The sequence below is a fragment of the Sorex araneus genome, chromosome 9 (genome assembly GCF_027595985.1).
Source record: "Sorex araneus isolate mSorAra2 chromosome 9, mSorAra2.pri, whole genome shotgun sequence".
Classification (NCBI taxonomy): domain Eukaryota; kingdom Metazoa; phylum Chordata; class Mammalia; order Eulipotyphla; family Soricidae; genus Sorex; species Sorex araneus.
This window is the reverse complement of record NC_073310.1, coordinates 22,380,061-22,452,149: the sequence shown is the minus strand read 5'-3', so window position 1 is coordinate 22,452,149 and position 72,089 is coordinate 22,380,061. Positions and strand designations below refer to the sequence as shown.

The following is a 72,089-nucleotide window of genomic DNA, read 5'->3' as shown; positions in this document are numbered from 1 at the left end:
TTCCTGCACTAACATATGTCTCAGAGACATGGGCCCTATGCAAACAGGATGAGAATGCTATTAGGGTATCCCAAAGAGGAATCGAAAGAGCTACACTTCCTAGCGTCTTCCTAGAGTGAGACGGAGTATCACGTCTCACTCAAGTGAGAGAAGGAATCCGGAGTTCTGACCTCCATCGAAGGTCAAGAATCAGGGACGCTGTCTCATTTGCCAAGGCATCAACAATCAGATGGGCTGGTCATATAATGTGATTCAGAGACGACCGCTGGACTAGAGCTGTTACTGACTGGATTCCACGGGACATCAGAAGACCTTGTGGCTGCCCACCAACTAGATGGTCAGATTTCTTTGTCAAATCCCCGAATGAACGATTTGAGGCTCTTCCTGTGCCTGGAGCAATCAGATATAATTGGGCTGTACTAGCATGCAACAGGGACAAATGGAGACATTACTGGCCCCTGCACGAGCAAATCGAAGATCAATGAGATGACAAGTGATACACGTTATCATAAACCAATCCCAACTCTATGTCCTCGGGAACCAATTTACTTTTCATGTACTGCATTTTCATGTACTGTGCAGAGTCTTACTGGTCAGTGCATGAAAGTGCGCATGATATTATTAAGATAACTTTTTTTCCTGTCAGCTTTTAGTCAGGTATCAAACCTAGTTATTTATTTTTTACTTAGAACTAATTTTATTGTGCTTTGCTTTTAATTTTTTTAGTTGTTTTTTAGTGAATCACTGTGATACAAGTTACAGCCTTAGAAATTTTCATGCTTGCGTTTCAGTCATACAATGTTCGAGTACCCATCCCTCCACCAGTGTCCAATTTTCACGACCAAAAGTCCAAGCATCCCTCCCACCTCCCCCACCCCATCCCTTCTACCCCACCCCGCCTCTGTGGCAGGGCATTTTTCACCCTCTCTCCTTTTGTGTGTTGTGGTTTGCAATAGTGGTATTAAGTGGCCATCATATTTGGACTATAGTCTACTTACAACCCACATCTCACATCCCAAACAGACCCTCCTAACACCGTTTACTTGGTGTTCTATTCTCAATCTGAGCTGCCTTATACTACAGCATGTGAGGCCAGCTTCTAAGCTGTGGAGTAATCCTCCTGGTACTTGTGTCTTGACATTAAGAGAACTTTATTCAGAAACCTGAAATACTTGCCATTTTATTGTAATGTATGTGTCTTAAAGGCAGGCAGGTAGAGAGGGAAGCACCCCATCACAATGGAATTCTTGGGAAGTAATAAAACCAATTGCCCCAAGACTGCAGAAAGCCCACTTTGTGAACACAGGAAATAAGGCCTAAAAGACGCTTATCTGGTGCCAACAAACACAGAGAAGACTGGACCCCACTATGAGAGAAGCCCCAGTGAGAACAAAGGTTAAAAACTGAATTTCCGAGAAGACCATCAACAAATTCCAATTCCACTCTTTTGGCAACTACCCTAGCAATAGACTCTTACCTACATAAAAAGCTCCAGGTTGGGAGCTTGAGAAAAAACCCTATAAAAGCCAACTTGAACAAAGGAAGTGCACACATACAGTATCAACCCACATGATGCTTGTATCCACATGGCCAAGCATATGTGGCGCCAAGCACATGTGTCACCCACATCTCTCCTCTGCCTTTGCAGAAGCCTGTGCTCTCTCTTGACAGCATTGTGATCTCTCATTTTCTCCCTCCTTCAGCTTCTTCAGAAAACCTCCAAATAAAATCTGTTTCAACTTATTTGCTAGTCTCTTCCTGAATTTCTTCTTAAAGAAGGGAAAGGACCAGGAAAGTCTGGATAAGACCTAGGACTGATTTTCCTTTCCTGCAAAAAGCAATTCGTTGTTCCAGTCTGAATCTTCAGCTTCCAAAGAAATTGGGTGGTGTTGATTAACTTCCATGCTGAGTAGAACAAGTAGATGTCGGGTATGGCTTGATGGACACCTAGCGGGGTTGGTTGGACACAGGTCTGTGGCACACAAGGACTCATTGCAGACTTTCAGTCCTAGCCTTCAGGTAAGTCACCCAGGGGTCCATTGCCATCAATAGGAAACAACACTGTAGTCTGAAATTGACCTAGGTTATGACCAACATCTGCTTCTCATGTAAGAGACCAGATAGAAACTAAAAGAAGACTCACTGGTCTCAAGGACCTGGGAAGAGAGAGTAGCTCATCTTGAATCTTAGTGATCACTAGGGCAGACAGTGAGTTTTTGTTCTTACTTCTCCTTTGTTTTTGTCACTGTGGGTACCCATATTGTCCAGCATCATTATAGTCTAAAGCACAATAATACTCAGCCTCATCCACTGATTGGACATTTGAGATGGTTAAGTAGCGGTCTGCCCCTGAGCTGGAGCCTGAGAAGCGATCAGGAACATTGTCCCCTTTGCTGAAGGTTCCATCACTTTTAACATACATCAGGTAAGTTGGGGCCTTGCCTTGAATCTGTTGATACCACCAGATAATGTAGGTGCGGTGCTCCTGGCTTAAGGTGCAGGTGAGCTTGGTTGAGGCTCCGGGTGAGGCAGAGGCAGAAGGGGTCTGGGTCACCGTGGGTGGAGCACAAAATCCTGGAACAGAAAATAAACAATAATGCTTAATTCACTGAGACAGGTCAAATACTACCCTGGACTGTGCTTGGAGGGCAAAAGAGGCGAGGGGATCCCTTAATTTGGGGATGGCCTAACCTTGGGAGAAAATGAAGAGCAGGAGGTAGAAGGGAATCCAGGCCATGGTGAGAGGTTTCCGAGAGCGCTCTCCTAAAACTGCCCTATGCACTGGTGTCTCCTCGGTTCTCTGTATCCTCTCTTCATGCAGTCACAAAGGGTGGAGCCTTGAATGCAAATCTGTTTTCCATTCATCATTAACCCCAGACTGATAATTTTGTGTGGTTCCAAATAAAGCATCATCTGTGGGACAAATTTGGGAGTTCATTCTACTACGAAGTATTTTTAGAAAGTGTTTCAGACACCTGTTTTTTCACCTGAATGCACCCCAAGTGACTTAAACATACTGATCATCAAACAGCACTCCTCCGCCATCTAGTGGTTCCAGGGTTAATGCCATTCTCCTTAAGTGGTGGTGGTTGAACAGGAGAGATGATGGCTCTCATATGCAGGATTTGTAGAAATATAATGATGGAATAACGTATTCCCAAAGACAATGCAAACAGAAAACTTGAGAACTGGTATTTAGTAGAAGACATGTCAATTGAGGGGACTGGGAATAGGACAAGGAGGGGCAATGTTATGGGAGAGGGAGCTGTCACCTAGGGCCAGCTTTTGGTACTTACAGTCCCTCACTGTCCAGTTCAAGCTGGAAGAAGGGGTCATATCTCCAGTCATGTCCTTGTCACCTCTGCACTGTGATTTGCCTGCATAAAGGATAGAATTGTTGGGGGCCAAGACTGGCTTATACTTTGATACAAGCCTGAAAACAGTTGTCATGAGTATGAGCACCTGTACCTGAAAAGGGGCCCTGGGTGTGAAGCAAAGTTGGAGTGATCATGGTTTTACCATACAGGGAGACCCTGGTGCTGGGCCTGTGATCGCCTTTGTGGTGTCTGGTTCAGGGCAACAAGGCTTTTGGATCACGCTTCAGGGGTTCCCTTCCTGGAAAGGCAGCTGGAGGTCGGTGTTTTCTGGCTTGGTATGGGAGAGAAGCAGTGGAACAATTTGGGTTGGGTCCCTGGCCTGCAGTGACATAGGTGACATTCTCCTGTGAAATTCCCCTGGAACTCCGTAAAAACCCCAGGATAGCATGGATTAGCGAGGACCACTCTTTTAGGGTTCCTGGGAGAGTTGGGCAGCGAACATGGAACGTGGCCCTCATTTCTGCTGCCCCAGGACTGTAGTTGTCTCTGCATGAGGGGCAGGTGTTCAGAGACAGCTGGGACCTCCTGCTCCATCTCTTCTTTGAGCTACTGGCCACATGGTGCCACCGCAAAGGTCCAACTCTGCAGATAAAGGAAGGGGGCCACATCTTTGTGGAGGAAAGCCTCCAACCGAGCAGAGGAGGTGGTGCGGAAATATGGTAAAGTGTTGTATATGAAACCCTATCAGTCACAGTACTGGAAACCATGTACAAAAATGCATGTTTAAAAAAGTGACTCTTGAAAGCAGGGTAGGAGGGGTCATTGGTGGAAGGAAGTGGATACTGGTAAGTGAGCCATGTGGAAACATAATATAAATGAAACCCAATGATGATTAATCTTGTAATTTCATGGTGAATAAATAAAAAAATTAAATAACAAATTATACTATGTATATATTCACTGTTTTGACATAATTCTAATGATTATTTTTGAATTTCCTTTCTTACTACTCAGGGGTTTTAAACTAGTAACACCTATGAACCAGTGAAAATAAATAAGTAATTCCAGATCCCTAATATCCACTTCTTTGGTAGTTACTATTTTGATGACAAACTTTCTTGGTGTTGCTGTGAGTTTATTTCGTTTGGCACTGTTCGCACCTCCTGAAGAGTGTGCTGTCTCCTCAGGCTGGAGAAGGTCTTTGTTAGTATCACTTTTTTTTTTAATTCTGGAAATGCGTCTTTATTTCACTCATATTGGTATTGTGGATTTAGATACATAATGAATTTGCCTTTTTAAAATTTTTCTTCTTGTGAAATATGCATATAGGAGACTATATAAAGCGTATGTGTAGTGTAGCAAATAATTACAAAGTAACATTAGGAAACAGTCAGACCAAGTAGAAACCTACCACCCACCTATTCAGAGAACAGAATCTCTTACACAAAATACATTTGTCAGTGTCACTTTCAACAGCCCTATTTCCCATGTCTGGTATTTCTATAACTGGGGGTTTATTCCTTTTCAATTATAGCCATTTTCAATTAAATGTGTTACATTTTCTCCTTTTCTAATCTCTATTTCTTTTCCATTTTTTGGTGATGGTTTATGTTTTATCTTCAAGTTCGTTTATTGCATTTTCAGTTCTCTTTATTCTGCCTCTATAACTTGCTAGTGTAATGTACTTACTCCTTCAATTTCACATTGGATATATTAAAATCCTCATCAAGTTTCTCAAACATAAGAAATTAAGAATTTTCTGTTATAACTAAGGACATTGTTGTTCCGAGGTCTTTATCAAATAGTGGTGAGAGTGAATAAACTTGAGTATGAATTTCTTAATTATTAATAGCTTTGTGGGTGCTAATGGTAGACCTTCAGATTCTGGATCGTCTGAGAAGTGAGCTGTTACACTGTTCATAGTATCAAACTTCTATTTCTGCCTCTGTTGGTTTCTGGCCACTTCCACTGCCTGGTGACAATATTTCAGCAGAATAAACAGGTAAAGTTAGATCTCAAGTTCTAAAGCTGGGGAGTCATGGGGGAATGGTAGGTCTACAGTGAGGCTCTGTGGATTCACAGCAGGATGTTGAAGTATGAGAGGTGGGTGACTAAGAGCAAATGTGGTTGTGTAGGTGCCAGCAAGGTTTAGCGTGGAACAGATGGGTGAGAGGAGAAGAGGTGCCATCCTAGTGCAAAACAATGAAGTGGAAGAAGCCTGTAGTTCCTTTCCATAACTGTAAAATTGGAAGACAAACCCCTTGATTTTAGCTAGAAGCCCGATCATTAGTAAATGTTACATATGCTCCCATCAGATAACAGAAGAGCTAAGCAGCCACCGCAATGGACAAGACTGAATCTAACACACCAATGTAAGAACAGGTGTTTGCTGCTCTAGTGTTCAAGAGCCAAACTGAAAAGCCAAGACTAAGGCCATTCTTGGAGCAGGACTAATGATGGGAGCTTTGAGCCCATGGGTATTGAGGACTTGGTCGTCTTAACACAGCCCCTAAACAAGATGGTCTTTGTCCTGAATTTATCAGTGCACTAGCATCTCGACCTCAAGGAATCTGGGGGAGGAAACAGAAAGTTGTATTCTCAGTTGACCTAAGTAATGAGCCCTGTCTGCTTCTGTATGGCTGTGCCTTAGGAAAGGGGCCAGGATGATTGGGTTTACAGGAAGTAGTGTCAACAGTTCCAGGTCCTCTGAGGACAGAGAGCAACAAAAACTAAGACTCTGTGATCAAAAAGGCAAGGGTGGAAGGTTTTGTTCTTACTTCTCCCTTGTTTTCATCACTGTGGGTAATTGATTTGGTCATATATAGCATGGCTTGAACTACAATAATATTCACCTTCATCCACAGTTGGATATTTGAAATGGTAAAGTAGCCTTCATACTCTGAACTGGAGCCTGGAAAGTGATCAGGAATATTATGGCCTTTCCCGTGGCTTCCATCACTCCTACCATACATTACAAAGACAGGGGCCTCTCCTGGACTCGGCTGATACCAATTAATAGTGAAGTCACTGTGTTCCCTGCTCAGGGTGCAGGTAAATTTGATGGAGGCTCCCAGAGAAGCAGTTGGAGAAGAGATCTGGGTCAGTACAGGCAGAGCACAGAAACCTGGAAGAGAAAATAAAGGAAAATTGGAATACAGGTAGCTGACTCTTTGTAGTGTGCATGGGGGCCAATACAATACCAGTGTTGGCATGGATGAGGGAAGAAAGGGATTCTCCTTCACTGTCGCTGTGAGTGCTGACAGGTTCAGTCTTTTTGGAAAACAATATTGTTGGGAAGAAACATGGTGGTGGGATTGGTGTTTGAATATTAAATGTATCAAATTATTGTCAACAATGTTAAAAAGATAAAATAAAATTTAGAAGTTTAAAAAACAATATAGGGGGCTGGAGAGATAGCACAGCGGTAGGGCGTTTGCCTTGCACTCGGCCGACCCGGGTTCTAATCCCAGCATCCCATATGGTCCCCTGAGCACCGCCAGGAGTAATTCCTGAGTGAAGAGCCAGGAGTAACCCCTGTGCATCGCCAGGTGTGACCCAAAAACCAAAAAAAAAAAAAATAAAAAACAATATAGACATTTCTCAAGAAATACCACTTCTGGAAATACATCCTGGGGGCCCAAAAAGACACAGCAGAAAAATCACCAGCATTCATATATACATTGCAGCACTATTCATCATAGCCAGAATCTGGAAACAACCTTGGTGCCCAAGAACAGGCTAATGGATAAAAAAAACTATGATACATCTACACAATGGAATGCTATGCAGCTGTCAGGAAAAATAAAGTCATGAAATCTGACTATAAATGGATGGATGTGGAGAATATTATGAGTACTGAAATGAGTCAGAAGGAAAGGGACAGATATAGAATGCATTTATTTGAGGTATATATATATGTGAATATATATGCACCATATATATACATATATTAGAAGAATAATATCATGGCTAGGGAAAACAGGGGTTAGGAAGATTGGTCAATGGTTGGAACTAACCACAAGTGTGTGGGGGGCTGAGGGTAGGTAAGATAGAAAAGAGATCGCTATGACAGTAATAGCTGGAAATGATCACTCTGGAGAAGATCTGAGGGTTAAAAGTAGGTAAGGGATAGTCTTGATACCCATTAAGTATCAATATTGCAAACCACGATGCCCAAAGAGAGTGATAAAGAGAGACAGAGAGAGACAGAGAGAAGAAAAACAACTGCCAGAGAGGTAGGCAGGGGGTGGAGGCTGGGATTTGATGGGAGGGAACTTGGGGACACTAGTCTGGGAAATGTACACTGTTGGAGGGATGGGTGTTGGAACACTGTATGACTGATATTCAATCATGAACAGCTTTGTAATGTTCTATCTCACAGTGATTCAACAAAAAAGTTTTTAAAAATGAAGAGATAGAAGAAGATTGGATCCAATAATGGGGTAGGGAGAAGATAGATTGATTTCTAAAAAAAAATGAAACAGATATCTGTGAGAGAGGTATAATACAGTAGTCAAAACACAATGTAATAGAAAATCTGGGGGAGACCCTAACTTTTAGAACCTAAGAGAAAGTGAGTGGGCTCAGGATAGGAATAAAGACTATTTTGAGGTACCTCACCTCTCACTGTCTGTTGCAAGAGGTATATGACTCTTCTGTTGTACGGACACTTTGCCACCTTGAGACAATTTTTCCTCCAATCTGATTAAGGTAAAATTTTCCAGATCTACAGAAACATGTTATCCAGCTGTATTTTTTTTTCTTGGAACGAGATGGGTTTGAGAAACAGACTAATCAGCATTGATTCTTCCTCTCTAGAAGGTAATGAAAATAAAATTACCTAATTATAGATATCTATTTTTCCACGGATACTAATTTGAACCAAATATGTTCCTCTTCTACATTTGAAAGTATCACTTCACCCATGAACTTTGAGAATGCAGGTTAATTGATACTTAAAAGATTGACTAATTTAGCAAAGGATTAACAGTTTAACAAAATTAATTCTAGTTATGAAATTCAACATCACATATTCATAATGAGGGACAAGGTATTGATAATACATGTTACAAGATGAATGAATGAATTTTGAAACCATCGTGTTTACTGAGACATCTAATGGAATCACTCATTCATGAAACCATTAACATGAAATGAGATGAGGCAAGTCCATTGATAGTGAATAAAGATTTGCATACGGTGCAATGCTAAATAGGAGATCATAAGGGTGGTACTGGAGATGTTTGATGTATTTACTTAGAAGGATAAATACATTATAGAAAAATCATTTATTGGATGTGGATATAGGAAATTTTGTGGATGTAGGAAAGCTACTATTATATACCTATAATATAGAATGTAAATTCTATTTCAAAAAGTACCCAAACTTATGTGAAGCTAGAAACTAATTTCTCAAAGAGTTCATAACTTAATTTTGGGCATGCTGATATATTAAAATAATTGAATTAATAAAATATGTAACAAACAGCAAATACAGCAAAGTGTTTAAATTAGTGAATAGAAAGTAAATAGAAAAGCGCACCTCCCACAGCTACCACTATATTGACTCACCACCAGGCCTTCTCTACCGATTTACGACTAGTCTTTGAGGAGATCACGCTAAGCAGATACAATTCATGGAAACACCAGCCCTTGCATGAAAACTCTGGGGTGCCCTTGGGAGACAGGCAGGTCTCAGCAACAACCCCACAGCCCATTGCTACAGTCACACCAAGTGTTCAACTGCACCAATTCACTGATATTCTCTCAGAGATGACAAACTGTTGAATAATTCCAGGCACTCAAGTGCCCAGAATGAAAACTCTGGAGTCTTTTCGGAGTCAGGGTGGGTAGTCTTTCCTCACACCTGCCCCAACATTCAAGCCCATTTCCCCTGTGTGCCGCCATGTCAACTCATTGATCCAGAAAATAGATTCTGAAGTCTCTGGACCCACAATACCTCCTAATTAGTCAATACTGAAATTCCAGTAGGAGCACAACAAATTATATGGGAAAGTAACTTAGAAACCAACTAAATTCGACAATCAAAAGCAATAGCACAGGAGGCCCAATAGCAACAAACAACATAGTAAATTCTTAGACAAGGACATGACAACCCACGATCATATATAACAATTTTTACATAAAATACATTTTTATACTTATTAATTTTAACATTGAGACTTTGTTATCTAATCAATTTTAACTCTAGAATTTTATTAATAGTTGTGGTTTTGTCTACATTCAATTAAATTTAAAATTTTTAAAGATATGTTAAGAAGAGAGTCATGCCCACAAACTGCCCCCTTGTGGCATATAGTCTCATTAAGGGACATGATCAGTGTCAGAAATAAATCTCCCGGAAGAGAGCAACATAGAAAAAAATGCTGGAAAGATGCCTCCAGTTCCTGGGTCAGAGGTCTTAATGGGGGAAACTTGGAGGGGGGTGGGTAAGTTTCTGACCCCACCCCAACAGAGTCCCAGCAGCAAAAACTCCAGAACTCAATCACCACCATGTTCACGGATGCTATTCACAGGCTCAGATGAGTGATTCTGCTGAATAATCTTATTCTAAATTTTAGAATTTCTAGAGTGAATGCGGCCATTCAACCTCTCATACTCTACACCACTGATGTAGTGTTGGCCTCTCATACTCTACACCACACAATATTTGATGGACTTTAGACAGCAACCAATATCGTGTGTGTATGTATATATATACATACACACACGATATTGGTTGCTATATATATGTCTATATATATATGTCTCTCTCTATATATATGTGTATGGATGCACACAATGAGGCTCAAACAGTTTAAAAACATGTTAGTAATCTCTTAAACACAGGTTAATATTTCCAGGATGAAATGCAATAATCTTCATACAGTTTCCTCTAAGGAAACTTTATTGGACCATTTTTAGCAGATTATTCAAAGTAAGTAATGCAATTAATTATTTCTGTTCTGCTTTGGCTGCACAGTTTGGATTTCGGGTGGAAACATTTGCTTTATGGTAGTGTTAAGGTTCAATAGTGGTGTGATTGGTGTTACAATATAAAATGAAATGAATTACTGTAACAACTTTCACTTGTATCACTGTCATCCCATTTTGCATCGGTTTGCTCGAGTGGGTACCAGTAATGTCTCCATTTGACCCTGTCGTGTGCTAGTGTAGCCCAATGGCTTCTGGTCAGTCCAGGAACACAAAGAAACTCAAACCGTTCACTTAGGGTCTTGATAAAGAAGTCTGATTATCCCATAGGTGAGTGGCCACATGCTCTTTTGTAACTGTAACAACTTGATAACAATAAAATTAAATAAATAAAGATTTGTTAAAAAAGAAAAACTATGAATTCAATGTTGCTTTTAAAATTTATCCATTTCTAATTAGTGCAACTGAAAATCATTAATTAAAAATACCCTCCAAGTTTAGAAGAGAAGGACCAAAGGGAACTTTCAGCACTTTTTGTCTCACTTCCCTGTGTACAGCAGCTACTGTGGAAAGTGTTACTTCTTGTATATGAGATACAGTAATAATCAGCCTCGTCCTCAGGCTTGAGCCCAGAGATGGTCAGGGTCATTGTGTTCCTAGACTTGGAGCCAGAGAAGCGATCAGGGATCCCGGATGGCCGAGTCGTGACATTATAAATCAGCATTTTGGGAGCTGTGTCCTCCTGCTGCTGGTACCAGGAGACATAGTTATATGCCCCAATGTCATTGCTGGTTCCTGTACAGGAGATGGTGACTGTCTGTCCCTGAGTCCCAGACACTGAGGGAGGCTGAGTCAGGACATTCTAGGCCCAGGTTACTGAAGAAAGAAAAATAAAACACAGGTGAGTTCAGTTGGTTCTGGATGAACCTGAGGAGGGGAGACAAAGGGTGAGCCCAGATGTTCCCAGGGTCCCTTCCCTGAGCCTCACCTGGGCCCTGACTGAAGAGGCTGAGCAGGAGAAGAGCCCAGGTCATGATGGAGATGCCCAGAGTGCTGCCTGCTGACACCCCAACCCTAGGCCTGGCTCTCTGCCAGCTCTTATCCCTCCCCTGCCCCAGAGAAGGGAGGGGCCTGCATGCAAAGCTGCTTCCTGCACCTGCCTCTGCTCACCCCCCTCTGGCCTGGTCTTGGACTCCAGATGCTTCTGCATTACTTTTAAAAATCATTATTATTATTTTTTATTTTTCTTGACTTTCTAATCTTATTTTGGCATTCATGGGGGCATGGAGGACACTCCCAGTGATACTCTGCTAATCGGGCTGACAGTTCAATGCACAGGCTGAGTCGTGCTGTGGACCAAGTACATTGTATAGTGCTGTGGACCACTAGGGTCCCCATGGTGGTGCTCTGGGACCCCAAAGCCAAATCCAGGAGACTGATCTGGTGCCAGAGATTAAACCAGCAGTAGACTACCTCGGCACCTCTGTATTACTGCAGAGCATGACTATCAAACAAATTAACTCTCCTTGATATACATTTTTCTCATCCAAACATTTTGATTCCTGCATTGAAGAGGAAGATAAATGTGTGGACATCTCATACATTCATGACCTTCCAAATCCTCTGGGTCTCTGCTTGTAAAGCAACTGCCTCAATGATCATTCAGTTCCGAGTTACTCCAGGAAATGCCCTCTCGTGGGTGCTCACATTTCACGTTCTTTCAGACATTGCTAAATTTAAGTTACCCTTTTGTGTAGAACGCTGTTCTTTGTGGCTTTGTTGCCCGTGGTGGGGGTCTCAGGGACATACTTATAATTACCCCATCCACACTTGTTTGTGCTGATGCATCTGTTGTCCTGAGTCTCAGAAGCACGTTGCCACTCCCAGGTTACACACAAACACACACACACACACACACACACACACACACACACATACACTGAAACAAACATGTGCATACGCAAACACAACAGGGAGAGAGCCCTTTCAGCAAACAAGGGCACTTGCCAGCAACAATAGGATTTTGTCTCTGTATCTCTTCATATCTTCTTTATACTATTTAACTTGAAACTTGATTTTATCCTACATTGATATGTCGCCAGAGTCAAGACTGAATTGTGTATCCCACAGTAGGTGTTACATGGAGATAGTAATCAGAGAGCCAGAGAAACCAAGGCTTGATTTTTCTGCATTTCTATATATAAAGTATGGTATTTGTGAATAGTCATTTTATACAGGAACCTTATTCCAATTTGTCTTTTATTTTGGCAATTTTTTTCAACCATCGTAGGTAGTTTTATTCTAGATCACTACATTCAAAGATAGGTGATCAGATTTCCATATGTAAATACTATATGCTTATAAGTCCTCTTCCTGTAACTCTGGATACTACACATAGAAAAAACAGCATAATACTGCATCCTTCTCTTGATTTCATCTAAAATCTTCTAAAACTAACGTTACATTCTCATTTTTTCTCAACATATGACTAAAGCTTGGGTTTCTTTTTTGTTAGCAGACCATAAACTACAATTGTTAATTTCTCAGCCCTACCAGAATGCCAAAATATCTGCTCCATCTTTAAGTTCTTAGTCATTAACTTTGCTTATTTATATAGGATTTGCCAGTGCCACCTACCAGCTAGAAATGACCTGTAGATAAAAGTGCCACAAAAATGGATCACTCTATTCAATGCACTTACCTGCTTTCTAGAATCTTTCTTAGTCTCTCCAAATGATGGCTACTTCGGGAGTTCTATTTTACCTTCAAGCAGCTTTTTCAAGTTTGCTGGGTTTTTTTTTTGGTTATTAACATGTAAGTAGAAACTTAATATACTATTTAATGAGCTATTGTTACCCCCAGCCCTGAACCCAAGTCCCAACACCCACGAGAGCCATTCAGAGCTTGGAATGCCTGCCTTGCCAGTTCAATCCCTGGAACCTCCACAGGTGCTGAGTATGAATCCAGAAAGCTTTGTTGTTTCAGATTGGCAGCTCTGCTGTGTGGATTCCCAACTCTTCAAGCAACTTCCAGCCATAGCATAGCCAAGCATGTGTGTGTATCAACTCCAAACTTAATGGAGTACAGCCCAAATGAACACTATAAAATGTGTGGAACCAGGCCAGGAAGGGCAGCCCTGAGAAGCCTTGGTGCTGAGTGGGAAAGCTCTGCCACCTGATGTGCAGCTCCAGTGAGGACCATAACTCAGTGGAAAAGCATCACAGTCAGTGTTTCTATAACCCCTCCCTCCCATTATTGTACAATCACCTCTGCAACATCGAATATGGAGAGGAGGGGAAAATACACTTGACAGTATTTAAGAAAAAGAAGACTATAATGTCAAGTTAAAAGTATCATTGAGTTCAGAATACCATTTGTCCTGCCCCCCCCACACCCCTTAATTCAGGTATAAACTCTGAGAACTTACAAAGAACACTTATTCAAATCCCTAAAAATGTGCATCTATAGAAGGCAAACAGGAGAAGCAGCCACACTGAACTAACAGAAAACAACAGTGATTTTTCTGGTTTTCCCTTCTGTGTTACTGCACTCAAGGAAACACAGCAGATTTGGGACAGTGCAGCCTTACTTCTCTTGTAGACAAACTTAGTGAGAGGCAGTTCTTGAGACCTTTGAGTTTATTTCCTGTAAACCACAGTAATGATGGTACCAGAATACAGGTCCTCACTGCCCCCTGGAGTCACATAATGGTATAACTAAAATTCATAAAGCAGCAGAATTAAGCTAATTTCTACCACTCTTTTAACTTTCTAGCATCCTCTGAACTTCTCGTCTTTCTTCTTTTAACTCCTAACTCCTTGTCTTTGGGATTTCTATTTTGTTTTGTTTTGGGATAACACTTGGCAGTAGTCAGTATTGTTTTTTAACCTTCATTCACATTTTAAAAAATAAAAAAATATTTTAATTAAATCACAATGAGATACACAATTACAAAGTTGTTCGTGATTGGGTTTCAGTGATATAATCTTCAACGGCGTTCCTATCACCAGTGTACATTTCCCACCACTTTGTCTCCTCTTCCTCCTTCTCCTCCACCTTCTCCCTCTCTCCCTCCTCCTCCTCTTCTCATTCTGGTGCTCAGGGGTTATTTCTGGCTCTGGAATCAAGAATCATTCCTGGTGCAGTTAGATTACTTTTTGGGGCCCTTTCTTGATTCTTGATGAATGCTTTTCTTACAATAAACTTATCTTTTGACATAGTTTTGTAGTATGCCATATGTTCTGGTAGTTGGTATCTTCATTATTGCTTTCAGGAATCTTCCTCCCACCAGATCCCACCCCTAGGCTCTTGTTTTGAAGCTATTCTTTTTCTTTTTCCAGGAGGAATGTTTATTGAGACATCATTTTTGCAAAGTTGCTCATAATAGAGTTGTTTCAGATATACAATGTTCCAACACCAATCCCACCACTAATGGCCCCTTTCCACTAATATCCCCAGGTTCATTCCCATTCATGTGGAAGGTATATAACAAATGTATTTCAGATCAATTGGTCCAATAAAACCAAGAAATGATGGGTAGAAGTATCAGAAATGAAAATAATAAAAGTCAATTTATGATGATGAGTTGCTATATGTTTTGAACCTTTCCTAATCTAATAGAGGACAACCAGATGAACTGATAGTAATGCCATCACTTTACTCAATTCCACATGAGGGGAAGTTTCTTCAACCCTTTATAAGAACTTTTTAATAAATTTCTATAAAACTTGTTTCAAGGCTACTAGTTCCCTAAGCTGTTGCCTCTCCATGAAGTTCTGCATAATTCCTTCAAATCTGAACGATAATCTATCTGAATAGAGCATTCTTGATGAGATTTTTTTCATTGAGTTTTTGCACTATACCCTTCAATATTCAAATTTGACTCACAAAGGCTCAATTGTAGATCTGCTGTACATGTAATGAACTTTACTTTGAATAAAAGTTTCTTTTTTAATCTTGCTGCATTCAGTATTCTTTCTCTAATTTTGGATTTTACTATTGGGTACAATATGTGTTGGAGTTTTCCTAATTGGGCCAATTTTTACTGGGACACCAGGGGTCTTTGGATCTTGGTGCCTGTAATCATGAACTCTGAGAAATTCTTATCAATTTATTTAACTTGTGTTTCCTTACCACATTTATTTTCCTGCTCTTTAGAGATATCAATGATTTTTATTTTGTTTTTTTTGAACTTATGCCATGCTGAGAGTATCTCGACCCCACGGCAGAACCTGGCAAGCTACCTGTGATGTATGCTATATGCCAAAAACGGTAACAACAGGTCTCACAATGGAGACGTTACTGGTGCCCACTCGAGCAAATCAATGAACAATTGACGACAGTGCTATAGTGCTACAGTGCAGAACTTATCCCATAGTTCTCTGGTAGGCTGTTCATTTCTTTCCAGGGTATTTCCCACCTTCTGCTGCTTTCCAGTCGTTTGACCTTTCTCATCTTGGACCTCCTCAATCTTCTGTTCAGCTTCTGTTATTCTGATACTCAGAGCTTCTATTGACCTTTATTTTTATATCATCTACCATGTTTTTCATTTCAGTGATTTCTGATTAATAGTTTTCTCATTTTGACTCTCATACTTTTTGTGCTTTGCTGACTAGCTGTGCTATTGTTTCTTTGACCTCTTTGAACATCTTCCTCATAACATCACTAAAGACACTGTCTGAGGATTTACTGGTGTTGTTTATGAGTTCGGTGATACTGTGTTTTGTTCATTGAGCTTGATGGGTTTCTATGTGTTTTCCCAGGAGTGGTATTGCTGTTTCATATGGGAGCTCAATTTCTAATTTTTTGAGAATCATCCATATTGTTTTCCAAATGGGCTGAACAAATCAGTATTCCCACCAGCAGTGAAGGAGAGTCCCTTTCTCCCCTCACCCGTGCCAACACTGGTTGCTTTTGTTTTTTTGGACCTGGGCCAGTCTCTGGTGTGAGATGATATCTCATTGTTGTTTTGATCTGCATCTAGGAGTAGAAGTTCTTTTTGCTATTCAGATGACCTATCATTATGTGATGATTATCTGTATCCCTTCCTCATAGACTTTCTTATTTTGAAATCTATTTTGACATAAGTATGGTCATTCCAATTCTTTTGGTTTATTTAATTTGGCCTTGGGCCAGCAATGCTTAGGGATTTCTTCTGGCCTGAGAGGTTATAGAACAGTTGGTACTGTTCTAGGGGAACTTTTACACTGCGTCCTCATTGTGTCTGTCTCCTGTGCTCTGGGGCTATGAATGCAGTTCTAATTTTGTAGTACCTAGTTTTTAAAACTGTAGTGAGAAAAATGTTTTAGTGAGAGTGAATTTAGCAATTCGCCAGGGATTTGGGGGAAGAATGGGGTGGAATGGAATGAGGAGCAGGAGCATCTGTGCAAGTTACCAGATAGGAGCTTCTGTGAATCCTTGAGGAATTCCAACAGGATGAAAAATCTCAGGGCTGGTTCATGAGGCCAGTCTGTATGTGCTCACTCACGGTTTCTAGGTGCCCTTCTACCACGAGGTCCCTGGGCCCACCCAACAGTGTCAAGAGTGTTCTACTTTATCCTAATACTTGGTCTGGACACAGAACCTGTCACAGGAATAAGAGCAACAAAAGCAAAGTCATAATTTTATTTTTTTCAATTTATTTTTATGTAGTTGTTGACAATAATTTATTACATTCAATATTCCAATATAAATCCCACCACCATTATACCTTCCCACCACCATATTTTGAGTTATTCCACCTGGCACCCCAGAAGTCTGCCTCAAAGCGGGACCTAAATAATTTACTTTGTATTCTTTGTTATGAAGAATCCACTAAAATTTATGCCAAAATGTTTCCTTACAGGAAAGTGTGTAAAGATTGTTGTATCACCCTAGAGCTATTAAGCCCTTTATAGAGTATGAGATATTGTTTGACCACATCTGCAAACATGTGTTCCAGGCATTCAGAGATTTTAAATATGAGCATACAGTTTGAATTAAATTTTAACTGGATGGTGCCTTTGGGGGCTGGACCGATAGCACAGCAGTAGGGCCTTCACCTTCACGAAGCCTGACCCGTGTTCGATTCCTCGGCCCCTCTCGGAGAGCCCTTCAAGCTACCGAGAGTATCGAGCCTGTACGGCAAAGCCTGGCAAGCTACCCGTGGCATATTGAATATGCCAAAAACAGTAACAATAAGTCTCAGAATGAGAGACGTTGCTGGTGCCCACTCGAACAAATCCATGAGCAACGGGATGACAGGGGATGACAGTGACAGTGACAGGTGACTTTGGGGTCTGGACTCATCTCTGGCATACTTCTCTCTTTCTCTTCCAAGGTTTACTTCTGAGTCACTGGATCATGGTTGTTAATGAGCTTATATGGCCCCACAGGCAGTTTGTAGGTGTGACTGCCAGGCTATGCGAGCACAAGTGATGGAGGAAGTCGCCCATTCCATACTCCATGTGAGTCTGAGATTTCAGTGACAAAATTTTTCAGCAGATTCACTCATGGCTGAGTCTCATATGAGCCTGTGGAGATCGGCCATGAGCAAGGTATCAATTAAGTTCTGGAAGGTTTTTAGCTATTGAGATGTTTGGGCGGGTGGTGGGACTCACCCACCCCCTTCTGGGTTCCCTTGGATGAAACTCAGTCTGGCATGGGGTTTGGAGGCATCTCTGCACCTTGTTTCTCTCTTCCTCTTCCAGGCTTTATTGAAGAAAAATTTTCTTATTTACAAAGTGAAAAGTGCTAGAGAGGAAGGCAGTTGGGATAGAGAAGATGACAAAGATCGTTGGAAATGATCAATCTGGATAAGAACTGTGTGCTGAAAAATAGGTAAAGGAATGAGCATGATAACATTTCAGTATCTGAACTACAAACCACAGAGGAACACACACACACAGAGACACACAGAAAGAGAGGGAGAGAAGTAATGTGCTTGTTATAGAAACAGGCTGGGGTAAGGGAAACTGGGAACACTGGTGACGGGAAATGTGCACTGGTGGAGGGGTGGGTGCTAGAACATGGTAGGACTCAACCTGACAATGAACAGCTTTGCAACTGTGTATCTCATAGTGATTCTATTTAAATAAGTAAGTAAATAAACCAAAGCAAAGAACAATAAGAAGTTTTTGGAGAAAAATAGGCTTAGGTATTGAATTCTAAAATTTAAAAAAACCTCCAAATTATGTTTTGACTAACTTTTGAACTTCACTTGCATGCGTTCAAAAGTAAGGTAGGGTTATTAGTCAGAAAATGTATAAACAATAGAAACAGCTTCAGTAGGCTTCCTTGAAGCTCACACTTAGGGCATATCTCAAGATTTGAGAAAAGATTTTGCAATTTTCAGGTATAGATAGAGAGAAAATTACAGATTATGATGAGTCTAGCAGACTGGACAAAATCTAGCTAGTAATCTGCTACAAGATACTTATTATATTTTTTAAAAAGACTATTCTTGGGTTGGGGGGATAAAACAGTGTTGAGAGTATTTGCTTTGCACATGGCCAACTTGGGTTGGTTCCCTGGTATTCCATATGGTCCCCTAAGCACCACTAGGAAAAATTCCTGAGTGCAGAGCCAAGAATCACTCCAGATCTTCAATGGATGTGGCCCCAAACAATTAATAAATTGTCAAGTAAACAATTAATAAATGAGTTATTTCATTGGATATATGAACTTGGATATATCTAGATTAGCTTCCAAGATTGCTCAGTCTCTGAACAACCAGAAAAATTCAGTCAATAGAAACTCAATTAATACAGGAATACTCCAATATTAGATATAATATTAAACACATATACATATATTGGAACTTCTCATGGAAATATTGAACCATCTCTAGAGTTATAATAAGAAATAAGGAAAAAACCTGATACAGAACAGGAGAAACCAAACACAATGGTTAATATGTTAATCATTTCATAAATGAGAAATGACTCAAATAAGTAAATATAAGCACCAATAATGTTTATATTTGTTTATGTGAGCTTAAGCTATGAGGGAATTGAGAGGTACTGGTAATAAAATAGGGATTTCTTTTGCGAACATGAGGTAATGAATAATTGTGCTAACAGATGTAAAAATGTGAATATAGGAAAAATTTGGAAGGAATATAAAAAACTTAAATATAAAAACTTAAATATGAGATATACAATAAATCTTATGAAAGATATAAACAAGAAAAATAAATATTCTCAGTAAGTATTTTGTAAGTGATTTAAATAAAATTAATCTATTTTAATACATATATGCTGAGAGAATAGAAATGAAACATATGTGTGGTAAAAAAATTATTGAAGATTTTTTTTGTTATTTTAACTTTACATTAACTAAAATTTTTTAAGTAAGGTAAAAACAGCAAAACTTGGATTCATAAGTTTAGCAATCTGAGGAGGTTGAGAACAGGTTTTTGTCTCACTTCCCTGTGTACAGCGGCTGCAGTGGAAAGTGCCACTTTTTGTATATGAGCAACAGTAATAATCAGATTCGTCCTCAGCCTTGAGCCCAGAGATGGTCAGGGTCGCTGTGTTGCCAGACTTAGAGGCAGAGAAGCGATCAGGGATGTCTGAGGGCCGAGAAGTTGTACGATAAATCAAAAGTTTAGGAGCTATTCCTGGGCGTTGTTGGTACCAGGAGACAACAAATTTGGAATAGCCAATGTCATTGCTGCTTCCAACACAGGAGATGGTGACCGTCTGTCCCAGAGACTCAGACATGGAGGAAGGCTGAGTCAGGGCATGTTGGGTCCAAGTACCTGAAAAAAAGAAGGGGGAAACGAGAACCACGATCTCAGGAGTTTGAGATATTTCACAGGTGAGGAGAGGACATAGAATCAAACTAGAATCCCCCTTACCCCCACCCCCGGAGATCTCACCTGTGGCCTGGGTGAGGAAAGTGAGGAGAAACACAGCCCAGGACATAGTGAAAATGCCTCACGAATGCTGTCCCTTAACTCCCAACACTGGAACTCACTCTCCCACCTACTCTTATCCCTTGCTCTGTCTCTGCAGAGGGGAGGGCCTCCATGCAAATATCCTTCCTCACTTAACATCTGTTCATACCCACCTGCTCATCACTTGACCCTGTGATGCTGCAACTCTAAACTGCAGCTCTCTCTTGAGAGATTAAAACGCACCTACAGGGGTTGACACAGATTATACCATGATGAGATTCCCATCCTTCCTGTTGCAGGAGACATGGCCCAGGAATCCCTGGCTCAGGAGTCTAAGACCTCCATTCTGTGTTCGGTGTGAAATGGTGACAATGACAGAGGAGGCAGGTGGACAGGATCTGACTGTTCTGTTTCCATAGCCTTCAGGAAAATCTGCGGTTTTCCCATTTTTCTTCAGACCTTTCTAGGTCTCCTCAACAGTGTGGGTTTTCTGTCTTATTTCTGTATGGTGGCCTGAACTAGGGCTTGAGCTAGCAATTATTTAATGATTATATGTAAAATATAATTTATTGAGGTATAACTCATGGGGTTTTCCATCTCAGTCACTTTAGCAAAGCTCATAGGAAAGCAACTCATGGACTTCATGCAAGTCAGGGAACCACATCAAGATATTTTCCCACACACAAGCCTTGACTGCCTTTGGGTCGGCACATGTCACAACCCAACTCCAGCAGAGGCATCTGAGTGGGAAATGGGAAATTCTGTCCTATTTCTTCTGCTGCCTCCCTCCTGTCCAAGCTTGATACAAACCCTTGGATTCACTAATCCATCTAAAGCTCATCCTCAGCTGGTGAACATCCTTCTACTTGTCTCAAATACATTTCTTTGCTGTTAGTATCTTGATGTAATGCTGGAGTGAGGAGTGAGGAAATACAGAAAAAGAAGTAAAAACAACAAAGGAGAAATTTCAGTTAAGAAATGTAGAATAACTTTGGTTTGTGCTTTCTGCCTAGCTGCAGGGAACTTGGGTGTATTGGTTTACACCCATCATAGTGCTCCCAAGGCACTCCCATTCCTCTATGTTTTTCTGTAACCTCTTTCTTTGTGCTCTGGTCCCCTAATGGGCCAGTAATAGTCACAGGGAGGGCTGGAACCCATTCAGAGAGGAGCTCCAGCAGAAACTAAGGCCAAGAATGACATTTCAAAGAAAACCACCAGCCACTCCCAACTCTAGCCCCTTGGCAAATACCTTAGGACTTTTACCTAGGTAGAAACCCCACATGGGGATAGACTGGAGAAACTCTTTAAAAGCCACCTTGAATAAAGGAAGCTCAAGCATATGCTGTCAAAGCCTATGTGTTGCTTGTGCCGATGTGGCTGAGCCTATGTGGTGCCAGAGCACATGTGTCACCCACATCTCCCCTCTTGAGATGTGTACTGGGGGTCTCTTTGCCTTGGGAGAAGCCTGCCTTCTCTCTTGCCGGTGTTCCTGACTCTCCAATTTCTCTCCCTCCTTCCCCTTCATAAACTCTCCAATAAAATCTGTTTTTAATTCACTGCTTGTCTACTCCTGAAATTCTTTTCTGCTAGACAGGACAAAGTACCCGGAAATCCTGGTTAAGACCTAGAACTGATTTTCCTTTCCGGCAAAGAGCAATTCCCAGCTCTTGCCTGAGTCCATGGCTCCCAAGGAAATCGGGTGGCAGAGATCAACTCCCCTGTGTAAAGACCAAGTGGCTGTCAGGTGTGGCTTGATAGTCATCTGTTGGGGCTGCAGGCTCTGGCCCTTGCCAAGAAGGGACTCAGCGAGGACTTTAACAGCCTTAGCCTTACCAGGTGGTCCCATGTTGGCAGAGGTGGATTGGGAGAAAGTGACCATCTCTGTCCTCTCTGCCCCATTTAGCCACCCCTCCAGGCCCACCAATTCATTTTTTTCACTGAATTGACACTGAGTTTATAGTACTTTTAGAAATTTTACCCTCTAAACGTTCATTTTATTTTATTTTTTTGTTTATTTTTCCTTTTATTTATTTTGTTTTTTTAAAGTGAAACTTGAGTATTTTATTTTACTTAAATTATTTATTTTTAATTAGTGAATCACCGTGAGGGTACAGTTACAGATTTATACACTTTTGTGCTTATGCTTCCCTCATACAAAGTTCGGGAACCCATGCCTTCACCAGTGCCCATTCTCTACCACCAGTAAAACCAGCATCCCTCCCACCCTCCCCAATCCCATCTCCCCCAAACCCCACCCTGCCACTCTGGCAGGGCATTCCCTTCTGTTCTCTCTCTCTATTTGGCTGCTACAGCCTGCAATAAAGGTGTTGAGTGGCCACTGTGCTCAGTCTCTAGCCCTCATTCAGCCCGCAACTCCTTTCCCCTGCATGGCCTTTGACTACATTATAGTTGGTGATCCCTTCTCTGAGTTGTCCTTTCCCCAGAATGTGAGGCCAGCCTCCAAGCCATGGAGTCAACCTCTTGGTACTTATTTCTACAATTCTTGGGTGTTAGTCTCCCACTCTGTTATTCTATATACCATAGATGAGTGCAATCTTTCTATGTCTGTCTCTCTCTTTCTGTTGGGGACTGCTCAGGACCCTGAACAAAAGAGGACCCCGAAACCTTTACCCTGGACAAACCGGAAAATTCCATTACCAGCTTTGCTTGACCTGAGGCACAGGTGCCCTTGTGACAAAGGAAATAGCCAAACTCAAGAGGTAAAAGTAGCCCAGGGCAGTTAACTAAGAGACGCCATTAAGCCCCCCATTAAGTAGAATACCTTCCTCTACCTTGTGCATTCCTCCTGCCAGATGCTCCTGCCATATAGACCCTTGCCTTCCCCTCCCCACTATTTCTCAATCTACTCTTGAAGAATGTTGTAAGCCCACCTAATACACCCCGAACTTTTCCTTATTTGGTCTGAGAAGACACTTCCCTGACGATTGACAACTTATGTACCAACCCCCTGCTAAGAAAAGCATAAAGCCAGCGTGGCAGTTAATAAAGTTGCCCTTGATCGGCATGTGTCGTCTTGGGCCCCCTATTTATTATCCTCACTAGTTTTATTTCAGGTCAGAACCGCTCACAGAACCCATCCAATTAGGAGCGCTTTCCACTGTTGTCTCTCCGCGGGCCGGAGAGATCTCCAGGGGAACGCACATCTTTCTGACTCATTTCACTCAGCATGAAACTTTTCATGCCGATCCACTTAAATACAAAATTCATGACCTCCTTTTTTCTAACAGCTGCATAGTATTCCATTGTATATATGTCCCAAAGTTTCCTCAACCAGTCATCCGTTCTAGGGCATTCGGGTTTTTTCCAGATTCTGGCTATTGTAAACAGTGCTGCGATGAACATATATGTGCAGATGTCATTTTGATTATACTTTTTTGCCTCTCTGGGATATATTCCCAGCAGTGGTATTGCTGGGTCAAATGGGAGCTCAATATCTAATTTTTTGAGAATCGTCCATATTGTTTTCCAAAAGGGCTGAACCAGTCGGCATTCCCACCAGCAGTGTAGAAGGGTCCCTTTCTCCCCACATCCTCTCCAACAGCGGTTGCTTATGTTCTTTTGGATGTGTGCCAGTCTCTGTGGTGTGAGGTGGTATCTCATGGATGTTTTGATCTGCATCTCCCTGATGATTAGTGATGTAGAGCACTTTTTCATGTGCCTTTTGGCCATTTGTATCTCTTCCTTGGGAAAGTTTCTGTTCATTTCTTCGCCCCATTTTTTGATGGGGTTGGATGTTTTCTTCTTGTAGAGTTCAACCAGTGCTTTATATACCATTGATATCAACCCCTTATCTGATGGGTATTGTGTAAATATCCTTTCCCATTCTGTGGATAGTCTTTGTATTCTGGTCACTGTATCTTTTGCGGTGCAGAAGCTTTTTAGTTTAATGTAGTCCCATTTGTTGATCTCTGTTTTTACTAGATTGCTTAGTTCCGTGTCACCTTTGAAGATACCTTTATCTTCAATATCGTGGAGGGTTTTGCCGACCTTGTCTTCAATGTACCTTATGGTTTGTGGTCTAATGTTGAGGTCTTTAATCCATTTTGATCTGACTTTTGTGCATGGTGTCAGGTCAAGGTCAAAACCCATTTTTTGCATGTGGTTGTCCAGTTGTGCCAGCACCATTTGTTAAAGAGGCTTTCCTTGCTCCACTTCACATCTCTTGCTCCCTTATCAAAGATTAGATGATCATACATTTGGGGTTGTGTGTAAGGATATTCCACCCTGTTCCATTGGTCTTGGGCTCTGCCTTTGTTCCAGTACCATGCTGTTTTAATTGTTACTGCTTTGTAGTAAAGTTTGAGGTTGGGGAGGGTGATGCCTCCCATTGTCTTTTTCCCAAGAATTATTTTAGCTATCCTTGGACGTTTGTTGTTCCATATGAATTTTAGGATTGCTTGATCCATTTCTTTGAAGAATGTCATGGGTATCCTTATAGGGATCACATTGAATCTGTATAATGCTTTGGGGAGTATTGCCATTTTGACAACATTGATTCTCCCTATCCACAAGCAGGGTATATGTTTCCATTTCCTCATGTCCTCTTTGATTTCATGGAGTAGCGTTTTCTAGTTTTCTTTGTAGAGGTCTTTTACTTCCTTGGTTAAGCTGATTCCGAGGTACTTGATTATCTGGGGCACGATTGTGAATGGGATTGCTTTTTTCATGTCCCTTTCCTCTGCCTCATTGTTTGCATATAGGAAGGCCATGGATTGTTGGGTATTGATTTTGTAGCCTGCAACTTTACTGTAGAAGTCTATTGTTTCTAAGAGTTTCTTAGTAGAGGCTTTAGGCTTCTCTAGATATAATATCATATCATCTGCAAATAGTGAGAGTTTGATTTCTTCCTTTCCTATCTGGATGCCCTTAATCTCTTTTTCTTGTCTAATAGCTATCGCAAGTACTTCCAGTACTATATTGAAGAGGAGTGGTGAGAGTGGGCATCCTTGTCTTGTGCCTGATCTCAGAGGAAAGGCCCTTAGTTTTTCCCCGTCGAGGATAATGCTTGCCGTAGGCTTGTGTTAGATGGCTTCGACTATCTTGAGGAAAGTTCCTCCAAACCCCATTTTGGCGAGGGTTTTCATCATGAAAGGATGTTGGATCTTGTCAAATGCTTTCTCTGCATCTATTGATATGATCATATGGTTTTTATCTTTACTTTTGTTGATATGCTGAATTATATTGATTGATTTCCCAATGTTAAACCATCCTTGCATCTCCGGGATGAATCCCACTTGGTCGTGATGTATGATCTTTTTGATGAGTTGTTGGACCCTATTTGCTAGTATTTTGTTGAGGATCTTCGCATCGGTGTTCATCAGGGATATTGGTCTGTAATTTTCTTTCTTAGTGGTGTCTTTGTTTGCTTTTGGTATTAGGGAGATGTGTGCTTCATAGAAACTGTTTGGGAGAGTTCCTGTTTTTTCAATTTCCTGGAAAAGTTTGAGGAAAACTGGCAACAGGTCTTCTTTCAATGTTTGAAAGAATTCGCCAGTGAAACCATCTGGGCCTGGGCTTTTGTTTTTGGGGAGGTTTTTGATTACAGTTTCAATTTCCTTAACATTGATGGGTCTATTCAGGTATTCCAGGTCTTCTTTCTTCAGTCTTGGGAGATTGTAGGAATCAAGGAATCCATCCATTTCTTTTAGGTTCTCCTTTTTTTGTGGCGTATAGACCTTCAAAGTAGTCTCTAATGATCTTTTGAATCTCACTGGTTTCTGTTATGATGTCCCCCTTTTCATTTCTGATTCGATTTATTAGAGTTTTCTCTCTTTCTTTCTTTGTGAGTCTTGCTAGCGGTTTATCAATCTTATTTATTTTCTCTAAGAAGCAGCTCTTTGTTTCATTGATCTTTCGGATTGTTTTTTTGGTTTCGATGTCATTAATTTCTGCTCTAATTTTTATTATTTCTTTCCTTCGGTCTGGTTTGGGTTCCTTTTTCTGGTCCTTTTCTAAGGTCTTGAGTCTGCCCTTTCTTCCTTCCTGAGGAATGCTTGGAGAGCTATAAATTTTCCCCTTAACACGGCTTTAGCTGCGTCCCATAGGTTTTGGTAGCTCATGTCTTCATTCTCATTTGTTTCTAAGCATCTTTTGATTTCTTCCTTGATATCCTTCCTGACCCACTCATTGTTCAACATTGAATTGTTTAATTTCCAGGTGTTTGATTTGATTTTCCATATTTGTGATTGGTTAGCTTCTATCTTCAGCGCATCGTGGTCTGAAAAGATGGTTGATACAATTTCTATTTTTCCGATTTTATTGAGGTATGTTCTGGGGCCCAGTACACGGTCTATTTTAGAAAAAGTTCCATGTGCACTGGAAAAGAATGTGTATTCTTTCTTTTTGGGGTGTAAAGCCCTATATAGGTATATTAGGCCTCTCTCTTCAATCTCTTCTTTCAGAGTCAGTGTTTCCTTATTGAGTTTTGTTCTTGTCAATCTATCTAGAGGCGATAAGGCTGTATTGAAGTCTCCAACTACTATTGTGCTGTTAGTGATGTTCTCTTTGAAGTCTGTTAGGAGTTGTTTTAAATATTTAGCCGGTCGTTCATTAGGAACATATACGTTTAAGAGTATGATTTCTTCCTGTTGTACATATCCCTTGATAAACAGAAAATGACCTTCGCTGTCCCTTTTGATCTTTTTCATCCTGAAATCTATGTTGTCGGATACCAGGATGGCCACTCCAGCTTTTTTAAGGGGGTTGTTTGCTTGCAGGATTGTTTTCCATCCTTTGACTTTGAGTCTATGTTTACTCTGTTTGTTCAGGTGTGTTTCTTGCAGGCAACAGAATGTTGGGTTTAATTTCCGGATCCATTTTGCCACTCTGTGTCTCTTGATAGGTGCATTTAGGCCATTGACATTGAGAGAGATTATTGTGATTGGGTTTTGTGTCATCTTTCTGTGGGATTTGTTGTTCTTATGGGACTCCTCCTTGTCTTACAGTAGCCCCTTTAGACCTTCTTTCAAGATTCGTTTTGAGTCTATGAAGTTCCTGAGCTGTTGTTTATCCGAGAAATAGTGTATGGTTCCTTCGAGTTTGAGTGAGAGTTTAGCCGGATAAAGTATTCTTGGTGAGCCATTCATTTCGTTGAGTTTTTTCACTATGTCCCACCATTGTCTTCGGGCTCGGAGGGTTTCCTCTGACAGGTCGGCTGTAAATCTGAGGGGTGCTCCTTTGTATGTGATTTCCTTCGTTGACCTTGCTGCTTGCAGAATTGTGTCTCTATCCATGGCATCCGTCATTCTGACTATGATATGCCTTGGAGTGTTTTTATTTGGGTCTCTTTTTGCTGGTACTCTTCAGACTCCTTGTATCTGGATGCCTGCCTTCTCCAGTTCTGGGAATTTTTTAGCAATGATATCTTTGACTGTGTTTTTTTCATTGGGGTTACTTCCCTGTGGTTCTGGTACTCCAGTGATTCTTATGTTGTTCCTCTTGAAGTCATCCCCCAGGGCTCTGATTCGCTCTATAGCCATTTTGAGGTCTTTGGCCATGATTTGTTGTTGTCTATAAGCTTTCTGCAGCTCACCTTCCAGGTCGCTGATTCTGTCTTTGGCTGTAGTCATTCTACTGTTGAGGGCATCTAGTGAGATTTTTAATTCTTTTACCGATTCCTTTATTTGTGTGACTTCCGTTCGTAGGTTTGAATTTTCTGCTCTCATTTCTTCCTGGATTTTCTTGGTAGACCGTTCCAGTGCTTCATTCATCTCCTCCCTTAATTTATTGGATGTCTGTTCCATATTTGCTTGGAGTAGGTCGACTCTCCTCCAGATTTCCTCTTTGAATTGTTTATCTGAGAGGTCGTAGATGTGAGTAGCCCCTGTTGATGTTTCTGGTATCTTTTCTTCTCCCTCTCTTCGTGGAGGGGATTTTCGCTGCTTCTTCATATTGTTACGGAAGTATAGAGTTGGAACTTTGTAGTTATTTATTCCTGTTCCTTCTTGTGGAAAGAAGGGGCTCTGATTGTGCTAAACTTCCCTTATTCACTGACAGCTTTTATAGTGTCAAACTAAGCTAATGGCTATTTTGCGTAAGTGTTTGAGATGGCAAAAGTGAATTTTCAAAGAAATACACAGTACCAATTGAGCTGAGGTAACAAAGAATAATAGCGTTGGCCGATCCGACAGTAGGCCACGGCAACTTTGAGACCACGCCCACTAAGACACAGGCCACGGCCCCAGTGTCTTCCTGTTGGGGGGGGGATGGGAGGGCGTGGCCGAGGGATGGTCTTGGTACCTGATGGACAGGCGCAGTTACAGAGCCTGTTCGGGAGACGGGGTGCGCGGGGAGCGGCTTCAGGAACTTGGGGGACGCAGACGGTGGCGGGTAGCGGGGGACCTAAACATTCATTTAATATTGTAAGAAATTAAAACAATATTGAGGCCACAGATCAGGCTCAGGGAAAGACAGGAAGTAAGGTAAAACCTGGGTAGTGTCTGCTTCTTGAAGGCTATTACTCTGCCAGGGTTGAAATGGTTGTTAGGCCATGCTTAGGTCCCATTGATCTGCAAGTCCTGAAAATAAATTCATGACACCCTGAGTCACAGAATCAAGGAATGAATGTAATGTAATTCTTTCAGATTCAGAAACAGTCATGGATGCGTCTTAACTTAAGCTGAGTTAACCAATGTAAATTGAAGAGTTGAACAGGGGAGGAGGAGGAGATTTAGAAAACTCACCTGAGCTCCTTCATGGTCAGTGGTATCTCCCTGCAAATCCAACCCGGAGAGTAGTCAGACGATCTGAGTTCCAATACATCTGTATGACTTACCCAACTCCCTGTCCCTCTCTGTTCAGGGAACTGTGGATCAGCCCAAGGAAACATCTTGGCTTTTTGCAGAGGTAAGTTACTTTGATTTCCTCCAGGATCCAGGCTTTTGGTTTGGTGTCAAGAGAGGATTATCAATGGAAAAGTTATTATGTACTAGGTCCTAAGAGAACTCTTTTGAGGTAATAAATGAGTAATTAATGGGAGCCATATGCAGAAGGGTTAAATCTGGAAAGCACGGTTTTGTGGTGTTCAAGCTGTTCATATGAGAAATACGCCCTTTCACATCGTTCTATGTATCATTAACATCTCCTTATGCAGCTATAGAGCTAAGTTAACATGTACTTGGGACATCAAGAAGTGATAAGTGGAGTTAAGGACTAGACTTCTGTGCTCTGCACAGGCTCCAATTAACTAGGGGCAACTGGTTTTCATAGCCCTCTGTCAGGAAGTTGGTAGTTCAAGGCTCTTGATTTGGGGTCAAAAGGTCATTCTTCAACTCAATTAAGAGCCCTTTCTCCAAAAACATCAGAACTAAAGTGGCCAACAGAACTGAGCTGAGAATGGAGAATGGGAGTGGAGATGTAGATTGAGGGGGAACAACACTTTGGTGGAGGAGATGGTGTTGGAATATTGTATTTATGGAACGCTATCATTAACAGTACTGTAAACCACAGTGCCAAAAGTCCCTGCTCTTTTTAAAGAGTTCCTTTGTCTCTTACAAGAGTTTTTAGTAAAGTTTCCCACTCTTTTATTTCCACTGTTATATAAGCATTGCATCATCAGCATTGAAGCAGAAGAAATATTATATAAAAAGTAGATTTTTGTAGTTTCCTGAGCTATAAACATTTTGTTTTTTCAGAAAGATTTTTCTAGGTGGCATACCATTACATCCATAGGTGTAAATTTCTGGTATCAAATCCAAATCCAAATGTAGCTGAACAGTTTGGGCCATGTAGCAGCAAAGGATAGGATTAATGTTTTGCTAACTTGCTTGATTGCTTTCTGTAACTTGCTAACTTGCTTGATCAATCTCTGTAAAACAATACCTTGCAGTATGATCTAAGCTACACAAAACAAGGACCTGTTTCAGGAAATGAAACTGCCCAGACGCCTGGTAATGTCCAGGAAAGGCACGGACATATGGCGAAATTTACTCTAGCAAAGCAGAATGTCACTGATGACCCCCCTTGATCCCGAAAAATGAGGATGTTGATCTAAGTGACCTGGGAAAAATGAAGATGTTGATCAAAGTAACCTTGGAAAAATGAGAAAAATGAGAATAATGATGAAAGTAATCTTATTTACTAAGGTGTATAAAAAAGAGCCTGAACTCTGTATATGGGGCTCTCTTTCTCTCTCTCTAACCCTCCTCTGCATAGGAGTGAGAGCTGAGTGAGAGCCCCAGCATGCTGGTCTGAATAAATCTCCTTGCTGTTGCAGAAAGAGTTGTCTTGGCCTGTTCCTCCGTGCCTCCTGTGGGCAGAGATCTCCTCCACCCTAACAGTAGCGATTAACTTTATCTAGATTTATCCAGACATCCATGATGAAACTTAGTTAAATTAAAGAGAGATATTTCTCTTGTTAGATAATGATTTAATTTATTGTGTGTTCACAAAATGTGTGGGCACTCACCACATGTGTTTGGTGAACATGAGCCCCTTCCCACCCCTGCCTGCTGCCCTGGTCAACAGATGCATGAAGGAGAGATCAGGGCTGCCAGTATGCTTGGCGATCAGTCTCCATTGGTTCCAATCTCCGTCTGACCATTTATTCTATTCTCCCTGTGCTCCTATTTCAGTCTCACTGAGCGCCTATTCCTATCTTACACTGCTCCTCATTCCCCTGTCCTACTTTCCTCCCTGGTATCTTCACTCTAGTCTATTCTTTTCTATTCTTCTCTCTCATTCTACTTTTACATTCCTGGCTCTCTCCCACCCCATCACACCACCTTAGTTAAGAGCCCAATCTCCAGGGTTGGGGTTGCAACTCCACATAGGTCAGAGGGCACAATTAACATATGTAAAGCCCTTCCTTCAGGGAAGATTCTTCTAAGACAATGATCTCATTCTGCTAGGAGATCTGTCCAAGGTCAAAAGAGCATCTAGGTGTGTATTTCTCCTTTTCTTAAGTAATATCCATTTAAAAAGTCATCTTAATTAGAATTCTTAATAATCTTTCTAGTCATTTTGTATGGACACAGTAAGAGATATATAGGGCAATTAGTACACAGAGAGAGGTTAAACTTAAACACAGAGGAATTGGAATGCATCAGGAGCCCTGTGTCTAACTCAGTAATCTTAAAATCCCTGCACCAAGAGAGAGAGGAAAAAGGGAAAAGGATGAACCAATGTTAATGTACAATTGAAGACCAATAAAGACAAGTAAAATAAAAACACTGGACTTAATCGGATAATTTCAAAGACATCGTTGTTTCAAAATAAGTGCTTGCATTTAAAATTTGACGGTTTACCCAAAACACCCTATTTTGGAATATATGATATACGGTCACTAGTATGAATTATAGTGTCCAGTGGCAACACATTGCAAGAGGAAAACAGTCAGACTCAAAGATTCCTTCAAAGTTTTGAGCCATGATGATTTTCTGATAGCTTTTTAAAATTCCTAATCCAAGCTTTTTAAAATCCTAATTCCAAATTTCTCTGAAAATGTGCAATTATTAAAGGATTTTTAAAAATTAAATTAGAAAACTGAATGGCCAAATTCAGTTCAACACGAAGACACACAGACAAACACAAAATTAGTGCTGAATTCTTCAAATGAGAGTTGGCCCTTCTTAAAACCAATGCAGAAACTGATACCAGCATGAAAAAAAATCAACCATTTCCTCATCTTCTAGGAAAATAATCACCAGGCATTACTTGTCTCAATACCTTTAGTAGTCTAAAGATCTAGTACCTGTGAACATTTAATGACATTTCCAGAAAGATATACTGGACAAAGGAATAGATGTGGGACATAATTGTCCTCCCTACACCTTTAGGACTGGACAGGCCATTCAGGACTGAATACACAAACATCCACCAAATCAAGCTCTCATGGCCCCCTGCTGGCATCAAATGGTCACAACAAATTATCTCAAAAAGTTGGGAACTGCTTTGTTCTTTCTCCTGCCCTCTAACTCAGTACCAAGTGCCTAGATTCTTATTAAATTCATCCAAAGTCATTTGTTTCCCCCAGATTCTATCAGAATTATCATCTGCACCTCAGGAGGCACAAAGCATCACTTGAGTCAGTTTGATTTTCCATTGATTGTCTCCTCACAGGTTAAGTTTTCCCAGGAAACCCTCATCTCGCACTGAGGAAATGTAAGATGTTGCAATATTTGTAGGAATATTGAACCCAATAATAGGATGAGATGAAGATCCTTTGACTTCCAAAAATACAAAAAGAAAATAGACCCATGAAAGATATGGAAAATAGCCTGAAGAACGCAATATATTCTCACATACAGAGGGAATTTCTATGTTAAGGTCTTCAAGGGAAGGGGACGGGGCTCTGGGTTAGAAATAGGGGATGATTTCTAGGGACCTCTTCTGAGACCATGTCTTAGGTGACAAGGGACACCTGGTTTTCATCACTGTGCCTCCTACTTAGCACATTAAAGCAATTTCTCCTTAAAGCTATCAGGGTGAAAATTTTCATGATCCCCAGAAATACTATGGACCAGGAGTGGACTTTTTTAGAAAAAGAAGAGTTTGGGAGACAGACTAGTCATGATCCTTGTCAGTATGAAATGAAGATTCAAATGAAGTGTATGCCAACCATTGACTAATAAACTATTGGACCATTGAGAAGAACTTCAGTCATAAGAAGCAATATTATATATTCATAGCTAGGATAGACATATTGCTGTAGCTTCCAGGATGAATGGAACTGAAAATATTGTGATAACAAAGAAAAACGAGATGCATAGAAAGATAAGGTTTATGGCGCCATTCATGTGAAATGACAAGAACAGACAATTCCATGGACACAGAATATAATTTTTTTTTTGTGGTAAGACACTGACGAGTAGAAAATAGAAAGGGACTGTTGAAATAAAAGGGTGTTCCCTTGGGGGGTATATATGTGATGGATTAATTGTGTTATTGGATGCACAAATGTGGTTTAAAAAATTAAAACTATGGAATATGATTTTTATTAAAAATGCTCTCAAACATAAGTGTAAATATGTCTTTTTAAGAATGTATGTATTCATATAAATTTTTACACTCAAATTTATGAATGTAAAAATGATTTCAAATAGTACATAAAATTAACGTTGTGTATACCTACATAGTTCTAATTTTTTTCTGAAATCCAGAGAAAACTAGAAACAAACATGATAAACAGCTAATGTGAGAAATTAAAGTTGGTGAATGGGAAAGGGTGTGTGAGGTACTGTTTCCTTTAAAATGTATTAGAGTGTAACAATTTGAATTTAAAATAACTTTTAAAAGACAATAAAAATCTGAGTTCATAAAGGGGAGGAGCGTGAGGAAACAGTGGTTTTTGTCTCACTTCTGTATGAGCATGAACCACTGTGGATATCCATTACACTTCCCACAACTCGACCAGAGCCACAGTGATAATCAGCCTCGTCCTCAGGCTTGAGCCCAGAGATGGTCAGGGTCGCTGTGTTGCCAGACTTGGAGCCAGAGAAGCGCTCAGGGATCCCTGATGGCCGATGTTCTACAGCATAAATTAGCATTTTGGGGACTCTGCCCTCATGCTGCTGGTACCAGGAGACAGCATCATATCTCCCAATGTCATTGCTGGTCCCAGTACAGGAGATGGTGACTTGTCTGCCCTGGAGTTCCAGACACTGAGGGAGGCTGAGTCAGAGCAGACTGGGCCAGAGTTCCTAGAGAAAAATAAAGCCACTCTGGTGAGCTGAAGCTGGGCCCAGGTGAACCTGAGGAAAGGAGAAAAGGTGAGCCCAGATGTTCCCAAGGTCCCTTCCCTGAGCCTCACCTGGGCCCTGACTGAGGAGGCTGAGCAGGAGAAGAGCCCAGGTCATGATGGAGATGCCCAGAGTGCTGCCTGCTGACACCCCAACCCTGGGCCTGGCTCTCTGCCAGCTCTTATCCCTGCCCTGCCCCAGGGAAGGGAGGGGCCTGCATGCAAAGCTGCTTCCTGCACCTGCCTCTGCTCACCCCTCTCTGGCCTGGCCTTGGACTCCAGATGTCTCAGGATTTCTTGACAGCAGAGATATCAAACAAATTTTTCTGACATTACTTTTCTCAAAATGAATATTTATCTATACCTGATTTACAGAGAACAATAAATATGCAGAAATCCTTCGTGTTTATGACCTTTTGTGTCTCTGGGACTTTGCTGGACCATGACAATCTCTCTTTGAACACACTAGCCCGGGGCACCCACAGAGCTACTCTCTAGTGGGAGTTCACATTCCATGTTATTCTCTAACATTAGGAAATTTCGCTATCTCTTCAAAAACATGCTTATGGTGATCTCTTTTGGAACTCTAAAGTACACATTTTTCACTGACCCCTGCCACACTTGTTTGTGCTAAAATATCTGCTGTATGGAATTCTTCAGGCAGCTTGATCAGGGGAACACCCACCTGCCCACCACGGGATGCTCCAAATCGAGGGAGTCCGAACAATAAACATCAGTAAGCAACAATACAAGGAGTGATACTCCCAGTTCTGTCTCCCAATGTTGCCTTTGCATTCTCGAACTTGTCAATTTAAATTTCCTCTCTCTAACTCTCATTCAACAAGGGTCAATAGAGTAAATTATGTACTCTATTATAGCATTAAAAAGATAGTAGTGAGATAAAAAGAGAGAGAAATACAATCTCAGTGAGGTATTCCATATAAATTTGCATAATCCAATATTTTATTATCTTTTAACTTTATGGTTGTTATAATAGTATATAAAATTTATAATACACATAATACTAATTGTTATATGATGAGTATACTTTATAATATTCAATGCTATTTGTAATATATAAAAACTATCTATTATAATACTAAATTTTATAATACTAATGTGGTTTATATATAATATATGTAATACTATATATTATTGTAGCATATATTATAATACTAATATTTTTTCAACATTCTTGAACTTCCTTTAAGTCAGTGAACCAATGAATTCATATATATGTGATACATACATTTCTCTACATAAATGATACCTGAATATAATTCCAGCTCTCCAGCCTGTATTATGGAGACCAACCTAAAATTACATCTCATCGTTATTCCTTCAAGGAGCTTAGAAAGCATCTCAGCAGTAGCACACCAGCTTGGATGGTAGTGTAAAGTAAAAATCAACCAATCTCCTGACACTACTAACAATCTCAACTAACAAAAATTGCACAGAAGGCCTAACTGTGACAACAACTTAGTAAACCGTCAGACAAGGACATAATGTACCAATGGTGATATACATTTTTCACAAATTTTCTTATACAGAAATATTTTTTGATCTTTCCATTCTTTGTTTCATAGTAAAAAGCAACATAAAATAAATTATTGTGTAGCTGCTAATGGGGCAGTGTTGAAGGCCGGTTGGGAAAAGAGAATCAATTGTAGAGGGAAGGTGACAATGGTGGTAGGACTGGTGTTGGAATATCGGCTGCCTGTAACAAATCATCATGACCAATTTTGTTAACCACAATAATTAAATAAAGTGGGTGGCAGAGGAATAGGGAATGGACAGAGGAATCGAACCCGTGTTGGCCACATGCCAAGCAAACACCCTACCCTCTGTTCGTTCTCTTCAGATCACATAAATCATTTTCCCTTTACTAAATTCTGCTGTACTCTTCTTAAATTTTTATGTCATTTTAGGAATATAAAAATTAAAATGGAAATAAATTACTTGATTCACCAGTTAGGGACAGGGTAGGAATCCTGTGGAAGGAGAGGGATGTTCTATTAAAAGGAGAACAGAGTTTCCTAAGGTGATGGAACTGCTTGTCTCTTGATTGCTATGGTGTGAGTCTAATCTTGGGGTAGAATCACAAAGAAATTAACATACTCATAAAGCTCACATACACTCACATCGATACAGTAATGAGCTGGAGTACACCTCAGGAAATGTGATTATATAAAGTATATGTGAATGTATTTCCCGTCATTCTTTTTTGGGGTGGTGCACCCCCAACAATGCTCAGGAATTGCTCCTGACTCTGTTCAAGGGTAACTACTCATGAAGCTTGGGGACTAAACAAGGTGTGTGGGAGTGAATCAGGGTCAGATATGTTCAACACAAGTGCCATACCTACTGTATTATCACCCCCAAGCGGTAAATCTTTAAAAAACACTTTAACAAACAGGAAACATATCACAAGGAAGCACTTTAAAAAATGCACAAAATTTTCTCACTAAGGAAACAAAAATTTAAAATACAATAAATATTAAGATGGACACATAGTATGTCAGAATGACCTCCCATCTATTCTTCCTCCCATCTTTATTTTTTTATTTATTTATTGAGTATTGTGATTTACAATACAGCCAATGCTAGTTTCCTGCATACATTGTTCACCACCACGCCCATCAGCAGAATGCCAGCTTCTCTCCACCAATGTCCCAAAGCACCTTCCATCCAACTCCACAACCTGGACAGTAAACTAAGCTCAGTGCTTAGTCAACTCTCCAGTTCTGTTGCCTTTGACTATTTGTTGCTCCATTACTGTGCATTTTTATATCCCATGTATGAGAGTAATCATTCTGTACCTGCCCCTTTCTGACTGACTTCACTCAGCATGATACCATCTATGTAGCAGAAAATTGCATGGTTTCATCCTTTCTTACAGCTACCTAGAATCCCATTGTGTATGTGTGTAAATACAACAAATTGTTTTTCAAAGTATATTTTTATTTCAAAATAAAATGTGTGTGATCCAAATAGAGGTTTGATGTTTGTCCCGGTCGATCTCCCAAATCTCTATCCTACAATGTAAGCATGTCTAGCTTATGTTGTAGGAAATATACATTGTAGGATCTCACTGTACCCCCATTAGAAAGACGAGAAATACCTGTTATCTTGGGCAAAGGCACTGTAAGCATTTGGACGGGACTACTCTTTACTGGGTTAGAGAGTATGGATGTTGGGTAACATTCATCAGAGAAATAGAGAAAATGAGAAACTACACCAGCAACATGACACTGGCCATAACCATGCTACCAGACCCTGTGCCAGGCTGTTTCACTCAGGGAGTCCCAGAAGGTGTGGGTGAGAGCACTCCCTGCCCCAAGGGACCCAGCCCCAGAAGCTGAAAACCTCCAGCATGCAACTGTCCCCCCTACTCATGGTTGCTCTCCACATCCTTGGGCCGAACCTCCCCCCAAAATAAAACTTTTTCTGGAATGCACAGCCATGACAAACACTGCCCATACTCCAAGAGTACCACATCATATTCAATGGGATTCAAAATAGAAGGCAACCAACCTTAGAGGGAAATATTATATTATTTTGGTTCTGCTTTGGGGCAGAAATTGAGGTTCAGGATAGAAACACTTGAAATACGGTGGTGGGAGGTGTAATGGTGGTGGGATTGGTGTTTGAATATTAAATGTCATGAAATATTGTGACCGACTTTATAAGTTAAAAAATAGAAATTGGGTGGTGTAGATTAATTCCCATGCTGACTAGAAGTAGACATCAGGTGTGACTTGATGAGCACCCAGTGGGGCTGGAGGGACACAGGACTGTGTCATGCAGGGCCTTATTGCAGGCATTCAGTCGTAGCCTTCAGGTAAGTCACCCAGGGGTCCATGGCCATCAATAGGAAACAACACTGTAGCCTGAAATTGACCTACATTATGAACAATATCTGCTTCTCATGCAAGAGGCCAGATGAGAGCACTAAAAGAAGACTCACTGGTCTCAGGGACCAGGGTAGAGGGAGTAGCTCAGCTTGAATCTTAGTGATCAAGAGGGCAGACAGTGAGTTTTTGTTCTCACTTCTCCTTTGTTTTTGTCACTGTGGATAAACACTACCACTTACACCACAGTAGTACTCAGCCTCATCCACAGGTTGGACATTTGAGATGGTTAAGTAGCGGTCAGCCCCTGAGCTGGAGCCTGAGAAGCGATCAGGAACATTGTCCCCTTTGCTGAAGGTTCCATCACTTTTAACATACATCAGGAAAGTTGGGGCCTTGCCTTGAATCTGTTGATACCACTCAATACGGTAGCTGCTGTGCTCCTGGCTTAAGGTGCAGGTGAGCCTGGTTGAGGCTCCGGGTGAGGCAGAGGCAGAAGGGGTCTGAGTCACCGTGGCTGGAGCACAGAATCCTGGAATAGAAAATAAACAATAATGCTGATTTCACCGAGACAGGTCAAATACTCCCCAGGACTGTGCCTGGAGGGAAAAACAGGAGAAGGAACCCCTTAATTTTGGGATGTCCTAACCTTGGGAGAAAATGAAGGGCAGGAGGTAGTAGTGAACCCAGGCCATGGTGAGAGGTTTCCGAGAGCGCTCTCCTAAAACTGTCCAGATGCACTGGTGTCTCCTCGGCTCTCTGTATCCTCTCTTCATGCAGTCACAAAGGGTGGAGCCTTGAATGCAAATCTGTTTTCCATTCATCATTAACCTCAAGCTGACACTTCTGTGAGGTTCCAAATAAAGCGTCAGCTCTGAGCTTCCATTTGGGAGTTCATTCTACTATAAAGTATTTTTAGAAAAAGCTTCAGACACCTGTTTTTTCCCTTAAATGCAGCCCAAAGAACTTCAATGTACTCATAATCAGACAGCACTCCTATGCACCCTAGTGGTTCCAGGATGAATGCCATTCTTTTTCTATGGTGGTGGTTGAACAGGACAGCATCTCTTGAACCTTAATAGGGAGAGAGAGGGTCACCAAGTGATGGCTTTCATATACAGGATACATAGAAATGTAGTGATGGTATAATGAATGTCCAAAGACAGTGGAAATAGAGAACTTTAAAACTAGTGTTCAGTAGAAGACATGCCCCTTGAGAAGACTGGGGACAGGACAAGGAGTGGGCAATGTCTATTGGAGAGGGAGCTGTCACCTAGGCCAGATTGTGGCACTTACAGTTCCTCACAGTCCAGTTCAAGCTAGAGGAAGGGGTCATATCTCCAGTCATGTCCTTGGCACCTCCTCACTGTGATTTACCCACATAAGGGATAGAGGTGTTGAGGACCAAGACTGGCTTGTACTTTGATACAGGCCTGACAGCTGTCACCATGAGGCTGAGTACCTGTACTTGGGAAGGGATCCTGGATGTGAAGCAAAGTAGGAGTGATTGTGGTTTTGCCATGCAGAGGGAACCTTGGTGCAGTACCCAGTGATCGCCTTTGAGGTTCTCTGGCTCAGGGGAGACATGGATTTTGGACTACAGCTCCAGGGCTTTCTTCTCTGGGAAGGCAACTGTGAAGTTGGTGTTTTCTGCCTTGGGATGGGAAAGAAGCAGTGGAGCAAGTGGGGAAGCGTCCCTGGCCTGCAGTGACATTGGTGATATTCTGCTGTGAAGTTCTCCCAGAATTCTGTGGAAGCCCCAGGAGAGTATGGATTAACAGGGATCACCTCTTATAGGGTCACTGGGGGACTTGGGCATCGCACATGGAATGTGGCCCCCATTTCTGCTGTGGCAGGAAGCCCCAGCTGGAGCTGCAGGGACTGTAGTTGTCTTTGCATGTGGGGCAGGAGTTCAGAGACAGCTGGGACCTCCTGCTCCATCTCTTCTCTGAGCTGCTGGGCATATAGGTCCACTGCAAAGGTCCAACTTTGGGGATAAAGGGAGAGGGTCACATTTATGTGGAGGGAAGCCTTCAACCAAGCAGAGGAGGTGGTGCTGAAAGATGGTAACGTGTTGTGTATGAAACCCTATCAGCAACAGTACTGGAAACCACATACAAAAGTGCATGTCTGAAAAAGTGTCTCTTGAAAAACAGGGTGGATGGGGGCATGGTGGAAGGAAGTGGATGCTGGTAAGTGATCCGTGTGGAAACATTGTATGCCTGAAACCCAATGATGAATAACTTTGTAATTTCATAGTCAGTAAATAAAAAATTAAATAAATTATACTATGTACATATACTTGCAATGTTTTGACATAATTGTATGGATTATTTTTAATTTCCCTTCTTATAACTCAGCGGTTTTAAACTAGTAACACCTATGAACCAGTGAAAATAAAACAAGTAATTTCAGATTCGTAAAATCCACTTCTTTGGGAGTTACTATTTTGATGACAAAGTTTCTTGATGTTGCTCTGAGTTTATTTTGTGTGGCACTGTTTGCACCTCCTGAAGTGTGCAGTGTCTCCCTCCTCAGGTTGGGGAAGTTCTCTGTTGTATCACTTTCACCAGCCATTCTTCACATGTCTGTTATTTCTAAAGTTGGGCACTATTCCTCTTGCCATTTTCAACTAAATGCCTTACATTTTCTCTTTTTTAATCTTCATTTCGTTTCCATTTTTATGGTGATGGCTTATGTTTTATCTTCAAGTTCATTGATTGGGTTTTCAGCTTTCTTTATTCTGCTTCTATAGCTTGCTATTGTAATGTACTTACTCCTTTAATTTCACATGAATATATTCATAGTTTCATCAATTTTCTCACACATAATGAATTTAAAATGTTCTGTTATACCTTTATTGCAAACCACAACAGCTAATTAGAGAGAGAGAACAGAAGGGAATGCCCTGCCACAGTGGCAGGGTGGGGTGGGGGGGAGATGGGATTGGGGAGGGTGGGAGGGACGCTGGGTTTACGGGTGGTGGAGAATGGGCACTGGTGAAGAGAATGGGATGGGATGGGTTCCCGAACTTTGTATGAGGGAAGTATAAGCACAAAAGTGTATAAATCTGTAACTGTACCCTCACGGTGATTCTCTAATTAAAAATAAATAAATTTAAAAATTAAAAAAAATTAAAAAAAATAAAATGTTCTGTTATAACCAACAACAACCCATGACCACATATAACAATTTTCACATAAAACACATTTTTATACTTATTAATTTTAAAATTGAAACTTTGTTTTCTATTCAATTTTAACTCTAGAATTGTATTAATAGTTGTGGCTTTTGTCTACATTCAAAGAAATTCAAAATTTTTAAAGATATCTGAGAAAGAGAGTCATGACCACAAACTGCCCCCTGGTGGCATTTAGTCTCATTAAGGGTCACGACCAGTGTCAGAAATAAATCTCAAGGAAGAGAGCAACAAAATGCTGGAGAGATGCCTCCAGATCCTGGGCCAGGCTGTCTTCACAGGGTATCTCAGAGAGGGGCGGTGAGTTTCCCACCCCACCACAACAGAGTCCCGGCAGCGAAAACTCCAGAACTCAATCACCGCCATGCTCACGGATGCTCTCCACAGACTTGGATGAGTGATTCTGCTGGATAATTGTATTCAAAATATTAGAATTCATAGAGTGAACTCGGCCATGCGACCTCTAATACTCTACACCACTGATGTAGTGATGACCTCTCATACTCTACAACACACAATATTTGATGAGCTTAGACAGCAACCAATATCATGTGTGTATATATTCAGCAACCAATATCATGTGTGTATATATACATGATATTGGTTGCTGTATATATATGTCTATACATATGTCTCTCTGTATATGTATATGAATGCACATAACGAGCTCAAACATTTTAAAAACATGTTAGTAATCTCTTATACACAGGCTTAATGTTTCCAGGATGAAATTCAATAATCTTCATACACCTTCCTCTAAGGAAACTTTATTGGACCATTTTTAGCAGATTATTCAAAACAAGAAATACAAAATTAATTATTTCTGTTCTGTTCTGGGTGCACAGTTTGGATTTTTGGGTGGAAACATTTAAATTATAGTAGTGTAAAGATGCATAGTGGTGGGATTGGTGTAACAATGTTAAATGTAATGAGTTACTATAACAATTTTCACTTGTATCACTTGTCATCCTGTTTTGCATCGATTTGGTCGAGAGGGCACCAGTAATGTCTCCATTCGTCCTTGTCACGTGCTAGTGTAGCCCAATATAGTGTCTGCTCGCTCCAGGAACATGAAGAGCCTCAAACTGTTCATTTATCATCTTGACAAAGAAGTCTGCCCATCTGTACGTAGGCGGCCACACGTTCTCTTGTAACTCTAACAACTTTATAAAAATAAAATTAAATACAGATTGTTAAAAACAAAAAAACTATGTGAGTTCAATGTTGCTTTTAAAATTTATCAGTTTCTAATTAGTTCAACTGAAAATCATTTATTAAAAATAGCCTCTGAGTTTAGAAGAGAAGGACCAAAGAAAACTTTCAGCAGTTTTTGTCTCACTTCCCTGTGTACAGCAGCCTCTGCTCACCCCTCTTTGGCCTGGCCTTGGAGTCCAGATGCATCTGCTTTCCTTTTAAAAATCATTATTATTAGTTTTTATTTTTCTTCTCTTTCTAATCTTATTTTGGCATTCATGGGGGCATGGAGGACACTCCCACTGATACTCTGCTAATGGGCTGACAGTTCAATGCCCAGGTTGAGTCGTGCTGTGGACCAAGTACACTGTTTCGTGCTGTGGACCACTGGGGTCCCCATGGTGGTGCTCTGGGACACCAAAGCCAAATCCAGGAGACTGATCTGGTGCCAGAGATTGAACTAGCAGTAGACTACCTCTGTCACCTCTGTATTACTGCAGAGCATAACTATCAAACAAATTAATTCTCCTTATTATAAATTTTTCTCATGCTAAAATTTTTCTGTTTTGCTTTTTGGGTCACACCCGGCGATGCACAGGGACAGGGTTATTCCTGGCTCTGCACTCAGGAATCACTCCTGGCAGTGCTCAGGGCACCATATAGGATGCTGGGAATTGAACCCAGGTCGGCCGCATGCAAGGCAAATGCCCTACCTGCTGTGCTATTACTCCAGCCCACATACTAACATTTTGATTTCTGGTTTGAAGAGGAAGATAAATGTGCGGACATCTCGTACATTCATGCCCTGCCAAATCCTCTGGGTCTCTGCTTTTAAAGCAACTGCCTCAGTGATCACTCAGTTCAGTGTTGCTCCAGGAAATGCCCTCTCGTGGGTGCTCATATTTCACGTTCTCTCAGACATTGGCAAAGTTAAGTTACCCTTTGGTGTAAACACCTGCTCTTGGTGGTTGGTTGCCTGTGGTGGGGGTCTCAGGTGCATACTTGTCACTACCCCAACCACACTTGTTTGTGCTGAAGCATCTGTTGTCCTGAGTCTCAAAGGCATCTGATTGCCACTCCCAGGTTACCCATCCCCCACACCCACACACCAGGGAGAGTCCTTTCAGCAAACAAGGGCACCTGCCAGCAACAACAGGTTTTTGCCTCTGTATCTCTTCATATCTTCTTTATATTATCTAACTTGCAACTTTATTTTATCCTACTATATTTATCCAGAGTAAAGACTGAATTGTGTATCCCACAGTAGGTGTTATGTGGAGGTAGTAATCAGAGAGACAGAGAAACCAAGGTTTGATCTTCTGCATTTCAATCTATACAGTATGGTATTTGTGAATAGTCATTTTATCAAAGAACCTTATTCCAATTTGTCTTTTATTTTTTACTAGGTCGCAGGCAATTTTTTTCAACCTTCCTCGGTGGTTTTCTTCTAGATCACTACATTCATAGATACGTGATCAAATTCCAATGTGTAAATACTACATGCTTTTAAGTAGTCTTTCTGTAACTATGGATACTAAACATAAAGAACCAACATAATACTACATCCTTCTCTTGATTTTATTTAAAATCTTCTAAAAAGAATGTTACATTCTCATCTTTTTCTTAACTTATGAGTAAAGATTGGGTTTCTTGTTTGTTAGCAGGCCATGAACTACAATTCTTATTTTCTCAACCCTACCAGTATGCCAAAATACCTGCTCCATCTTTAAGTCTCTTAGTCATTAACTTTGCTCATTTATATAAAATTTGCCTGTGCCACCTGTCAGCTAGAAATGCCTTTTAGATAAAAGTGCCACAAAAATGGATCACTCAATTCAATGCATGAAACTGCTTTCTGGAATCTTTCTTAGTCTCTCCAAATGATGGCTACTTTGGGAGTTCTACTTTACCTTCAAGCAGCTTTTTCAAATTTGCCGAGCTTTTTTGGTTATTAACATCTAAGTAGAAACCTAATGAACTATTTAATGAGCTATCTTTAACCCAGCCCTCAACCCAAGCTCCAAGACCCATGAGAGCCATTCAGAGCTTGGAATGCCTGCCTTGCCAGTTCAATCCCCGGTACCTCCACAGGTGTTGAGTATGAATCCAGGAAGCTTTGTTGTTTCAGATTGGCAGCTCTGCTGTGTGGATTCCCAACTCCGCAAGCAACTCCCAGCCGTAGCATAGCCAAACATGTGTGTGTATCAACTCCATATTTAATGAAGTACAGCCCAATTGAACACTATAAAATATGTGGTACCAGGCAAGGGAGGGCAGCCCTGAGGAGCACTTGCTGCTTAGTGGGAAAGCTCTGCCACCTGATGTGCAGCTCCAGTGAGCATCATAACTCACTGGAAAAGCATCACAGTCAGTGTTTCTATACCCACTCGCTCCCTCCCATCATTGTACAAACACCTCTGCAACATTGGATAATGGAGAGGAAGGGAAAATACACTTGACAGCATTTGAGAAAAAGAAGACTATAATGTCAAGTTAAAAGTATCAGTGAGTTCAGAATATCATTTGTCCCCCCCCCCCATACACACACACCCTTTAATTCAGGTATAAACTCTGAGAACTTACAAAGAACAACTCTTCGAATCCCTAAAAATGTGTGTCCACAGAAGGCAAACAGGAGAAGCAGCTACATTGAACTAACAGAAAACAACAGTGATTTTCCAGTTTTCCCTTCTGTTGTTACTGCACTCAAGGAAAGACAGCAGATTTGGGACAGTGCAGCCTTACTTCTCTTGTAGACAAACTTAGTGAGAGGCAGTTCTTGAGACTTTTGAGTTTATTTCCTGTAAACCACAGTAATGATGGTACCAGAATACAGGTCCTCACTGCCCCCTGGAGTCACATAATGGCATAACCAAAATTCATAAAGCAGCAGAATTAAGCTAATTTCTACCACTCTTTTTACATTCTAGCATCCTCCGAACTTCTCGTCTTTTTTCTTTTAAGTCCTAACTCTTTGTCTTTGGGTTTTCTATTTTGTTTTGTTTTGTTTGGGTTCACACATGGCGGTGCTCAGTATTGTTTTTTAACCTTCATTCACATTTTAAAAATTAAAAAAAAATTTAATTGACTCACAATGAGATACATACTTATAAAGTTGTTCATGATTGTGTTTCAGTGAACATTTATAATGTTCAACGACTGTTGGTTCATCATTGTACATTTCCCACCACCAATGTCTACTCTTCCTCCTTCTCTTCCACCTTCTCCTTCTCTCGTTCTCCTCCTCTTCTCATTCTGGTCCTCAGGAGTTATTTCTGGGTGTGAAATCAAGAATCATTCCTGGTGCAGTTAGATCACTTTTTGGGGCCCTTTCTTGATTCTTGATGAATACTTTTCTTACTATAAAACTGTCTTTTGACAGTTTTTGTAGTATGTCATATGTTCTGGTAATTTGTATCTTCATTATTACTTTCAGGAATCTTCCTCCTGCCAGATCCCATCCCACAGGTTCTTGTTTTGAAGCTATTCTTTTTCTTTTTCCAGGAGGAATGTTTATCGAGATATCATTTTTGCAAAGTTGCTCATAATAGAGTTATTTCAGATATATAATGTTACAACACCAATCCTACCACTAATGGCCCTCTCTCCACTAATATCCCCAGGTTCCATCCCATCCACTTGGCGGGTATATAACAAATATATTTCAGATCAATTGGTCCAATAAAACTAAGAAACGGTGGGTAGATGTATCAGAAATGAAACAAATAAAAGTTAATTTCTGATGATGAGTTGCTATATGTTTTGAACCTTTCTTAATCCAGTAGAGGACAATCAGATGGACTGATAATCAGTGCTATACTCCATTCCACATGATGGGGAGTTTATCCTGCCCTTTTAGGATTTTTTTAATGAATTTCTACAAAACTTGTTTCAAGGCTACTAATTCCCTAAGCTGTAGCCTTTTCATGCAGTTCTGCATAATTCCTTCAAATCTGAATGATAATCTAGCTAGATAGAGCATTCTTGATGAGGTGTTTTTTTCATTGAGTTTTTGCACTATATCCTTCAATATTCAAATTTGACTCACAAAGTCTCATTTGTGGATCTGCTGTACATTTAATGAACTTTACTTTGAATAATAGATTCTTTTTTGAACTTGCTGCATTCAGTGTTCTCCCTATATATTTTGATTTTGCGATTGGGTACAATATGTCTTGGAGTTTTCCTAATTGGGCCAATTTTCACTGGGTCACCAGGGGTCTTTGAATCTTGGTGCCTGTAATCATCAACTCTGAGAAATTCATATCAATTTCTTTAACTTGTGTTTCCTTACCACATTTCCTTTCCTGCTCTTTAGAGACATCAGTGATTTTTATTTTGTTCCTTTTGAACTTATCCCATGCCGAGAGTATCCCGCCCCCACGGCACAGCCTGACAGGCTATCTGTGATGAATTCGATATGCCAAAATCAATAACAATTCTCACAATGAAGACATTACTGGTGCTTGCTTGAGCAAATCGATGAACAATGGGACGACAATGCTACAGTGCTACAGTGCAGAAGTTATCCCATAGTTCTCTGGTAGGCTGTTCATTTCTTTCCAGGGTATTTCCCACCTTCTGCTGCTTTCTAGTGGTTTGACACTTCTCATCTTGGACCTCCTCAATCTTCTGTTCAGCTTCTGTTATTCTGATGCTCAGATCTTCTATCGACATTTTTTTATATCATCTACAATGTTCTTCATTTCAGTGATTTCCGACTAACAGTTTTCTCATTTTGACTCTCATACTTTCTTGTGCATTGCTGATTACGTGTGTTATTGTTTCTTTAAACTCTTTGGACATCCTCATCATAACGTCACTAAAGACACTGTCTGAGGGTTTACTGGTGTTGTTTATGAGTACGGTGATATTGATTTTTGTTCATTGAGCTTGATGGGTTTCTATGTGTTTTCCCCGGAGTGGTATTGCTGGGTCAAATGGAAGCTCAATTTCTAATTTTTTGAGAATCATCCATATTGTTTTCCAAAAGCGCTGAACCAGTCAGTATTTCCATCAGTAGTGAAGGAGAGTCCTTTTCTCCCCTCATCAGTGCCAACACTGGTTGCTTTTGGTTTTTGGATGTGGGCCAGTCTCTGTGGTGTGAGATGATATCTCATTGTTCTTTTGATCTGCATTTAGGAGTAGAAGTTCTTTTTGTTATTCAGATGACCTATTATTATGTGATGATCATCTGTATCCCTTCCTCATAGATTTTCTTATTTTGAAATCTATTTTGATATAAGTATGGTCATTCCAACTCTTTTGACTTGTTTAATTTGGTCTTGGGCCAGCAACGCTTAGGACTTTCTTCTGGCTGAGAGTTTATAGAATCAGTTGTTACTATTATAGATGTCCAGGCATCTTCAAATTATCTCATTAAGCTAAGGGGACTTTGCACTGCGTCCTCATTGTGTCTGTCTGCTGTGCTCTGGGGCTATGAATGCAGTTCTGATTTTGTAGTTCCTAGTTTTTAAAATTATAGTGAGAAAAAGTTTTAGTGAGAGTGAATTTAGCAATTCGCCAGGGATTTGGGAGAAGAATGGGGTGGAATGAAATGAGGAGCAGGAGTGTCCGTGCAAGTTAACAGATAGGAGCTTCTGTGCATCCTTGAGGAATTCCAACAGGGTGAAAAAATTCGGGGCTGGTTCATGAGGCCAGTCTGCATGTGCTTACCCACTGTTTTAGGTGCCCTTCTACCACGAGGTCCCTGGGCCCACCCAACAGTGTCAACAGTGTTCCTCCTTATCCTAAAACTTGGTCTGGACACAGAACCTGTCACAGGAAGAGGAGCAATGAAGGCAAAGAAAGTCATAATTTTATTTTTTTCAATTTATTTATATTTTTATCTAGTTTTCCACAATAATTTATTACATTCAATATTCCAATATCAACCCCACCACAATTGTACCTTCCACTCACCATATTTTGAATTATTCTACCCAGTGCCCCAAGAGCCTGCCCCAAAGCAGGACCTAAATAATTTACTTTGTATTCTTTGTTATAAAGAATCCACTGAAATTCATGCCAAAATATTTCCTTACAAGAAAGTATGTAAAGATTGTTGTATCACCCAGGAGCTTTTAAGCCCTTTATAGAGTATGAGATGTTGTTTGACTGCATCTGCAGACGTGATCCAGGTATTCTAAGATTTTAAATAGGGTCATATGCTTAGAATTGAATTTTAACTGGTGGTGACTTTGGGGCCTGGGGGCATCTCTGGCATGCTTCTCTCTTTCTCTCCCAAGGTTTATTAGTGAGTGACTGGTTCATGGTTGTTAATGAGCTTATATGGCCCCAGAGGCAGTTAGTAGGTGTGACTGCCAGGCTATGGGAGCACAAAGAGATGGAGGAAGTAGCCCATTCCACACTCCATGTGAGCCTGGAAATTTCAGTGACCACATTTTTCAGCAGATTCACTCATGGCTGAGTCTCATCTGAGCCTGTCGAGATCGGCCATGAGCATGGTATCAATTAAGTTCTGGAAGGTTTTTAGCTACTGGGCTGCTTGGGCGAGTGGTGGGACTCACCCACCCGCTTCTATGTTCCCCTGGATGAAACAGTCTGGCGTGGGTTCGGAGGCATCTCTGTAGTTTGTCTCTCTCTTTCTCACCGAGGTTTATATAAGTCATAATTTTCTTATTCAGAAAGTGAAAAGTGCTGGAGAGGAAGGCAGTTGGGATAGAGAAGATGACAAAGATAGTTGGAAATGATCAATCTGGATAAGAACTGTGTGCTGAAAAGTAGGTAAAGCAACGAGCATGATAACATTTCAGTATCTGTACTACAAACCACAGAGTAACACACTCACACACACACACACACACAGAAAGATTGGGAGAGAAGTAATGTGCACTGGAGGAGGAGTGTGTTTTGGAATATTGTAGGACTTAAACCTGACAATGAACAGCTTTGTAACTGTAAATATCATGGTGATTCTATTTAAATAAGTAAGTAAATAAACCAAAGCAAAGAACAATAAGAAGATTTTGGAGAAAAATAGGCTTAGGTATTGAATTCTAAAATTAAAAAAACAAATTATTATGTTTTGAATGACTTTCAAACTCCACTTGCATGCGTTCTAACATTAAATGAGGTAGGGTTGTTAGTCAGAAAATGTGTAACTAATAGCAGCATCTTCAGTAGGCTTCCTTGAAGCTCACACTTAGGACATATCTCCAGATTCGAGAAAAGATTTTGCAATTTTCAGGCATAGAGAAGAAATTACAGATTATGATGGGTCCAGCAGACAAGACACAATCTAGCTGGTACTATGCTACAAGATACTTATTATATTTTTTTAACATGACTGTTCTTGAGTCTGAGAGATAAGACATTGGGCAGAGTATTTGCTTTGCATTTGGCCAACCTGGGTTGGTTCCCTGGTATTCCATATGGTTCCCCAAGCACCGCTAGGAATAATTCCTGAGTGCAGAGCCAAGAATCACCCCTGATCTTCAATGGATGTGGCTCCAAACAATTAATAAATGACAATTAACAAATTGTCAAGCAAACAATTAATAAATAACAGTCATTTCATTACAGAACTTGGATATACGTAGGTTAGCTTCCAAGATTGCTCAGTCTCTGAACAACCAGAAAAAATCAGTTACAATGGAAACTCAATTAATACAGGAATACTCCAATATTAGATATGATATTATACACATATACATATACTTTTTGTGGAAATATTGAACCATCTCTAGAGCTATAATAAGAAATAAGGAAAACCTTGCTAAAGAACAGGAGAAACCAAACACAATGTTTGATGTGTTAAATATTTCATAAATGCAAAATGACTCAAATAAGCAAATATAAGTACCAATAATGTTTATATTTGTTTATGTGAGCTTAAGCTATGAGGGAATTGAGAGGTACTGGTAATGAAATAGAAATTTCTTTTAAGAACATGTAAGAGTTAATGAATAATAGTGCTAGCAGTTGCACAAATGTGAATATAGTAAGACTATGGAAGGAATATAAAATAACTTGAATATGAAATATAAGATATAAAGTAAATGTTATGAAAGATATAAACAAGAAAAATAAATATTCTCAGTAGGTATTTTGTAAGTGATTTAAATAAAATTAATCTATTCTTTAATACAGATATGCTGAGAGAATTAGAAATGAAGTATACACGTGGTAAAAAATCATTGAATATTTCTCTGTTATTTAAAATTTACATTAACTAAAAAGTTTTAAGTAAGGTAAAAGCAGAAAAATTTGGATTCAGAAGTGTAGCAAACTGCGGAGGTTGAGAACCTCACTTCCCTGTGTACAGCAGCCACTGTGGAAAGTGCTACTTCTTGTATTTGAGCAACAGTAATAATCAGATTCGTCCTCAGGCTTGAGCCCAGAGATAGTCAGGGTCGCTGTGTTATCAGATTTAGATGCAGAGAAGCGATCAGGGATGTCTGAGGGCCGAGAAGTTGTATCATAAATCAAAAGTTTAGGAGCTGTTCCTGGGCGTTGCTGGTACCAGGAGACACCATATTCAAGGTAGCCAATGACATTGCTGCTTCCATCACAGGAGTTGGTGACCGTCCATCCCAGAACCTCAGACTTGGAGGAAGGCTGAGTTAGGGCATGTTGGGTCCAAGAACCTGAACAAAAGAAGGGGCAAACGAGAACTACACTCTGGTGAGTTTGAGATATTTCACAGGTGAGGAGAGAACATAGAATCAAACTAGAATCCCCTCACCCCCACCCCCGGAGATCTCACCTGTGGCCTGGGTGAGGAGAGTGAGGAGAAACAGAGCCCAGGCCATAGTGGAAATGCCTCACAAATGCTGTCCCTTGACTCCCAACACTGGAACTCCCTCTCCCACCTACTCTTATCCCTTGCTCTGCCTCTGCAGAGGGGAGGGCCTCCATGCAAATATCCTTCCTCACTTAACATTTGTTCATACCCACCTGCTCAAACTTGACCCCAGGATGCTGCAGCTCTAAACTGCAGGTCTTACTAGAGAGATTAAAAAGCATCTGCAGGGGTTGCCACAGATTGTACCATGATGAGATTCCCATCCTTCCTGTTGCAGGAGACATGGCCCACGAATCCCTGGCTCAGGAGTCTAAGACCTCCATTCTGTGTTCTGTGTGAAATGGTGACGATGACAGAAGAGGCAGGTGGACACGATCTGACAGTTCTATTTCATAGCCTTCAGGCAAATCTGTGGTTTTCCCATTTTTCTTCAGACCTTTCTAGGTCTCCTCAACAGTCTGGCTTTTTTAGTCTTATGTCTGTATGGTGGCCTGAACTAGGGATTGAGCTAGAAATTTTTTAATGATTGTATATAAAATATAATTTATTGAGGTATAACTCATGGGGTTCTCCATCTCAGTCACTTTAGCAAAGCTCATAGGAAAGTAACTCATGGACTCCATGCAGGTCAGGGAACCACATCAAGATATTTTCCCACACACAAGCCTTGACTGCCTTCTGGAGGACACATGTTACAGCCCAACTCCAGCAGAGGCATCTGAGTGGGAAATGGAAAATTCTGTCCTATTTCTTCTGCTGCCTCCCTCCAGTCCAAGCTCGATACAGACCCTTGGATTCACTAATCCATCTAAAGCTCATCCTCAGCTGGTGAATGTCCTTCTACTTGTCTTCAATACATTTCTTTGCTGTTAGTATCTTGATGTAGTGCTGGAGTGAGGGGTGAGGATATACAGAAAATGAAGTAAAAAGAACAAAGGAGAAAGTTCAGTTAAGGAATGTAGAAAAACTTTGGTTTTTTTCTTTCTGCCTACATGCAGGGAACTTGGGTTTATTGGGTTACACCCATCATAGTGCTCCCAAGGCACTCCCATTCCTCTATGTTTTTAACTGTATCCTCTTTCTTTGTGCTCTGGTCCCCTAATGGGCCAGTAATAGTCACAGGGAGGGCTAGACCCCATTCAGAGAGGAGCTCCATCAGAAACAAAGGCCAAGAAGGGAATTTCAAAGAAAACCACCAGCCACTCCCAACTCTAGCCCCTTGGCAAATACCTTAGGACTTTTACCTAGGTAGAAACCCCACATGGGGATAGACTGGAGAAACTCTATAAAAGCCACCTTAAACAAAGGAAGCTCAAGCATATGCTGTCGAAGCCCATGTGTTGCTTGTGCCCACGTGGCTGAGCATATGTGGTACCAGAGCACATGTGTCACCCACATCTCCCCTCTTGAGATGTGTGCTGGGGGTCTCTTTGCCTTGAGAGAAGCCTGCCTTCTCTCTTGCCAGTGTTCCTATCTCTCCAATTTCTCTCCCTCCTGCCAAGGAGGGACACAGCGAGGACTTTAACAGCCTTATCCTTCCCAGGTGATCCCATAATGTCAGAGTTGGATTGGAAGGAAGTGACCATCTCTTTCCTCTCTGCCTCACATAAGCCACCCCTGCAGGCCCACCAACTTCATTTATTTCACTGAATTGACACTGTCTTTATAGAACTTTTAGAATTTTTACCCTCTAAACATTCATTTTAACATTGTAAGAAATCAAAACAATATTGAGGCCAGAGATCAGGCTCAGGGGAAGATAGGAAATAAGGTAAAACCTGGGTAAGTGTCTGATTGGTGAAGGCTATTACTCTGCCAGGGTACTGACATGGTTGTTAGGCCACATTTAGGTCACATTGATCTGCAAGTCCTGAAAATAAATGATTGACACCCTGAGTCACAGAGGGGCTACAGAATAAAGGAATGAATGTAATGCAATTCTTTCTGATTCAGAAACAGCCATGGGTGTGTCTTAATTAAGACTGAGTTAGCCAATGTAAATTCAAGAGACAAAGCAGGTGAGGAGGAGGAGATTTAAAAAACTCACCTGAGCTCCTTCATGGTCGGTGATATATCCCTGTGAGTCCAACCCAGACAGCAGTCAGACTATCAGAGTTCCAATACATCTGTACAATTTACTCAACTTCCTGCCCCTCTCTGTTCAGGGAACTGTGGATCAGCGCAAGGAAACATCTTGGCTTTTTGCAGAGGTAAGCCAGCAAAGAAGTTACTTTGATCTCCTCCTGGATCCAGGCTTTTATCTTGGTGGCAAGAAAGGATTATCAGTTGGAAAGTTATTATGTACTAGGTCCTCGGAGAACTGTTTTGAGGTAATAAATGGGAACCATATGCAGAAGGGTTAAATCTGGAAAGCATGATTTTGTGGTGTTCAAGCTGTTCATATGAGAAACACACCCTTTTACATTGTTCTATGCATCATTAACGTCTCCTTATATAGCTATAGAGCTGAGTTAACATGTACTTGAAACTTCAAGAGATAAGTGGAGTTTGGGACAGACATTGTGCTCTGCACAGGCTCCAATTAACTAGGGGCAACTGGATTTCATAACCCTCTGTCACGAAGTGGGTAGTTCAAGGTTGTTGGTTTAGGGTCAAAGGGTCTTCCTTCAGCTCAATTAAGAGCCCTTTCTCCAAAGACATCAGAACTAAAGTGACCAACAGATCTGAACTGAGAATGGAGAATGGGGTGGGGATGTACATTGAGGGGGAACAACACTCTGGTGGAGGGGGTGGTGTTGGAATATTGTATTTATGGAACACTGTCATAAACAGTATTGTAGACCACAGTGCCATAAGTTCCTGCTCTTTTGAAAAAGTTCCTTTATCTCTTACAAGAGTTTGTAGTAAAGTTTCCCAATCTTTTATCTCTTAACAACAATTTATATATTTTCCACTGTTATATCAGCATGGCATCATCAGCTTTGAAGCAGAAGAAATATTATATAAAAAGTAGATTTTTGTAGTTTGCTGAACTAAACATTTTTTTTCATAAAGATTTCTCTAGGTGGCACACCATTTCATCCATAGATGTAAATTTCTGAAATCACATCCAAATTCAAATGTAGCAATTAGCTTTTTCTAGATTTATCCAGACATCTATGATCAAACTTAGTTAAATTCAAGACAGATATTTCTCTTGTTAGACAATGATTTAATTTATTGTGTGTTCACAAAATGTGCGGGCGCTCACCACAAGTGTTCAGTGAACACGAGCCCCTTCCACCCCTGCCTGCAGCCCTGGTCAACAGATGCATGAAGGAGAGATCAGGGTTGCCAGGCTGCTTGCTGATCAGTCACCATTGATTCCAATCTCAGTCCCACCTTTCATTCTATTCTCCCTGTGCTCCTATTTCAGTCTCACTGAATGCCCTATTCCTATCTCACACTGCTCCTCATTCCCCTGTCGTATTTTACTCTATTCTATTATTTTCTGTTCTTCTCTCTCATTCTATTTTTATATCCCTGTCTCTCTCCCACCCCATCACACCACTTTTGTTAAGAGCCCAACCTACTGGGCTGGGGTTGCTACTATACATAGGTCAGATGGCATAATTAACATATGTAAAGCCCTTCCTTCAGGGAAGCTTCTTCTAAGACAATGATCTCATTCTGCTAGATCTGCCCAAGGTCAAAAGAGCATCTAGGTGTGTATTTCTCCTTTCTTTGATCATATCCATTTAAAAAAGTCACCTAAATTCTAATTCTGAATAATCTTTCTAATCATGTGGTATGGACACAGTAAGAGATATATAGGACAATCAGTGCACAGAAAGAGGTTAAACCTAAACACAGAGAAATTGGAGTGCCTCAGGAGCCCTGTGTCTAACTCAGTAATCTTAAACTACTTGCACCAAGAGAGAGAGGACAGAGGAAAAAGGATGAACCAATGTTAACCTACAATTGAAGACCAATAAACACAAGTGAAATAAAAACACTGGACTTAATATAACAATTTCAAAGACATTGTTTCAAAATATATGCTTGCATTTAAAATTAGACTGTTTACCCGAAACACCCTATTTTGAAATATAAGATATAGGGTCACTAGTATGAATTATAGCATCCAGTGGCAACACATTACAAGAGGAAAACAGACACAAAGATTCATTCAAAGTTTTGAGCCACAATGATTTTCTGATAGCTTTTTAAAATTCCCAATCCAAGAAATTCCTCTGAAAATGCATTTATAAAAGGATTTTTTAAATTAAATTAGAAAACTGAATGGCCAAATTCAGTTCAACAGGAAGACACACAGACAAACACAAAATTAGGGCTGAATCCTTCAAATGAGAGTTGGCCCTTCTTAAAATCAACACAGAAACTGACACCAGCATGAACAAAAATTCAACCATTTCCTCATCTTCTAGGAAAATAATCACCAGCCATTACTTTTTCTAAAACCTTTAGTAGCCTTGTACCTGTGAACATTTAATGACATTTCCAAAAAGATATACTGGACAATGGAACAGATGTGGTCCATAATTGTCCACCCAACATCCCATACAGAAGCATAACCTGTATAGAACTTGACAGGCAATATAGGACTGAATACACAAACATCCACCAAATCAAGCTCTCATGGCTGCCTGCTGGCATCAAATGGTAACAACAAAGTATCTCCAAAAGCCTGGAACTGTTTCCTTCTTTCTCCTGCCCTCTAACTCAGTACCAAGTGCCTAGATTCTTATTAAATTCATCCAAAGTCATTTGTTTTCCCCCAGATTCTATCAGAATTCTCATCTGCACTTCAGGAGGCACATAGCATCACTTGAAGTCAGTTTGATTTTCCATTGATTGTCTCTTCACAGGTTAAGTCTTCCCAGGAAGCCCTCATCTTGGAACTGAGGAAGTATAAGATGTTGCAATACTGTAGGAATATTGAACGCAATAATAGGATGAGATGAAGATCCTTTGACATCTAAAAATATCAAAAGAAAATAGACCCATGAAAGATATGGAAAATAGAAGGAAGAACACAATATATTCTCATGTACAGAGGGAATTTCTATGTTAAGGTCTTCAAGAGAAGGGGAGGGGGCTCTGAGTTAGAAATAGGGGATGGTTTCTAGGGACCTCTTGTGAGAACATGTCTTAGGTGACAAGGAACACCTGGCTTTCATCACTGTGCCTCCTACTTAGCACATAAAAGCAATTTCTCCTTAAAGCTGTCAGGGGCAAAATTTTCATGACCCCAGAATTACTATAGACCAGGAGTGGATTTCTTTAGAAAAAGAAGAGTTTTGGAGAGAGGCTAGTCATGATCCTTGTTAGTATGAAATGAAGATTCAATGAAGTTGATGCCAACCATTGACTAATAAATTATTGGACCATTGAAAAGAACTTCAGTCATAAAAAGCAATATTATTTATTCATAGCTAGAAGAGTAGTATTGATGTAGCTTTCAGGAGGAATGAAACTGAAAATATTGTCATAACAAAGAAAAATGAGATTCATAGAAAGATATGGTTTATGGCACCATTCATGTGAAATGACAAGAACAGACAATTCCATGGACACAGAATATAAAATTTTTTTTGGTGGTAAGTCACTGATGAGTATTAAATGGAAAGGGACTGTTGAAATAAAAGGGTGTTCCATTGGGGGGATATATATGTGATGGATTAATTGTGTTATTGGATGCACAAATCTGGCTTAAAAGATTAAAATTATGGAATGTGATTTTTATCAAAAATGCTCTCAAACATAAGTGTATATATTCCTTAAATATTAAGTTTAAAAATGTATGTATTCATATAAATTTTTACACTAAAATTAATGAATGTAAAAATGATTTCAAATAGTACAGAAAATTAATGTTGTGTATACCTACATAGTTCTAATTTTTTTCTGAAATTCAGAGAAAATTAGAAACAAACATGATAAATAGCTAATGTGAGAAATTAAACTTGGTGAATGAGAAAGGGTGTGTGATGTACTGTTTCCTTTAAAATGTATTCAATTATAACAATTTGAATTTAAAATAATTTTTAAAAAACAATAAAAATCTGAGTTCATAAAGGGGAGGAGCGTGAGGAAACAGAGTGGTTTTTGTCTCACTTCTCTATGAGCATGAACCACTGTGGAAATCCACTACACTTCCCACAAGTCGACCTGAGCCACAGTGATAATCAGCCTCGTCCTCAGGCTTGAGCCCAGAGATGGTCAGGGTCGCTGTGTTGCCAGACTTGGAGCCAGAGAAGCGCTCAGGGATCCCTGACGGCCGCTTATTGACATTATATATCAGGGTTTTGGGGGCTCTGCCCTCATGCTGCTGGAACCAGAAGACAGCATCATGTCCCCCAATGTCATTGCTGGTCCCAGTACAGGAGATGGTGACTGTCTGTCCTGGATTCCCAGACACTGAGGGAGGCTGAGTCAGAGCAGACTGGGCCAGACTTCCTAGAGAAAAATAAAACCACTCTGGTGAGCACAAGCTGGGCCCAGGTGAACCTAAGGAAGGGAGAAAAGGTGAGCTCAGATGTTCCCAGGTCCCTTCCCAGAGCCTCACCTGGGCCCTGACTGAGGAGGCTGAGCAGGAGAAGAGCCCAGGTCATGATGGAGATGCCCAGAGTGCTGCCTGCTGACACCCCAACCCTGGGCCTGGCTCTCTGCCAGCTCTTATCCCTCCCCTGCCCCAGAGAAGGGAGGGGCCTGCATGCAAAGCTGCTTCCTGCACCTGCCTCTGCTCACCCCTCTCTGGCCTGGCCTTGGACTCCAGATGTCTCAGGATTTCTTTCTTTTTTTTTTTTTTTGCTTTTTGGGTCACACCTGGCAATGCACAGGGGTCACTCCTGGCTCATGCACTCAGGAATTACTCCTGGCGGTGCCCGGGGGACCATATGGGATGCTGGGATTCGAACCCGGGTTGGCAACGTGCAAGGCAGACGCCCTACCCGCTGTGCTATCACTCCAGCCCCGTCTCAGGATTTCTTGACCGCAGGAATATCAATCAAATTTTTCTGACATTACTTTTCTCAAAATAAGTATTTATCTACACGTGATTTATAGAGAATAATAAATATGCAGAAATCCCTCGTGTTTTTGACCTTTTGTGTCTCTGGGACTCTGCTGGACCTTGACAACGTCTCTGTGAACACACTAGCCCGGGGCACCCACAGAGCTACTCTCTAGTGGGAGTTCACATTCCACGTTATTCTCTAACATTATGGAATTTAACTATCTCTTCAAATTCGTGCTAATGGTGATCTCTTTTGGAACTCCAAAGGACACATTTTTCACTGACCCCTGCCACACTTGTTTAGTGCATAGTAAAATATCTGCAGTATGGAATTTTTCAGGCAGCTTGATCAGGGGAACACCCACTTGCCCACCTCAGGGATGCTCCAAATCGAGGTAGTCTGAGCAATATTGTTTACAGAAGTAAACAATAACTCAAGGGGTGATACTCCCAGTTGTGTGTCCCAATGTTCCCTTTCCATTCTTGAACTTGACAATTTAAATTTCCTCTCTCCAATTCTCTTTCAACAAGGGTCAACACAGTAAATTATGTACTCTATTATAGCATTAAAAAGACAGTAGTGAGAGAAAAAAAGAGAGAAATACAATCTCAGTAAGGTATTTTATATGAATTTGCATAATCCAGTATTTTTTTAATTTTAATTTTTTTTATTAATGAGTCACCGTGAGGGTGCAGTTACAGAGTTTTGTGCCTGTGTTATAGTTATACAATACTCGAGTACCCATCCCTCCACCAGTGTCCTTCTCCATCAGTGGCCCCAGGGTTTGTTTCCCCCCCACCCGTACCTTACCTACTGTACTATCACCCCCAAAAGGAAAATATCTATTAAACACTTTAACAAACAGGACACATATCACAAGGAAGCACTTTAAAAAATGCACAAAATTTTCTCACTAAGGAAATGGAAATTTAAAATACAATAGATATTAAAATGGACAAATAGTATGTCAGAATGACCTCCCATCTATTCTCCCTTCCATCTTTATTGAGCTATTGTGATTTATAATACAGCCAATGCTAGTTTCCTGCATACATTGTTCCCTCATCACACCCCTCAACAGAAATCCACCTTCTTTCCACCAATGTCCCAAAGCACCTTCATCCAACTCCACAACCTGGACAGTAAACTAAGCTTGGTGCTTAGTCAACTCTCCATTTCTGTTGCCTTTGACTATTTGTTGCTCCATTACTGTGCACTTTTATATCCCATGAATGAGAGCAATCATTCTGTACCTGCCCCTTTCTGACTGACTTCACTCAGCATGATACCATCTATGTAGCAGAAAATTGCATGAATGGTTTCATCCTTTCTTACAGCTACATAGAATCCCATTGTGTATGTGTGTAAATACACAAATTCTTTTTTAAAGTATATTTTTATTTCAAAATAAAATGTGTGTGATCCAAATGGAGGTTTGATGTGTGTCCCGGTCGATCTCCCAAATCTCTATCCAACAATGTAAGCACGGCTGGCTTATGTTGTAGGGAATGTACATTGTAGGATCTCATTGTACCCTCATTAGAAAAACGAGAAATGCCTGTTAGTTTGGGCAAAGGCACTGTAAGCCTTCAGATGGGACTACTCTTTACTGGGTTAGAGAGTATGGATGTTGGGTAACATTCATCAGAGAAATAGAGGAAATGAGAAACTACACCAGCAACATGACACTGGCCATAACCAGGCCACCAGACCCTGTGCCAGGCTGTTTCACTCAGGGAGTCCCAGAAGGTGTGGGTGAGAGCACTCCCTGCCCCAAGGGACCCAGCCCCAGAAGCTGAAAACCTCCAGAATGCAACTGTCTCCCCTCCTCATGGTCATCTCCAAATCCTTGAGCCGAACCTGACCCCAAAATAAAACTATTTCTAGAATGCACGGCCATGACAAACACTACCCGTACTTTAAGAGTACCACATCATATTTAATGGGATTCAAATTAGAAGGCAACCAACCTAGATGGAAATATTATATTATTTTGGTTTTGCTTTGGGACAGAGATTGGGTTTCAGGATGGAAACACTCAAAATAGGTAGGAGGTATAATGGTGATGGGATTGGTGTTTGAGTATTAAATGTCATGAAATATTGTGAACTATTTTATAAGTTAAAAAAAAGAAATTGCATGGTGTAGATTAACTTTCATGCTGAGTAGAAGTAGACATCAGGTGTGACTTGATGGGCACCTAGGGGGGCTGATGGGACATAGGTATGTGCCACGCAAGGACTCATTGCAGACTTTCAGCCCTAGCCTTCAGGTAAGTCACCCAGGGGTCCATGGCCATATTTCAGACGACAGTGTTGTTTCAATAGGAAACAACACTGTCGTCTGAAATTGCCCTACGTTATGACCAATATCTGCTTTTCATGCAAGAGGTCAGATGAGAGGACTAAAAGAAGACTCACTGGTCTCAGGGACCTGGGAAGAGAGAGTAGCTCAGCTTGAATCTTAGTGATCAAGAGGGCAGACAGTAAGTTTTTGTTCTCACTTCTCCTTTGTTTTTGTCACTGTGGATAACCACCACTATAGCTTACACCACAGTAGTACTCAGCCTCATCCACAGATTGGATGTTTGAGATGGTTAAGTAGCGGTCTGCCCCAGAGCTGGAGCCTGAGAAGCGATCAGGAACATTGTCCCCTTTGCTGAAGATTCCATCACTACCAACTTGCATCAGGAAAGTTGGGACCTTGCCTTGAATCTGTTGATACCACTCAATAAGGAAATTGTGGTGGTCCTGGCTTAAGGTGCAGGTGAGCTTGGTTGAGGCTCCAGGTGAGGCAGAGGCAGAAGGGGTTTGAGTCAGCGTGGGTGGAGCACAAAATCCTGGAATAGAAAATAAACAATAATGCTGATTTCATCAAGACAGGTCAAATACTCCCCAGGACTGTGCCTGGAGGGAAAAACAGGAGAAGGAACCCCTTAATTTGGGGACGGTCTAACCTTGAGAGAAAATGAAGGGCAGGAGGTAGAAGGGAACCCAGGCCATGGTGAGAGGTTTCTGATCCCGCTCTCCTAAAACCGCCCTATGCACTGGTGTCTCCTCTCTTCTCTGTGTCCTCTCTTCATGCAGTCACAAGAGGGTGGAGCCTTGAATGCAAATCTGTTTTCCATTCATCATTAACCTCAAACTGACACTTCTGTGAGGTTCCAAATAAAGCATCAGCTATAGGTTTTTCATTTAGGAGTTCATTCTATTATGAAGTATATTTAGAAAAAGCTTCAGACACCTGTTTTTTCACTTGAATGCAGCCCAAGGGACTTAAATGTACTGATCATCAAACAGCACTCTTGCGCCCCCTAGAGGTTCCAAGATGAATGCCATCCTCCTTCTGTGGTGGTGGTTGAACAGGACAGCATCTCTTGAATCTTAAGAGGGAGAGAGCCACACCAAATGAATGCTCTCATATGCAGGATATATAGAAATATAATGATGAGATAACAAATTCCCAAAGACAGTCGTAACGGAGAACTTGAGAACTGGTATTCAGTAGAAGACATCTCCCTTGAGGAGGCTGGGATAGGACAAGGAAGGAGCAATATCTATGGGAGAGAGAGCTGACACCTTGGAACATCTTTGGGTGTTTACAGTTCCTCACTATCCAGTTCAAGCTGGAGGGAGGGGTCATATTTCCAGTCATGTCTTTGGTATGTCTGCACTGTGATTTGCCTGCATAAGGGATGGAAGTGTTGGGGGCCAAGACTGACTTATACTTTGACACAGGTCTGACAGCAGTTGTCATGAGGCTGAGCATCTGTACCTGGGAAGGGACCGTGGGTATGAAGCAAAGTTGGAGTGATCATGGTTTTATCACGCAGGAGGATCCTCGGTGCTGAGCCCTGTGATCGCCTTTGTGATGTCTGGCTCAGGGGAACGAGGCTTTTGGACCACACTTCAGGGGTTCCCTTCCTGGAAAGGCAGCTGGGAAGTCGGTGTTTTCTGGCTTGGGATGCGATAGGAACAGTGGAACAATTTGGGCTGGGTCTCTGGCCTGCAGTGACATCGGTGACATTCTCCTGTGAAATTCCCCTGGAACTCAGTGGAAACTTCAGGATAGCATGAATTAGTGAGGACCACTCTTTTCGGGTTACTGGGGGAGTTGGGCATCGAACATGGAACGTGGCCCTTATTTCTGCAGCAGTGGGAAGCCCCAGGACTTTAGTTGTCTTCGCATGAGGGGCAGGGACTCAGAGACAGCTGGGACCTCCTGTTCCATCTCTTCTCTGAGCTGCTGGGCACATGGGTCCATCGCAAAGGTCCAACTCTGGGGATAAAGGAAGGTGGAAACATCTATGTGGAAGAAGCCTTCAACCAAGCAAAGTAGGTGGTGCTGGAAGATGGTAAAGTGTTGTGTATGAAACCTTATCAGCAACAGTACTGGTAACCATATACAAAAATGCATGTTTGAAAAAGTGACTCTTGAAAAGTAGGGTGAGGATATGGCATTGGTGGAAGGAAGTGGATACTGGTAAGTGAACCTTGCTGAAACATTATAGGCATGAAACCCAATGATGAATAATTTTCTAATTTCATGGTGAGCAGCACTACACTGTAGCATTATCCTACCATTGTTCATGGATTTGAGCAGACACCAGTATAGTCTCCTTTGTTAGACTTGTTACAGTTTTTGGCACATGGAACACACCATGGGGAGCTTATCAGGCTCTGCCGTGTGGGTGGGATACTCTCAGTAGCTTGCCAAGCTCTCCAAGAGGGTTAGGAGGAATTGAACCTGGGTAGGCCACGTGTAAGGCAAACGCCCTATGCGCTGTGCTATGGCTCCAGCCCTTCATAATTAAATTATGAGCAAATTAAAAAAATGAAAAAACAAATTATACTACATATATATACTTTCAATGTTTTGACATAATTTTAATGATTATTTTTTAAATTTCCATTCTTATAACTCAGCAGTTTTAAACTAGTATCACCTATGAATCAGGAAAAATAAAATAAGTAATTTCAGATCCCTAAAATCCAATTCTTTGGTAGTTACTCTTTTGATTACAAAGTTTCTTGATGTTGCTCTGAGTTTATTTTGTTTGTCACTGTTTGCACCTCCTGGAGTGTGCACCGTCTCCCTCCTCAGGCTGGAGAAGGTCTCTATTAGTATCACTTTCACCAGCCAGTCTTCCTATGTCTGTTATTTCTACAACTTGGAGATTATTTCTCTTTCCATTTTCAATGAAATGCCTCACATTTTCCCTTTTTTTAATCTCCATTTATTTTTTCCATTTTTTTGGCGATGGCTTATGTTCTATCTTGAAGTTCTTTGATTGGGTTTTCAGCATTCTTTATTCTGCTTCTATAACTTGCTACTGCAGTGTACTTACTCCTTCAATTTCACATGGATACATTAATATTTTCATCACTTTTCTCAGACATAGTGAATTAAAAAGGTTTTGTTATAATCAACATTGTTGTTCTGAGGTCTTCAAAATAGTGGTGAAAAATTAAAGGGATTTTCTCATTATTAAGAGGTTTGTGGGTGCTAATGATGGAGCTTCAGATTCTGGATCATCTGAGAAGTGAGCTGTTACACTTTTCATAGTATCAAACTTCTATTTCTGCCTCTGTTGATTTCTTGCCACTTCCACTGCCTGGTGACAATATTTCAGCAGGAGAAACAGGTAAAGTTAGGTCTCAAGTTCTAAAGCTCGGGAGTCATAGGAAAATGGTAGGTCTCCAGTGAGAATCTGTGGGTTCACAGCATGAAATTGGAGTGTGTGAGGTAGGTAACTAAGAGCGGGTGTGGTTGTGAAGATGCTAGCAGGTTTAGGGTGGAACAGATGGGTAAGAGGAGAAGAGGTGCCATCCTAGGACAAAATAGTGAAGTGGAAGAAGTATGTAGGCCTTTCCCATAACTGTAAAATTGGAAGACAAACCCCTAGATTTTAGATAGAAGCCAGATCATTAGTGAATGTTACTTAAGCTCCCAGCAGATAACAGGAGAGCTAAGCAGCCACAGTGAGACTCTGTGGGTTCACAGCTGGAAGTTAGAGTGTGTCAGGTGGGTGACTACTTTGATGGCAAAGGTTCTTGGTGTTGCTCTGAGTTTATTTTATTTGGCACTGTTTGAACCAAACAGTGAACAAGATTCATTCTAACACACCAGTGTGAGAGCTGGTGCTTGCTGCTCTAGTGCTCAAGAGCCAAACTGAAAAGTCCAGTCCAAGGCCATTCTTGGAGCAGGGCTAATGATGGGAGCTTGGAGCCCCTGGGTATTGAGGACTTGGTCATCTTAAGACAGCCCCAAGTCAAAATGATCTTTGTCCTGAATTTATCAGTGCACTAGCATCTCGGCCTCAGGAATGTGTTAGACAAAATAGAAAGTTGTGTTCTCAGTTGACCTAAGTTAGAAACCCTGTCTGCTTTTGTATGGTTGTGCCTTCAGAAGGATTCAGGATTATTTGGTTTACAGGAAGCAGTGTCTACAGTTCCAGGTTCTGTGGGGAGGACAGGGAACAACACAACCTAAGTCTCTGTGATCAAAAATGCAAGGGTGGAAGGTTTCGTTCTACATCTCCCCTGTTTTCATCACTGTGCATAACAGATTTGGTCATATATGGCGTGGCTTATGCTACAATAATATTCAACCTAATCCACAGATTGGACATTTGATATGGTTAAGTAGCGGTCATCCTCTGAGCTGGAGTTGAAAAGCGTTCAGGAATATCATGCCATTTCTTGTGATGACCCCCACCATACATCACAGAGAAAGGGGCCTTTCCTGGACTCTGCTGATACCACATAATTGTGAAGTCACTGTGCCCCCTGCTGCTGGTAAATTTGATGGAGGGTCCCAGTGATGCAGTTGCAGAAGGGCTCTGGTTCAGCACTGGGTGAGCACATAAACCTGGAAGAGAAAATAAAGGACAATCTGTAATGAAAGTAGATGCCTCTTTGTAGTGTGCATCAGGGCAAATCCAAGGGAGGGCCCTTGAGTGCCTGGGACGCCTTTCCTATGGAGAAAATGAGAGAGAGAAGGTAGAAGGGAACCAAGTTCATGGTGAAATGGGCTTTAGGAGCTCTGAAGAAAGCCCTGCTTCTCTGTTGCCTCCAAGCTCCTGTCTGATTGTCTCTTCATGCAGTCACAGAGGGGAGCCCTGAATGCAAATCTATTCTCTGTCCCCACAAGACTGTGTCTGTCTCAGTCATGTCTGAGCCCAAAGTCTAAAGATATCAATATTGTGATTTCCAAAGTTGAAAAGAAAAGGTATGACTCCGGATTTCATCATGGGAATTGCCTCTATTCTAGAACTATCTTTAGAGGAAGCCAAGTGGGAACAATAAAGGTCAGTTATTTATATGTATACATCTTTATATAAATATATATTACATATTATATATTATATATCATATACAATATGCCAGGAGCTAACCTGATCATTCACCTCTCTGTGTTTTTTGTTATCATTTATTTTATGAGTCACACCTGTCTTTGCTCAGTGTTTACTCTTGCGCTGTGCTCAGGGATGACTCCTGGTAGGCTTGAGGATCACACGGAGTTCCAGAGAATCAAATGTGGGTCAGTTGTTTATACAACGCAGGGGTCTTGCCTGCCTGTCCTATTTTCTGGCCCCATTTGTGGCCTCTCTACCCAAGTAACTCAGCTATTTTTAAGTAACAGGTGGAGCTCCCCTAAAAGATTTGCCCTCAAAGTCTGTTACTACAGAAAGATGTAGTATACACCAGCACTGATGAAACCTAGTTAATAAAATCCATTGTTCATCGATCTGCTCGAGCAGGCACCAGTAACATCTCCATTGTCACTTGTTATTATTGTTTTTGGCATATCGAATATGCCACGGGTAGCTTTTCAGGCTCTGCTGTGCGAGCAGGATACTCTTGGTATCGAACCAAAGTTGGCCTCATGCAAGGCAAATGCCCTACCTGCTGTGCTTTCACTCTAACTCTTTGGAATACTATATGATTGATATTCAATCATGAACAGCTTTGTAATGTTCTAACTCACAGTGATTCAATAAAAAGTTTTTAAAAAATGAAGATAAAGAAGATTGGATTCAATAATGGGGTGGGGAGAGATAGATTGATTTTTTTTTTAAAAAAGTAAAACAGATATCTATGAGAGTGGTATAACAAAGTAGTCAAAATACAATGTAATAGAAAGTATGGGGGAGACCCTTACTTTTAGAACCTAAGAGAAAGAGAGTGGGCTCAGGGTAGAAATAAAGACCATTTTGAGGTACCTTCCCTCTCAATGTCTGTCACAAGACACATTTGGCTTTGCTGTTGTGCCTACACTTTATCACCTTGAGACAATCTTTCCTCTAAGCTGATTAATGTGAAATTTTCTGGATCTGCAGTACCATGTTATCCAGCTATGTTTTTTTTTCCTAGAAAGACATGAATTTGAGAAACAGACTAATTTAACATTGATTATTCCTCTCTAGAAGGTAAATGAAAATAAAATTTCCTTAATTGTCTATATTTATTTTTCCATGAATGGTAATATGAACCAAATATATTCTTCTTCTACATTTGAAAGTGTCACTTTACCCGTGGAATTTGAGAACACAGGTTAACTGATACTTAAAAGATTGGCTAATTAAACAAAGGATTAATGGTTTAACAAAATGAATGCTAGTTATGAAATTCAACATCACATATTCAAAACTAGGGATAAGATATTGATGATACATGTTACAAGATGAATGAATGAATCTTGAAATCATTGTGTTAACTATGAGACATCTAATGGAGTCATTCATTAGATCATTAACATGAAATCAGATGAGGCAAGTCCATTGATAGTGAATAAAGATTTGCATATGGTGAAATGCTAAGTAGGAGATCAATAGGGTGGTACTAGAGATGTTTGATGTATTTTCTTAGGAGGATAAATATATTATATAAAAATCATAAAATTGAATGTGGAATAGGAAATTTTGTGGATATAGGAAAGCTCTGAGTTATATTCATTAAATATAGAATGTAAATTCTACGCAACAAAGTACCCAAAATGTGTAGCAAGATGCTAATTTATCAAAGAGTTCATAACTTAATTTGGGGCATGCTGATATATTAAAATAATTTAATTAGTAAAATATTTAACAAACAGCAAATATAGCAAAGTGTTTAAATTAGTGAATAGAAAGTTTACAGGAAGACTCACCTCCCACAGCTACCACCATATTGATCACTCACCAGCCCTGCTCTAGTGATTTATGACTAAGTCTTTGAGGAAATGCACTTGAAACAGATACAATTCCTGGAAATACCAGTCCTTGCAGGAAAACTCTGGGGTGCCCCTGGGAGGCAGCCACACCCACAGCCCACTGCTGCAATCACACCAAGGGTTCAACTGCACTAATGCACTGATATTCTCTCAGAGATGCCAAACTTCGAATAATTCCAGGCACTCCAGTGCCCAGAGTGAAAAATGGGGAGTCTTTTCGGAGTCAGGGTGGGGAGTCTTGCCTCACACCTGCCCCAACATTCAACCCCATCTCCCCTATGTGCCGCCATGTCAACTCATTGACCCAGACAATGAATCCTGAATTAATCCTGAAGTCTCTAGACCCACAACACCTCCTAATTAGTCAATACTGAAATTCCAGTAGTAGCACAACAAATTGTATGAGAAAGTAACTTAGAAACCAACTAAACTCAACAATCCAAAGCAATAGCACAGGAGGCCCAATGGCAACAAACAATTCTTAGACAAGGACATAACAACCCATGATCATATATAACAAGGTAAAATAGATATTTATACTTATTAATTTTAGTATTGAAACCTTGTTATCTAATCACCTTTAACTCTAGAGTTGTATTAATAGTTGTGGCTTTTGTCTACATTCAAATAAATTAAAAAATTTTAAAGATATGTTAAAAAGTGAGTCACACCCACAAACTGCCCCCTGGTGTCATATAGTCTCATTAAGGACATGATCAGTGTCAGAAAGAAATCTCCCAGAAGAGAGCAACATAGAACAAAATGCTGGAGAGATGCCTCCAGATCCTGGGCCAGCTGTCTTAACTAGGGCAACTCAGAGTGGGGCAGGTTGTTTACCACCCCACCCCAATAGAGTCCCGGGAGTGAAAAACTCCAGATCTCAATCACCACCATGGTCACGGATGCTCTCCCCAGGATCGGATGACTGATTCTCCTGAATAATTGTATTCTAAATTTTAGAATTCCTAGGGTGAATGTGGCCATTCGACCTCTCATACTCTACACCACTGATGTAACAAGAGTAGCACACAATGTTTGGTGGGACCAGAAAACAACCAATATCATGTGTGCATCCATATAGATGCACACAACGAGGCTCAAATCTTTTGAAAACATGTTAGTAATCTCTTCTACATGGGCTTAATGGTTCCAGGATGAAATATAACAATCTTCATACACTGTCCTCTAAGGAAACCCTATGGACCATTTTTAACAGATTTTTCAAAACAAGCTATACAAAATTAAATATTCCTATTCTACTTTGTGTGCATGGTTTGGATTTGGGGGTGAAAATATTAGGATTATGGTGGTGAGAAGGTGCAATGGTGGTGGGATTGGTATTAGAATATTAAATATAATGAATTACTGTAACAACTTTCATCATCATCATCATCATCATCATCATCATCATCATCTTCATCATCCCGTTGATCGTTGATTTTCTTGAGTGGCCTCAGTAACATCTCCATTCATCCTAGCCCTCAGATTTTAGAAGCCTCTCTTTACTTGTCCTTCCCAAAGGTGCCACATTGGAGACTCTTTCAGGGTCAGGGGAATAAGGCCCATCATTGTTACTGGTTTTGGCATATAAATACATCACAGGGAGGTTGCCAGGCTCTCCCATGCGGGCAGGAAAATCTCCATAAATTGCCAGTTTCTTCGAGAGGGAGAAGTAGGCTATAAGATGTCACACGACTGCTGGGAGCTTGATTTTATAGTCTCTGGATGTTGGCTGTTGGTGGGATTACACCAACATAACAACTTTATAAAATTAACATTAAATAAAAACAGATTTGTTAAAAAGAAAAACCTATATAAATTCAATGTTTTTTTAAATTCATTAGTTTCTAATTATTTCAACAGAAAATCATTAATTAAAAATGCCCTCCAAGTTTAGGAGAGAAGGACCAAGGGAACTTTCAGCAGTTTTTGTCTCACTTCCCTGTGTACAGCAGCTACTGTGGAAAGTGTTACTACTTGTATATGCGATACAGTAATAATCAGCCTCGTCCTCAGGCTTGAGCCCAGAGATGGTCAGGGTCGCTGTGTTGCCAGACTTGGAGCCAGAGAAGCGATCAGGGATCCCTGACGGCTGCTTATTGACATCATATATCAGGGTTTTGGGGGCTGTGCCCTCCTGCTGCTGGAACCAGGAGACATAGTCATATCTCCCAATGTCATTGCTGGTTCCTGTACAGGAGATGGTGACTGTCTGTCCCTGAGTCCCAGACACTGAGGGAGGCTGAGTCAGGACATTCTGGGCCCAGGTTCCTGAAGAAACAGAAATAAAACACTGGTGAGTTCAGGCTGGTTCTGGATGGACCTGAGGAGGGGAGAAAGGGTGAGCCCAGATGTGCCCAGGGTCCCTTCCCAGAGCCTCACCTGGGCCCTGACTGAGGAGGCTGAGCAGGAGAAGAGCCCAGGTCATGATGGAGATGCCCAGAGTGCTGCCTGCTGACACCCCAACCCTGGGCCTGGCTCTCTGCCAGCTCTTATCCCTCCCCTGCCCCAGAGAAGGGAGGGGCCTGCATGCAAAGCTGCTTCCTGCACCTGCCTCTGCTCACCCCTCTCTGGCCTGGCCTCTGATTCCAGATGTTTCTGCATTACTTTAAAAATTAATTATTATTACTTTTTATTTATCTTGAATTGTTATCTTATTTGGCATTCATAGGGACATGGAGGCCACTCCTAGCGATACTCTGTTAATTGGCCTGGCAGTTTAAATATCTGAGCAGAGACATGCCATGGACCAAATGTACTGTATGGTGCTGCGGACCATCAGGGCCACCATTGTGGTGCACTCAGAACCCAAGGCCAAACCCAGGAGACTTTTCTTGTGCCAGGGATTGAACCAGCAATAGACTACCTCTGGCACCTCTGTAGTTCTGCATAGCATGACTATCAAACACATTAATACTCCTTGATATAAATTTTTCTCATAGAAGCATTTTGATACCTGATTTGCACAAGAAAATAAATACCCTGACATCTCATACTTTCGTGACCTTCCTAACCTTCGGGTCTTTCCTTCTAATGTGACTGCGTCAATGATCACTCAGTTCGGTGTCACTCCAGGAAATGCCCTCTGGTGAGTCCCATGTTTCAGGGTCTCTCAAACATTGGTTAAGTTACGCTTTTGTGTACAAACCTGCTCTTGGTGGTGGGTTGTTGGTGGTGAGTGTCTCAGGTACATTCTTGTTGCTCTCCCAACCACACCTGCTTATGCTGAAGCATCTGTTGTCCTGAGTCTCAGGTGCAGATTTTCACTCCCAGGTCACCCACACACACACACCAGGGAGGGAGATCTTTCAGCAAAAAAGGACACCTGCCAGGAACATAGGTTTTTGTCTCTTTTTCTCTTCAGATATCCTTTGAATTATCAACTTATAACTTTACTTTATCTTACTTTGATATTTAGCCAGAGTCAAGACTGAACTGTGTATCCCACAATAGGTGTTGCATGTAGATAGTCATCAGAGAGACAGAGAAGCCAAGGCTCGATATCTCTGCATTTCTATCTGTTCAGCGAAGTATTTATAAACAGTCATATATCCAAGAACCTCATTCCAATTTGTCTTTTCCTTTTTTGTGACTAGGCCACAAGCAATTTTTCAACCTTCTTGGGTGGTTTTCTTCTAGCTCACTACATTCATAGATATGTGATCAAATTTCTATATGTAAATACTATATGCTTGTAAGTTCTCTTCCTGTAACTATGGATACTAAACATAAAAAACCAACATAATACTGCATCCTTCTCTTTATTTCATCTATAATCTTCTAAACATAATGATAGATTCTCATCTTTTTCTGCACTTATGACTAAGTTTGGGTTCCTTCTTTGTTAGCACAACTGGAACTACAATTCTTATTATCTCAACCCTACCAGGATGCCAGAGTGTCTGCTCAGTCTTTAAGTCTCTTAGTCACTGAATTTCCTCATTTATAGAGGATTCGCTTGTGCTATCTATCAGAAATGATCTGTAGATAGAAGTGCAACAAAAATAGATCACTCAATTCAATGCACTTTCCTGATTTCTAGAATTATTCTTAGCCTTTCCAAATGATGTCTACTTTGGGAGTTCTACTCTACCTTCGAGCAGCCTTTTCAAGTTTGCTGAGCTATTTTGGTTATTAACATTTAAATACAAACTTAATGAATCATTTAATAAACTACCTTCCTCCCTACCCTATCCCCAAAAACCCACGAGAGCCATTCAGAGCTTGGAATGCCTGCCTTGCCAGTTTAATCTCTGTCTGGTACCTCTACGGGTGCTGATTATGATCCAGGAAGCTTTATTATTTCAAATTGGCAGCTCTGCTGTGTGGATTCCCAACTCCATAAGCAACTCCCAGCCATAACATAGTCAAGTATGTGTGTCAACTCCAAACTTAATGGAGAACAACCCCAATGAACAGTATAAGATGTGTGGTACCAGGCCAGGAAGGGCAGCCATGAGGAGCACTTAGTGCTGAAAGCTCTGCCACCTGATATACACCTACAGCGAGCACCATAACTCAATGGAAAATCATCATAGTCAGTGTTTCTATGCCCACTGCCTCCCATCATTGTATAACCACCTCTGCAACATCGAATAGGGAGGGGGAAAACATACTTGACAGCGTTTAAGAAAAAGAAGACTATAATGTCAAGTTAAAAAGTATCAGTGAGGTCAGAACCCCATTTGCAGCGCCCCCTCCCCCCACACCTTAATTTAGGTATAAACTCTGAGAACATATAAACAACAACTTTTTGAATCCCTAAAAATGTGGGTGGTCACAGAAGGGAAACAGGGAAGACAGCCACATTTGAACTAACAGTGAACTTCCTTTTTTTCCCCTTCTGTGTTGTTGCACTCAAGGAAACATAGCAGATTGGGACAGTCCACCCTTACATCCCTTTAAGACAAACTTGGTGAGAAACAATTTTTGAGACTTTTGAGTTATTTCATGTAAGCCACAATAATGATAGTATCAGAATAAAGGCCTTCACTGCCCCCTGGTGGCGTGAAATGGCATTACCAAAATTCAAAGAAGACGCAGAATTGAACCGATTTGTAAT

At 40.9% G+C, this 72,089-nt stretch overlaps 6 gene segments (V, D, J or C); all 6 read right to left on the bottom strand.

Annotated features, from left to right (window-relative positions):
- The window catches only part of LOC101553749 (immunoglobulin lambda variable 4-3-like), a 5,611-nt gene extending 2,843 nt beyond the window's left edge, over window positions 1-2,768 (bottom strand). The window contains 2 exon segments of the V gene segment in view: window positions 2,256-2,574; window positions 2,692-2,768. Coding sequence covers window positions 2,256-2,574; window positions 2,692-2,737 — 365 coding nt within the window.
- A 16,796-nt stretch (window positions 2,769-19,564) lies between these two features.
- On the bottom strand, window positions 19,565-20,182 carry LOC101553226 (immunoglobulin lambda variable 2-18-like). The segment is given in 2 exon segments: window positions 19,565-19,989; window positions 20,110-20,182. Coding segments are annotated over 2 exon segments (471 nt in total).
- A 17,707-nt stretch (window positions 20,183-37,889) lies between these two features.
- LOC129407093 (immunoglobulin lambda variable 4-3-like) lies at window positions 37,890-38,369 on the bottom strand. The segment is given in 2 exon segments: window positions 37,890-38,206; window positions 38,324-38,369. Coding segments are annotated over 2 exon segments (363 nt in total).
- An 11,933-nt stretch (window positions 38,370-50,302) lies between these two features.
- On the bottom strand, window positions 50,303-50,841 carry LOC101544059 (immunoglobulin lambda variable 2-11-like). The segment is given in 2 exon segments: window positions 50,303-50,676; window positions 50,796-50,841. Coding segments are annotated over 2 exon segments (420 nt in total).
- Window positions 50,842-60,333: 9,492 nt separating this feature from the next.
- On the bottom strand, window positions 60,334-60,847 carry LOC129407092 (immunoglobulin lambda variable 4-3-like). The segment is given in 2 exon segments: window positions 60,334-60,653; window positions 60,771-60,847. Coding segments are annotated over 2 exon segments (366 nt in total).
- Window positions 60,848-64,454: 3,607 nt separating this feature from the next.
- On the bottom strand, window positions 64,455-69,455 carry LOC129407091 (immunoglobulin lambda variable 2-18-like). The segment is given in 3 exon segments: window positions 64,455-64,684; window positions 68,966-69,298; window positions 69,410-69,455. Coding segments are annotated over 3 exon segments (609 nt in total).
- Between the last annotated feature and the right edge of the window lie 2,634 nt (window positions 69,456-72,089).